The sequence below is a fragment of the Gymnoscopelus microlampas genome, assembly GCF_963454915.1.
Source record: "Gymnoscopelus microlampas genome assembly, chromosome: 9".
NCBI classification, from domain to species: domain Eukaryota; kingdom Metazoa; phylum Chordata; class Actinopteri; order Myctophiformes; family Myctophidae; genus Gymnoscopelus; species Gymnoscopelus microlampas.
The window spans coordinates 56,117,904-56,189,992 of NC_139946.1; the positions used below are offsets into that span (position 1 = coordinate 56,117,904).

The 72,089-nt window shown below is 41.8% G+C and overlaps 2 protein-coding genes across 10 annotated transcripts; both read left to right on the plus strand.

The window, feature by feature from the left end:
- The first annotated feature begins 5,644 nt into the window (after positions 1–5,644).
- LOC311051761 (acetyl-CoA carboxylase-like) lies at positions 5,645–20,537 on the plus strand. 9 transcript variants are annotated; one of them, XM_084066390.1, is made up of 15 exons: positions 5,645–5,793; positions 7,065–7,183; positions 8,359–8,472; positions 8,827–8,965; positions 9,334–9,498; positions 9,990–10,090; positions 12,022–12,190; positions 15,558–15,667; positions 15,808–15,941; positions 16,084–16,230; positions 16,320–16,515; positions 16,627–16,731; positions 17,044–17,144; positions 17,321–17,439; positions 17,652–20,537. In XM_084066390.1, the coding sequence occupies exons 7-13, from the start codon at positions 12,117–12,119 to the stop codon at positions 17,076–17,078; spliced, it is 801 nt and encodes a 266-aa protein (XP_083922516.1). In that variant the 5' UTR covers positions 5,645–5,793; positions 7,065–7,183; positions 8,359–8,472; positions 8,827–8,965; positions 9,334–9,498; positions 9,990–10,090; positions 12,022–12,116; the 3' UTR covers positions 17,079–17,144; positions 17,321–17,439; positions 17,652–20,537. The 9 variants fall into 9 exon arrangements, with proteins under 9 accessions (XP_083922516.1, XP_083922517.1, XP_083922518.1 ...); XM_084066391.1 differs by having other exon boundaries at positions 9,993–10,090; XM_084066392.1 differs by lacking the exons at positions 5,645–5,793; positions 7,065–7,183; positions 8,359–8,472 and having other exon boundaries at positions 8,695–8,965.
- LOC311051674 (uncharacterized protein) lies at positions 19,882–27,113 on the plus strand (the record flags this gene model as incomplete). Its single annotated transcript, XM_084066257.1, has 8 exons — positions 19,882–19,891; positions 24,567–24,718; positions 25,299–25,412; positions 25,811–25,955; positions 26,222–26,364; positions 26,524–26,660; positions 26,792–26,885; positions 26,979–27,113. The coding sequence occupies 8 exons, from the start codon at positions 19,882–19,884 to the stop codon at positions 27,081–27,083; spliced, it is 900 nt and encodes a 299-aa protein (XP_083922383.1). The 3' UTR covers positions 27,084–27,113.
- Between the last annotated feature and the right edge of the window lie 44,976 nt (positions 27,114–72,089).

Consider the following 72,089-nt stretch of genomic DNA (forward strand, 5'->3'; position numbering starts at 1 on the left):
AGGAGTCAGGGGTCATGTCTCTTGGGACGAGTCTTCATGTTCACACACACACAGAAAGAGACAGAGAGACAAAGACAGACAGACAGAGGGACAGAGCGAGAGACAGACAGACAGACAGACATGGCCTTATTTTTCGCCGGTGCCTTATAGTTGGGTCATATGTGGCACTTCCGTGACCGTGGAGAGCGAAGGTCCGTTTCTCAATGGATTTGTCATCTAGGAGGGTTATTAAACACATTTAGCCGGGGTGTATTTTTAAAAGGGGCGGGGAAATTTTTGAGAGACCAAAATCCAAAATGGCGACCGTGAAAATGAACTTTTTAATGATTTGACCTACAAAGATGCACAATACATGGTTTCAGAGCTTATTTTGGTCAAGGAATACATATTTGGTGTTTATATAATGATTTGACCTATTGTTGACCTTCAAATGCAAGATGGCTGCCAATTATGAGCTCCAAAAGGTTTTTCTTTCAAAATCGTCACAGAGCCTTCTTATTAGGCTCTAATGAAAGCTCTGCTCATGATGAGTTGAATAATATACAGTATAAGTACACAGAAGTCATCTCTGAGGTCAATACAGTCAATGTTTGTGTGTAAACAACAGTTACTGAGTTGCAGTTTCCCATTAAATAGTGTAGGCTACTGAGAATATGGTGTCCAGTTCATCCCATCACATTTTCATAATGAACCAAGCCTCAAATCACTCTAAGATTGCCACGTTGTTGACTTGACCTGGAATCGTACCCAGGACATCCAGGACCTCTGGTTCACCAGGCAGGCCCACTAACCACTCTGCTATGGCACTCTGATTAACATCATGTCAGAAAATGAAACGAAACAAAAGTCTGACTATACTGAGTCAGAGTCAACCTTTATAAAATGTAAGTTGTGTAAAAAAAAGTCTGACTATACTAAGTTGTTATTTGTTTGTTTAAGTCAGGCTAGGCTCTACTCAGAGTCATAAGTTTACAAAATGTACTAAAGTACAGTGAACGTCTGTGCGGTTTGTCTCCATCACTGAAAATCGCGTACATGTAAACAGATATGAAACTGCTGTCCTGTGCAGTTGGGGTGAAAAAACACAACCATTTCACTCCTAATGGCTAACAGTTATTTGACAGACGCTCTACCAGTTGAGCTATGCTGTTGGCTGAGAGTTACAGGTTTCCTGGTGGTTTTAACTTGTTTTTCTAGAAGTTAGTCTGCAAAGGGAAGCATCACTGAGGATATCAGTCAATTTATCCATCACTGAGGATATCAGTCAATTTATCCGTTGCCCCAAGTTACCGGGGACACTTGACTCGAGTGGGAATCGAACCCACTCAAGTCAATTCAAGTCATGTTATTGGACAGACGCTCTACCAGTTGAGCTATGCTGTTGGCTGAGAGTTACAGGTTTCCTGCTGGTTTTAACTTGTTTTTCTAGAAGTTAGTCTGCAAAGGGAAGCATCACTAAGGATATCAGTCAATTTATCCATCACTAAGGATATCAGTCAATTTATCCGTTGCCCCAAGTTACCGGGGACACTTGACTCGAGTGGGAATCGAACCCACTCAAGTCAAGCCAAGTCATGTTATTGGACAGACGCTCTACCAGTTGAGCTATGCTGTTGGCTGAGAGTTACAGGTGCCCTGGTGGTTTTAACTTGTTTTTCTAGAAGTTAGTCTGCAAAAGGAAGCATCACTAAGGATATCAGTCAATTTATCCGTTGCCCCAAGTTACCAGGGACACTTGACTCGAGTGGGAATCGAACCCACTCAAGTCAGGTCAAGTCATGTCATTGGACAGACGCTCTACCAGTTGAGCTATGCTGTTGGCTGAGAGTTACAGGTTTCCTGGTGGTTTTAACTTGTTTTTCTAGAAGTTAGTCTGCAAAGGGAAGCATCACTAAGGATATCGGTCAATTTATCCGTTGCCCCAAGTTACCGGGGACACTTGACTCGAGTGGGAATCGAACCCACTCAAGTCAAGTCAAGTTATTGGACAGACGCTCTACCAGTTGAGCTATGCTGTTGGCTGAGAGTTACTGGTTTCCTGGTGGTTTTAACTTGTTTTTCTATAAGTTAGTCTGCAAAGGGAAGTATCACTAAGGATATCAGTCAATTTATCCGTTGCCCCAAGTTACCGGGGACACTTGACTCAAGTGGGAATCGAACCCACTCAAGTCAAGTCAAGTTATTGGACAGACGCTCTACCAGTTGAGCCAAGCTGTTTGCTGAGAGTCACAGGTTTCCTGGTGATTTTAACTTGTTTTTCTAGAAGTTAGTCTGCAAAAGGAAGCATCACAGTAAAGACACCAGTGGGATTTGAACTCAAGACCTCTAGATCATGAATACTGCGTCTCAACCCATTGGGCTAACTGTTGGCCAAGAAATACAGCCTTCCTGGTGCTTTGACTTGAACAACAAACAAGACAAATAAATGGTGAAATTTTTTCACCATTGTGTCACTACCGAAACGAAAGTTTGTCACTACTGAAACAAAAGTTAAATCCGAAAAAATCACTAAGTGTGGAGGCCAAAATCGTCCCCCCAAAAACCTGTTAGGAGTATGTTTCAGACAATTTAGAGTTTATTGGTAATTTTCGTTTCGGTAAAATTTATTCTACCGAAAGGTAAAATTTATTTTACCGAAACGAAAGTTAAATCCGAAAAAATCACTAAGTGTGGAGGCCAAAATCGTCCCCCCAAAAACCTGTTAGGAGTACGTTTCAGGCAATTTACAGTTGATTGGTAGTACTTTGTAGTGACTTTTTTTGGTCCCTAACATTGAATAACTTAAAACAAATGTGTTACTTTTCACATTGGGGTCCACTGCCCAAATACATGTCAATTTGGGGGGTTGACAACAAAACGTTTTAGAACCACAGACTCCAAGGTAACAGCTGTAGGTGAATGGATAGAGTCACTGACTAGTGAGCCGCAGGTAACAGGTTTAAGGCTCAGCCATAGCAACAAGTAAGGATATCAAATCAAATAGGTATTATTAGGAGTGAAATGGTTGTGTTTTTTCACCCCAACTGCACAGGACAGCAGTTTCATATCTGTTTACATGTACGTGATTTTCAGTGATGGAGACAAACCGCACAGACGTTCACTGTACTTTAGTACATTTTGTAAACTTATGACTCTGAGTAGAGCCTAGCCTGACTTAAACAAACAAATAACAACTTCGTATAGTCAGACTTTTTTTCACACAACTTACATTTTATAAAGGTTGACTCTGACTCAGTATAGTCAGACTTTTGTTTCGTTTCATTTTCTGACATGATGTTAATCAGAGTGCCATAGCAGAGTGGTTAGTGGGCCTGCCTGGTGAACCAGAGGTCCTGGATGTCCTGGGTATGATTCCAGGTCAAGTCAACAATGTGGCAATCTTAGAGTGATTTGAGGCTTGGTTCATTATGAAAATGTGATGGGATGAACTGGACACCATATTCTCAGTAGCCTACACTATTTAATGGGAAACTGCAACTCAGTAACTGTTGTTTACACACAAACATTGACTGTATTGACCTCAGAGATGACTTCTGTGTACTTATACTGTATATTATTCAACTCATCATGAGCAGAGCTTTCATTAGAGCCTAATAAGAAGGCTCTGTGACGATTTTGAAAGAAAAACCTTTTGGAGCTCATAATTGGCAGCCATCTTGCATTTGAAGGTCAACAATAGGTCAAATCATTGTATAAACACCAAATATGTATTCCTTGACCAACATAAGCTCTGAAACCATGTATTGTGCATCTTTGTAGGTCAAACCATTAAAAAGTTCATTTTCACGGTCGCCATTTTGGATTTTGGTCTCTCAAAAATTTTCCCCGCCCCTTTTAAAAATACACCCCGGCTAAATTTGTTTAATAACCCTCCTAGATGACAAATCCATTGAGAAACGGACCTTCGCTCTCCACGGTCACGGAAGTGCCACAGATGACCCAACTACCCATCATCCCTAAACTTCTTTGCCATCTTTTACTATTTTTAAAAACATTTTCAAATAGTTCAAATAGCCGATGTACAAGCTCACAACGTGTCCATGTAGATCGGCTAGTTGAACCATGTTGTGTATTACAGTGGTTCTCAAACTTGTTCAGGTCAAGTACCCCTAAATGAAGGTGTATTTGGCCGCGGACCCCCATCTGAAAAGATTTTGTGGCAAGGACCCCGCAAGATTGAAGTTAAAAAATGTAAAAAATATTCAAACATTTTCAAAGAATGTCAAGATTTTTTTGAAAATAGTTGATGTATGTAGGGCCCTGGTGGTCCCCGGACCCCACTTTGAGAACCCCTGCATTAGACCACGGACCACCATAACTCTGAGAGTGTACAAATGGAACCAAATGGACCCTTAAGGGTCCATTTGGTTCCATTTTTACATTCTCAGAGTTACGGCAACATAAGGTTCCATTTGGTTCCTAACTATCCAACATTTATCTGGGTAAAGCTGCACATCTGGACACGGTCTGGCGGAAGCGCTTTCATAGGTTGACCTGGGTACCCAAGACATGGAAATGTGTGGAGTGCAGAAAACAAGTAGTATTGCAGTAACATTTCTAATAGTAAACATGGCCAAACACAATCAATAATCAAAGAGTCTGATTTTGACACCCATGTTACCAGCGTGCAAGACCTCCTGATGACCTGATAACATAACAGAAAAACTGAAAAAAATATATCTACAGAATATTAACCATCTCATCTGTGTATATGAGATTGTTATTGGACTGTCATGACTCATAAATTATTACCAGATTAAATTATTAAAAAGCAAAGAAAAGCCATATATTTCACTGCCACCTGTTTTTTTGTTTTATTAGTTGCACAATGAAACAAATGAACGGCAGCCAATGATACAAAACGACATCATTCAAATGTGATGTACATTGCTGTGATACACAATGTTACTGAAACCCATGCTATTCTGAAGGGACAACAGATGGATAAATGTTGCACAGAGCACAGCAAACTCTGACCATCTTGTCAAGAGATGTAGGCTCTCGCTCTCCTGGAGTTGCAGTCTGGTAGAGATAGAGATGGGTAATGTGCTTTGTAATATGGTGTACTTGTTCCTCACAAGACCAATGACCCGTTCTACATGGATCCGAACTGTTGCTCAGTCCCCTCGTTGTCTCAAGTTCACATGGGTGCCGTTGCTTTTTCCCTTTAGTGAAGTCAGTTATTTTGAGATGAGCACCGTGTTAAGGCCAGGGAATGTGTCATAACATATCCCACTATGAGAATGAATATTAATTTTGATTATGTCTTGTGCTGTCATGCAACAGTTTTGTAAGATCTATCATTGCACAAACTAATATGTCAATACAATGGTAATCATATTGACAGATTGATTGATATAGTGTCTCTATGAAACAATAATGTAATTATAAAAAAACAGACACAGTCACTACTTGTGGTGCATTGCTATGCACGATGATAATGTAACTGATGTTAACCATGACTCCTAATGATTTGTTTTTATGTACTTAGTTTTACCCATTTTGGGTTATTTATATGGTATTGGGTTATTTTTGGTTATTTTTGTACCCAACAGCATGTATATTATTTGTTTACCTACATTGCCTGTGGGCACAATCCACTTTTACAATGTGTAGTTCATTTGACTGAAAGAAACTACTATAATGGCGGCCGTGAGCGGTGAACGCGCGACGTGTCTATCTATTGGTTGAACCCTACGTCTGACGTCACTGACTGTATCCGGAAGTGTTTTAGAGTACGCTCCACACAAACAGAGTACTAGACCGATCCGGTGACCCAAATGAAAAGAAAAGGTTTGTATATGTTTTATATCTACATAGCGAAGTCACATTGTCTGTGTTACGTTAGTTAACAGTACCTATAACATCAAGAAGTCTATATTTCCCCTATTTGATCGAGCCCAGAGCTAGTTGGTTTGGCTCAATGAGTCAATGGCTAATGTGGCTAACTATTATGCTAACGTGGACCTAATATATTGGCTTAGCGTTCGTTTTAAAGACAAGATAATTCTGATATTCTGACGTTTCTGGTTGCATATAAAACGTAGCAACTGGTGCTTTTCAACTCCCAAATGTTCCATGTCTGCCAAAAAATAATGTTGGTTAGGTAACTTGTGAGTAGTGGAGTGGTGTAAATACTCAAATGTTTTACTTGAGTCAATGCATCAATACTGCAATGTAGAAATTACAAGTAAAAGTCCAGAATTCACTTGAGAATATACTTGAGTAAAGGTACAAAAGTATTGGCATCAAATCAAAAAGTACTTAAATTATCAAAAGTAAAAGTACTCAAATGTTTACATGCCTGCTGCAAATAAACTATGAAAAATACATACAGTACAACCCAGAATGTTGTACCCCTCCTCCTCCTAATCCCTCAGTCAAAATAGTGCATTGAATGCAACTAGGGCTGCAACTATCCATAATTGTTATAGTGATTATTCCAACGATTACTTTTTCGATTAACCAAATTTGTTCTATTTTTTTATATATTATCAAATGGATCTTTTGTAATCAATTCAACCGATAGTTCCTAATTAACCGTTGCACCCCTAAAAGCAACCAATGGATCAGTGGTTTTCAACCAGTGGTCCGGGGACCACCAGTGGTCCTTGAGGGAGTTCCAGGGGGTCCCCAGCCAAATGATAGATAGGAACCAAATGGACCCTTATGGGTCTGTAACTCTGAGTTAGGGTCCATTTGGTTCCATTTGTACACTCTCAGAGTTACATTAACATTGATTTTAAAATAAAAATTGGGGTCCCAGAGATAGAAATGCTATTAAATGGGGGTCTGTACTCTGTAGTAGCCTAATGCATGTTAAACTGGGGGTCCTTGCAATTAATATGGTTGAGAATCACTGCTAGAGCCGTAAAAATCGTCTCTCATTGGGGGTCCCTGGCATATCCTTTCAAATGGGGGTCCCTGGGCTAATATTTGTCAATTTGGGGGTCCTTGATGCGAAAAAGGTTGAAAACCACTGCAATAGATGCATGTCATGTACTGTATAGCATGTTCCACTGTTCTTCTGTATCTTATTATGTCCATTCATTTATCTGTGCCAGATCTATGGAACGCCAACCCCTATGAGTGCCTTCCTGCCACTGTCATGTTTACAACCATGAACAAGATGGCCACTGCCATGCAAGAGGGAGAGGATGACTCAGAGAAGCCTCAGAACCAAGTAAAACAACATTTAATGTATATTCACTATATATTCAACAGGGTACTATTGAGGTAGAAGATGTTTAACCCATTAAGACCTGGAACTGTGTCATTTTTTAATTTGAGCTAAAAAGCATTATTTTACACTTTGGGCTATTCAAAAATAGCACATCTACAAGCTCGTGCCGCGCTACGAGCTTGTAGATCTGCTATTTTTTTTTTAATCGTGAAAATGTGTGCAAATCTTTGAATATAAATACTTTTAAAGCAAACATTTCTAACTCAAACATTTGCTTCTGGGGGTCCCTGGAACAAAATATTTTGATGGGTGTCCGTGGCCAAATACATATCATTTTGGGGGTCCTTGACATGAAAAAGATTGAGCACCACTGATATAGAAACATACGTTTTTCAGAAAACTGTTGAGATTTAGGAGACGTGTAGAATCGGCTTCAGGTCTTAATGGGTTAAAGTGGTAGTATTGAAAATGGAAGCAAGACATAGACTATGCTTTTTCTCTTTTACAGTATGTTTTAGGCATTCGTTAAGTCACTAATCCATGGTTACTACCAAAGAATATGGATTTAAATTTAAAGCAAACAGCGCCGTGACTACACGTGTACATGTTCTAACACATTGTTTCTCAAAGTGGGGTCCGGGGACCCCCAGGGGTACTTGAGGGGGTTCCAGGGGGTCCCCAGCTAAATGATGGACAGGAACCAAATGGGCCCTTATGGGTCTGTAACTCTGAGAGTGTACAAATGGAACCAAATGGACCCGTTAGGGTCCATTTGGTTCCATTTGTACACTCTCAGAGTTAAATTAACATTGATTTTACAATATAAATTGGGGTCCCAGAGATATAAATGCCATTAAATGGGGGGTCCCTGGCTGTAGCCTAATGCATGTCAAACTGGGGGGTCCTTGACATTAAAATGGTTGAGAATCACTGCTATATGCCGTAAAAACCTTCTCTTATGGGGGTCCCTGGCTTATCTTTTGAAATGGGGCTCCGTGGGGTAATAAGTGTCAATTTGGGGGTCCTTGACATGAAAAAGTTTGAGAACCACTGTTCTAACACACACTGTGTTCAACATGGCTTCTCCTTCAGTTTTGCATCATCAAATTACTCTAACTGAAGCAGGGCCTTGTTTTTCAACCCAGTTTTAGATGTTTGCCTTTGTCATTTCCCAGAACTCTTCACCGGCAGCTCTGAGAGCAGACATCACTGATGCAGAGGGTCCTGATATGAAGCTGGAGGACAGAGAGACCGTCATTAAGGAGCTTAAGAAGTCACTTAAGATCAAGGTAGGGACAGTCTGTGGTTAGAAATGGTGTTTCAATGTAAATTTGTGTTTTAATTAGTTTAATCACCTGACCATTAGCTTAAGTTCTCAAGTGGTACTTGTTTGGCACTCACTATACAATCTATACAAGTGTTTTGTATAAGTGGACCCTCAGTCCACTCAGGATTTTGTAATCGGATAAGTGAAGTATTACGTCCTAAAGTGTTCAGTCTGTCATAAAAGATAAAGAGTCATTGTGATCCCAACTGTGATCCAATCCAGACACTAGAGAATCCAGAGAATATTAGTACAGAACTTTAGAAGAGTGGTTTAAAAAGGAAGTGTAAATAAATGGAGGTAATTTTGTGTTTTCCAGGGAGAGGAGCTGAGCGAGGCCAGCGTGCGCTTGAGTCTGCTGGAGAAGAAGCTGGACAGCTCATCAAGACGCAGATGAACGTGTGGAGAAGATACAGACGCTGACACTGCTCAAGAAGACACTGCTCAAGAAGAAAGAAGTAGGATTGTTTTTCAAAACATGCACTTGCATGTGAGCAGTAGTAATTGTAACATAATCACATATAGGCTCAAGCCCTATAGTCTCAATATACACACCACTCATAATTGACTGAAGGCAAATGTACGTAATTCTCAAATATTCATCCATATACAAGCCATGACTAGAAGCAAATGCAACACTGGAATACACGCTTAAAGTAAGTAATAGGTGCTCTGCTCTGCTGCTGTAAAACGCTTTGAATAGAATAAACTTTCACAAATTGTGAAATCTTTCTTGCCACTGATGGAAGTGATTCAGCATTTTGGAGATATCTTCTTCTCTGATGTTTAGTATCAGTCTGCTCCATAACAGCAATGTTTTTCTTAGGGTTTGAGGAAACCATGGATGCTCTGCAGACCGACGTCGACCAACTGGAATCCGAGAAGGCAGAGCTGAAGCTGCCCATCAACAGCCAATCAAAGATGACCATCGACGGGCTGAGACGAACATCCCATCAGGCATAGCTGACGTTGTCTCAGGGATGTTGGGAGGGTACGGAAATCAATCTGACATTCATTGTATTGTCTTCGTTTGCCACATACAGTACAAAATTATACTTTAAAATACTTTAAACTTAGTTATGTGGTGAAAGATGAAGTCAGACCCAGGTGCTGATTAAACCCCTACGTGACCCTAACACCCGCTGATTCCCTCTCTGTCGCCTCTTTGTGTGTGTCTATGTATCTTGTTTCCTTTCCTTTCCGTCTCTGCACCTCCTTATAACTTACAGAAAAACAAAAAGATACCTGCACACTGAAGTCATACTGGCTTCTGTCACTTCATGCTGTAGTTGTTGTCTATACTTGTCTGTTTTGCTCTTGCATGCCAAAGATTCTCAATACTTAATTCCTAGATGTACACTGGATTTCGTTGAACAAACTCATGTCAACACAATGTTTTTGCATAACCCAAAAAGCATTACTTCTATTTTTCAGTGTTTTTCCAGGTCTTGTGCTGATAACTAACATCTCTTATCCCCACAGCAGGCATGGTGTCGGGTGCAGGTGTTGGACTCTCCACTGCTGACACTCTCTCTCAGAGACTCTGCATCAAACAACTGAAGAATGAGAACAACAGGCTTAAGGTGGGTCATTGTCTTTAACGTGTCTTCTTCATTTAACCAGACAGGTTATTAACACATCCACCACCAAGGTCTAATCTCAAAATGCACTTACCACTGCCACGCTTTTTTTGTCCTTTTTTGTTTTTTTGATTCCGCCATAGCCCCCGCTAAATCCGTTTAAAATCCGCGTTCATTTGGTTCGACACAAACACGGGATCCGACATTACAAAACACCGAAGACCGCGGAGCGATCCGACCCTCCATTTTGGAGAACGAGGGCAAAGCGTTACAGTGGGGGATGCGGAGAGCAAAACAACAAGCCGAGATAACCGCTTCCAAAGTTGATCGCTAGACAGGAAACGGAGGCGGGACGCCCCCCCCCCCCCGAAACCGGAAGTGCAAAAAAAAACGGAATCTGCACCTGTTCGATTTAACATGGGAAAACACCCGCCCCGTAGGACTACGGGTACGGCGGTTAACGGTTGGATTTAACGGCCCGTAGGACTACGGTCTTGGCGGTCAATGTGTTAAGAACAAATTTGTTCTTAATAAGCAGAAATGAGTGTGTTCCATAGACTTGGGCCGGTGGGGGGCATGACATTGGATTGAAATGATTATGGCTGTTAGTATAGAGTGAAATACTCACACTATAGAGCCTATGGTCTCCATATTCCCTCTTCCCATCGAATCAGGAGAAGCTCTCTCATAGCAACATGCCGGAAAAGGGTCAAAGATGTGATTGTCTACCTGGGAATTATGTTTTCATCACTGCCGATCGGAGCTAATAAATACTGTACCTACTAGTCATTATTATGTCCCAGGAGCTGATTGTAACCTTTACCAGTAAAGATAAAAGCTAGATGTTAGTTAGTGGAGTTGTTGTACAGTGGGAAAGGGGCTTAAGTGTATTGAGGACAGAATGCTACTTAACCAGAAACCACGGTATTTGTAAGCTGTATCTACTACAAGCTTTGATATGTCCTTTGTGGTACTCTGAGGAGAGCAGATTTCTTCCTGCAAAACCACATGACCTTTTTTTGTAGGCGTTTAATACAAGGTTTAGTATTCTGAAGGCTTGTGACTTTAAAACAAATGGTTGGGCCAACTGAGCACTATTGTCAGGCTGTGGCCATGGTTGGAGCCCATCTCTGCCACTTGTATGAAGAGGAACAAGAGAAGTTTCACTCGGTCATCACAGATGCAGAGTGGGGCATGAAGCTGGGCAAATTATTTTTGCCCTAAATGCTCAAAATAGGGACGCCAGGTTGAAAGTGGACAATGAAGTGGAAACAATGATGTAAATATTACATTTCTGTTAGTTTTAGCCAACTGTTTTTATACAGATGAATAGAAACTATTCTAATGATTTATGCAAAATAATTGCAACTAGCTCAAATAGTTGTATCAGGTGATTATGCAATAATTGTGACAGGCCTAATACAGTACATAGCCCTGGGTAGGCCACCCAGCCTGCCGCATATATGTACTCTGTGGTGCACCCCGTTCTGGATTATCCATGTGTAACTCAAAGAGTGTGCAAATTTAACCATCTGGTCACCGTTATATTTAACTGATATTTGTTCCGTATTTCACTGTCCAGAGAAGAGCATCAAGTTGAACATGTTAATCCTCTCCTGTCAGATTTCCATTGGAATCCCTCTGTACCGTATCAAAGACATTAGGATGTTGTATGGGGTCGGTCCAGCCCTGGGGTGATTGTCCCATTGACTTTGAAGGTCTGGTCACGGCCCCCTCCCCTCGCGGCCACGTCATTGCATCCCGTATCACCAGCAAAAACCCTGATGAAATATGTGTCACTGTCTCTCTCTCTACAACGGACGTAGAATTTATACACAGTAAAACCCTCAGTGCTACTGTCATTTATTTAACTTTAAAAAAAAGTCCAAATTGAAGGGGCTCTGATGAAGTATTTGTTTGATGTGTTCTTGTAGGGTTTCAAGCCGAGCTCGGGAACGGTCCAAGTGCTGAACCTCCGCAGCAATAAGAACGTTTTGTTACTTCAGCGTGGTTGCGGCTGGAGGCCTGCATGAGTTTGGACACTGCTTCTCCTGACACTGCTTATCCTGGGGAGAGAATCACCAGCAAATCAGAGGCCATTTGGTGAGTACACTCACCCTCACTGGATGATACAGTGTCAGTCGGTGAAAAATGATGGAAATGTCAATTCTGCCCTTTGTTCGTGGGAGCGTTCCGTATTTGGGGCACTTGCACAATTTTTCCTACTTAACCCATTAAGACCTGGAACTGTGTCATTTTTAGATTTGAACTAAAAAGCATTATTTTACACTTTGGGCTATTCAAAAATAGCAGATATACAAGCTCATAGCGCGGCACCGAGTGCCGCGCTACAAGCTTGTAGATCTGCTATTTTTGAAAATTTGTGAAAATGTGTGCAAATCTTTGAATATATATATTTTTAAAGCGAACATTTTTAACTCAAATCATTGCTTCTGGGGGTCCCTGGAACAAAATATTTTGATGGGGGTCCGCGGCCAAATACATATAATTGTGGGGGTCCTTGACATGAAAAAGATTGAGCACCACTGATATAGAAACATTACGTTTTTCAGAAAACTGTTGAGATTTAGGAGACATGTAGAATCGGCTTCAGGTCTCGATGGGTTAAAGATGCTATCGATGGCCTGGGCCGCAGTGTGGCGGTCCAATGCCAGCCTGACAGCGTGTCGCGGGTTCGACTCCCGATCCCGACGACCTTTGCTGCGTGTCACCCCCCCATCTCTCTCCCCATTTCCTGTCAGTCTACTGTCATCTATCAATAAAGGCAAAAAAATATCTTTTAAAAAAAAAGAAAAAGAAATGTAAAAAGATTACTACTTTTGAGAGGAGCTGCTACATGTTTCCATAGCCATTCATGAATTGAACTCAACTAGGTAATACGCTCACCATTCAACATAGCTTCAAACTGCATGCAGTGACATTAATAAGTTGTTAATGAGGTTGTTTGACTCTTTAGTCTGGGTAAGTCGGAAAGAATAGTGCAATTCCCCAAAATCCAAACTATCCCTTGAACTCTGTAACCACTTAAACCCTATATTCTTTGTTGACCGGGGTCCTCCAGCGGTCTAATACTTGATCGCTTCTTTTTTTCTTCCCTCTACACCCATGGTTCTCAAAGTGGGGTCCGGGGACCCCCAGGGGTCCTTGAGGGAGTTCCAGAGGGTCCCCAGCTAAATGATAGATTAGGCACCAAATGGACCCTTATGGGTCTGTAACTCTGAGAGTGTCCAAATGGAACCAAATGGACCCTAACGGGTCCATTTGGTTCCATTTGTACACTCTCAGAGTTAAATTAACATTGATTTTACAATATAAATTGGGGTCCCAGAGATATAAATGCCATTAAATGGGGGTCCGTAGCCCTAATGCATGACAAACTGGGGGTCCTTCAAATTAAAATGGTTGAGAATCACTGCTAGAGCCGTAAAAATCTTCTCTTACGGGGGGTCCCTGGCATATCTTTTCAAATGGGGGTCCGCGGGCTAATAAGTGTCAATTTAGGGGTCCTTGACATGAAAAAGTTTGAGAACCACTGCTCTACACTACAAACATCTTCATCTGTAATAATGACATACCCCACATAAGGACGCTAGGGTTGATGGGTTTCTGTTTTGTATGATGTGAACGACACCCAGTGAGATTTTAACAGTTGTCTTTGTCTCTACATACTGTAGTAACATGGTGGTGGCTGTGAAGGAACTGTCTATCAGGGGGGACTTCAGGACCACTGTAGAATACCTCATAAAGAGCTTCCAGCATAACCGCATTGAGACTGGCTGGCTGGACAGGCTCTTCTCAGAGAAGATGCAGGTACAGCCATATCTCCCATTTGGGGGCGACCTATGAGGGACATGTAGCATGTAGGACCACATTTCTTATGGCAGTGGTATTTTTTCAAAGACCCCCATATCTTCAGAGTTACAGACCTGTTAAGGGTCCATTCGGAACCCCCCCCCCCCCAAGGAACCCTGAGGGTCCCTGGACCTCACTTTGAGAACCACTGTCTTATGGCACTAAGAAATCACTGTAACCTCAAGTAATTGTTGTGTTATGTGATGATGATTGTACGACATGGATCTAAAAATGTTATTTTGTCATTATGTCCCCATGCTGTGTTCTAGTCAAACAGAGTGTACGCAGTCAAGTGTGTGATTAGACTATGGTAGATGGAAGCTTGATCTGACTGGCATTGTTCTCATTGTTCTCAACACATTGAAATGGCCACTTTGTTTTAGTTTTATGATAAAACCGAAGACCGTTAGGATGAGTATAGTGCTGTGTGTGCAGGGCAGGCAGAGCGTCCGGACACCATGCTGGGGATGGTGAGCGGTGCTCTCCACGTAGCCCATGTCAACCTGAGGAACAGTGTGTCCAACTTCCTGCACTCACTGGAAAGGTACCAAAAGAATAAACAAAGTACTGTCTTAACCCATTTTGGGCGGGAAGCCCTTTTTGTAACTAGACCTTTCAGGACGGGGACCCTTTTTGGGGTTGTTGTTGCTATGTACAGTACATAGCAACATACATTTTTTTTGTAATTATTGAAGAAATATGTTTTTCAGAAACTTAGGTCTGGATTTAGAAGGCGTTTTTAGGTCTAAATGGGTGTCTGTCCACTAGAATATGAACCTGCCCCCAGATCTGCTGATGTCAGGATAGAAAACACACAAGCCTCACAGCTAGAAGGTCCTCGGTTCGATTCCCGCCGGGGACGCTGTGGGCATCAGTGCCCATACCCTAGGTGGGGTTGTTGAAAGGGCCTTTCTGTGTGGAGTTTGCATGTTCTCCCTGTGTCCCTTAGGGTAGGTAGGTACCCTCACAAAAACATGCAGTAATCCTGGTCTCTATACTGCCTCCCCCTGGTGATGGAGGGGAAAGGAACTGGTTGGAATAACGTGTTCCTTCCACGCACTACGTCCAACCGTGGAACCTCCCCCCTGTCAGGTGATAAGAAGCGCCTTGCTAGCTCCTCATGCATTGAAGGAGGCATTGAGCTCAGTTCTGGGCTCTCCCTAGGCTGGGAGAGTAGCGGCCAGGATTACATAGGCAATTGACACTGGTAGAAAACCATCATGAACCATGCATCTGCCGAGGTGTATGTCCATCGCCTCAGCGACTGAGGCCTTCTGCTCTCATATGACGGCAGCAGCTGTACCACCTACTGTACATGAAAGAGGAGGTGGACAGGTACATTGCTGTTTAATGTTTAGAACCTCAATTAACCTTCATCGTATGACGCTGTGGCATGCTGAAAATAGCCGATCTGCAAGCTCACAACACGTCGACTCGCACCCCGGCGCGTTGGGAGCTTGCAGATTGCCTATTTTTGGGGGGTGACCAATGCCTATTTTTGGGGCATTTTGTGCACAATCCTCCCTGCCATTCTGATTTGTATATACAATATTCAATGGTTAAACTTGGTTAGTACTGTTTGTTTTGTATTTTGCAGGTATCCCATCACTATCGGGAACACGACTTGTGTTTTTGAGAAGGAGAATGACCCGTCGCTGCTGCGCTCGCCCTCGGCAGGAAAAGTCATCCAGTACACTGTAGAGGACGGTGGGCACGTGTTCTCTGGCCAGTGCTATACTGAGATGGAGGCGTGATATCCAAATGAAAGAGCATTAACGGCAAATTCGGCCTAATTTCATGGACATGAATTTATAGATGTAAACTGCATTAACATGTGTGTTTTCCAGGTGATGAAGATGGTGATGACTCTGACCGCTTCAGAGTCTGGTTGTATTCATTATGTGAGAGGGCCGGGGCTGCACTAGAGCCTGGCTGCGTCATTGCCAAGCTCCAACTGGACGACCCCAGCAGAGTGCAGCAGGTATATTATGTGGACTACGCCTGTTCTTGTGTCATTGCCGATCTACAAGCCTGTGAGCTTGTGTGTTCACCTATTTCGGCATCCCCAGAATAGGGACGCTAGGGTTCATATGCTCCTCTAACTATGTGTTTTTGTCCCTAAGGCGGAGCTGCACACAGGGGCCCTGCCCACTATCCAGGCTGTAGCATTGAGAGGGGGGAAGCTACACAGAGTGTTCCACAGTACACTGGACCACCTGATCCACATCATGAATGGCTACTGCCTGCCCGAACCCTTCTTCTGCATCACGGTCCGAGTTCACACGTGCACAAGAAACAAACACCTACCTAGCTAACAGTACAGTGGTTGATAAACATGCTGTTCTTTCTATCTCCCCAGCTTAGGGAGCGGGTGGAGAGGCTGATGAAGACCATGCGAGATCCCTCCTTGCCAGTGTTGGAGCTGCAGGACATCATGACCAGTGTGTCTGGTCACATTCTCCCTGCTGTTGAGAAGGCTGTCAAGAAAGACATGACACAGTATGTCAGCAGCATAACCTCAGTGCTGTGCCAGTTCCCAAGCCAGCACCCAGCAGGTAATGCACGAGCGCTCGTTTCTAAATGAGGCTATATATTTATTACTTTCTTACTTCAAATCAAGACAAATGGTTTAATTATGAACATAGAATGTTATCCCTCATATCCAGATCGCCAACATCCTCGACAGCCATGCTGCTACTCTGAACAGGAAGTCAGAGAGAGAGAGAGAGAGGTCTTCTTCATGAACACTCAGAGCATTGTGCAGTTCAGAAGTGAGTATATCCTAGGATATACTAGCGCTCTTTCTGCCCGTCATCCTCCACCCTTCACATATCATCATTTTGAAGCTTAGGCTACTTAGGCGACTAACCAAGGGGCAATGTGAAGACCTGTTGAGTGTTGTTCAAGTGTTCAAGTGTGTATTTGCACTTCGTGAAGAAAAAAAAGCTGACATGGCCAACGTGCTCAACTACATATTCTCCCACGCCCAAGTTCCCAAAAATAATCTCCTGGTCACTAGTTAGTGTACAAATTGAATGAACACTGGGGATTTGACTGTGTACGTTGTCCTCTTGCGTGTCTAGGACCAGCTGTGTGGGCGAGATCCCACCCTCGTTGATGACCATCCTCACCGAGCTCACCCAGCTCAGCAAGACGACCAACGCCATTCAGCTGAATGAAAATGGTATGTGTCTACAGCACACATACAAAGATGCCCCGTGTGAAACCGTTAAGTCACCACTTAATCATTAAGGGGTGACTTAGCAGGATGCATTAAGGTTTAATGCGTCCTGCAGCAGCTATATTAATTCATGACCAACTGAAAATAATTGATGCCCAAATTATTTTACACTCCCCCAGGTGCTGATAGCCTCCCACCTGCCCTCCTATGAGCTCAGGCACAACCAGGTGGCCTACACTTGACGGACAGCACTTCAAACTCAGGGTGGAGCGACAGCAGCTGACAGTCCATGTCATAGGTATGGTATGAGCTCAATACCCCCCCCCCCCCCCCCCCCCCCACACACACACACACACACACACACACACACACACACACACACACACACACACACACAGACACACAGACACACAGACACACACACACACACACACACGCAATGCATGCATGCTCCATCAGCTGTGTAGACTTCATGTTATGTCTTACCTTGTCTTTTGTATGTTTTTACAGGACTGTTCAAGTCTCTGAAGTGGTCAATGAAAGGCTTCAAACCTTAATGGTTGTTACAGTGCGCTTTTTCGAGGCAGAAGCTCTACTGCCCATTATACTCGAGAAGGTGAAGTTTGCCACAGGACGCAATGAGGACTATGTCAAACAGGCAGTGGCACCAGAGGAGGGCCAGAAAAAGGTGTTGGATGACAAAATAGATTGTAAAATGTAGGCATTTAGCAGATGCTCTTTTTCATACTGAGAGCAAATATGACAGTTTAGCCGGTGAATTTGAAAGACGCATGCATGAATGCTTCTTCTATCTAACCATTTGCAAAATACTGCTTCACCTGTTTTTCACTCCCGAAAGCTTGTTCTCAAAGTTTAAACTTGATCTGCTAATGATTTGTGAAATGTTTCAGTTCCAGAACTGCAGGCACTGAGGCAGCATGTGGGCGACCTCAATCACTCTGCTGGGACAGATTTGACAAATTTAAGTGAAGGCCTCACCCAAGTAATGCCATCTTTTTAACTTTAACCTGGTTACTAAAAGTTTTATGAGATTACAATTTCATTTGCGATAAACAAATGGTATGTTGTAATGCAAATGAGCTGAAAGTAGTGGCAGTATAACTATGATCTATGGTCTCTTCACTTGACTCTACAGATGTACAGATATTTCCAGACATTCTGACATTCTGCATTTGGGCAAGGCCCGTTCTCCCGCTCTGCAATACAGACACGACACCCGACCAGGCGTTTGGAGCAGGAGGACAGCATGGGCTGTGTCATTGGTTCTATTTAGAAAAAGAAAGAAAAAATACACGCAAGAAAAACACACATTTTATGATTTATCATTGATATTATACACACATTTTATGATTTATCATTGATATTATACACACATTTTTCAGTGTCCACACCAGCCATAACTGGTGTGGACTAGTCTAGGGGGACAAATGTCCGTCTTGTGACATGATGTCATCAATAGATACAATTTTGGTTTGATAAAAAGTTGGGTTTGAAAATCAGACATTTATCTATGCTAGTATGGATAGCTGACTCCATTCATATTTGTTGAATGATTTTTGATTCTCTTTGTTTTATTTCCTGAAAAGCAAAGTCTTAACATTTTATTTACTTGTCTCTCAATCCATATTTTTTCTTTTATGTCAAAATTTCATATACAGTCAATATATTTTAACCGTTCAAGCCAGTTGTCACAACACTAATTCCAATACTATATTGGATTATTACTGTGTTACCGATGCAAAATGGAAACAATACCTCTGCAGAGCAGGCAGGCAAATGCCTGTTTGGCAACCGGTGCCTGTGGTTCCACCAGCTCCTGGGTAGCAGACACTACACCTTGAATTTTCTGTGTGACCTCTTGCAGGCCTTGAGCTCCATCTAGAAGGTCGCCCACATGCTGCCTCAGGGACTGCAGTTCGGACGGCTCAGTTCTGGAACTGAGACATTTCACAAATCATTAGCAGATCAAGTTTAAGCTTTGAGAACAAACATTCTGGAGTGAAAAACAGGTGAAGCAGGATTATAGTGCATACTTAAGCACTTGACAGACTTAATGCTGCTGTGAGAAACATGGGATTAAACTAACGCATTAAAGTAACTGTTTTCCTGTTCTCTGTTATACATTATAGTTCCTAAGTACAGTAACCAGGTTAAAGTTACTAAAGTTTAAAAAATGGCATTACTTGGGTGAGGCCTTCACTGAAATCTGTCATGCACGTCCCAGCAGAGTGATTCAAATTCAACAGCTAAGAAGTATCACAGTAGCTCTCACTCTCGATAAAGCATATGTTAATTCCAAATATTAACACCTCAGTCTACAGTCTTTCTATGCTTATGTGTTCAATAATGATTATTTGTCCTAGTGTCTATGCTGACCTGGTCTTGGCTAGACACCTGTCACTCCCCTTCTCAGCTCATGTGTGATTAGAGCCTGACACTATAAAGAGGAGCTGTAGCCAGCTCTCGGCTATTCCCCCCAGCACCCCAGCAGAGCACAAGAGTTTATTGGTTCCCTTGACTATTTGTACTTTCTTTATTTCAGTTACGATGGGCTGATTGTAAGTGTTTTTAATGTTTGGTATGATTTTCGTTATTGGTTACTTTGTACTTTGTCTTTTGGTAGTTCATGGGAGTCTGGTGAAAGGACACAATTGTAACTTTAATTAGAAATATAAATAAAGATTCTTTATTTAACTGCTGTCCCTTCACCTTCTCGACGATGACAGGGAGTACTGCTTCTGCTTCGACAAAAGATTAACATGTATTTGTCCACAGACCCCCATCTGATAAGATTTGGTTTTAAATATACTTATTTTCAGGTTTGTGTTTGCTAACAATGTGTGTTAACATCATTTATACACTAGTCTTGACTTTCTGTTCTGATTCAGATTACACAAACTAGGTATACCACCTGTTTGATGAATGTAACCGATATAGGGTGATGAGTTAAACAAAGGGGCTTTGAGGAATGTTCAGGATGATCTTATACAAGACCATAGATGTATATGGATGGATGATTACATTATATGATAAGATGGCGGACAAGTTTCAAATAACTTGATCATTGAGAGACAAATCCTTTAAGGTGTGCATCTTTTTTGGAAGCATATATTCATTCTGTAGATTTATTCACTGTAACACCTAATACAAGGGCACAGAAATGTGGCAGTCATAGGGGTCTTAAATGTTTTCAGGCCAGGGACCCCCGTTGGGGGGTGGTACAGCATATATTGTATAATGCAGGGGTCTTCAACGTTTTCAGGCCAAGGACCCCCTAGCTGAGAGAGAGAGATGAAGCAGGGACCCCCTCTATATTGTATAGAATGGTGTTTCAGATATACTTTTGCTGCTCTTTTCTCCCTCTACACCTGTAACTCTTTGCCAAAAATAGCCGATCTACAAGCTCACAACGCCTCGCACTGCGAGGCGTTGTGAGCTTGTAGATCGGCTATTTTTGGCTAAAGTTCTCCTCAGAAAAGGGATGCTAGGGTTCAAGTGGTTAATATAAAAAAAGAAAAATCATATCACACAAAGATTTGGCGGACCGCTGTAGTAACTCTGAGGACCCCCTGTTGAAGATCCCTGGTATAATGTATAACATTGTGTTTCATATGTATAGACATACGTACCATGTTGTGCATTCAAACAAGCTATTCAAATAATTCATTCATTCATTCATATCCACTGCCATTAGTAAGCATACTTTACTGAGAAGAATGTAATGTAATACTATCAACAATCTACCACACTTTAAGTATATTTTGATGCCGATACTTTTGTACTTTTACTCAAGTACATTTTCATTACCAGACTTGTACTTGTAACAGAGTGTTTCTACAATTGCAGTATTGATATAATTGATTCATTGATATTCATTGTTAAATAAATATTACAATGTATGTCTATTATTATTATTATTATTATTATTATTATTGCTGTTATATATTTCGCTAACTTCTTCTCTTAAACTTTTAAATTAGTGAAATGACGTTTGCATTGAAAACAAATGTATCTATTTTTGGTTCGTGCGCATGTGCGTGTTTGTAATAGTGTGTGTGTGTGTGTGTGTGTGTGTGTGTGTGGGGAAGGGGGGCGGGGCTTTTGTCGTGTTCGTGTCGTGTTTGTGTGTGCACGTCATAGAGTTGTTTGGGTGCGTGCGCATGTGCGTGCGTGTAACAGCGTGTGTGTGTGGGCTGGGGGGGGGGGGCTGTGCTTGCGTACACGCGAGAGGGCATTCCCGGGGATGCCCTCTCGCATGTACGCATGTCTGCTTGTCAGACCAATCACAGCCCTTGTTGTTTTGTCCCGCCCCTTAAATCCACCGTCCCTGCAGAGCTCGGCTCAGTTCTCAAGGTTTACAGCGGATGCTAGGTCGCTCGATACTAGGTCTCTCCGGTCGATGATAGATTACTATTGGAAACTGTTCTACTTGATTTCGGTTCATATATCACTGATCTACTTTCATTTCGTCGTCTGTTGTCTGAGGTGAGTAATATTACTTGATATATACTGTTTTCCCGCCTTTATTACCTTATTTTTATTTTTTCCCGCCTTTTTTGGACTACATGAACGTTCAGATTTCAAACACAGTTTTTACCCCATGGCCACGGATGTTATAATTATGTACGGGCCCTCAGAAGTAGCCGTATCTTCCTTATTGTTCAATAAAAACGCATCTTAATCCGATTGGTGGCCATTTGCTCATAGTGGGCACACTCTATCAGAGTGCAGTACACCTACCAACCGATGGGTAATGCAGTTGAAATGGCGGACATGCTGAGAAAATGTCCACCGATCGGATTAAAATGCTTTTTATTGAACAATACTGAAGTTACGGTTACTTCTGAGGGCTCGAACAGAATTGTCACATCCGTGGCCATGAGATAAGAACTTTATATTTGAAATTTGAACGTTTATGTACATGTACGGGCCTTAAATGAATTAAGTGCAAACGCCAGGTTACGTTTGTTTCAGGCCCCAGGACTCTGTTGGTTTGTTTACATAAACGTATGTCACAACAATCGACCTGTCCATAACAATTCATTATACAACGCAGAATGCAGCTTTTAATCAACATTGCATTTGCTATATCTTGTCTGTTAAAATCGAGCTTGTAGATCTGCTAAAACTAACTTGAAGCAGAAACGATTGCTCTGAAACTGGGTTAAAAACAACAAAGGACTAGTCAGCTAGGCTAACCAGTGCTAACGGCTATAAACGTATGCCTACAACTTCCGCATGGCAGTGACGTTTTAAATGATTACGTTATCAACAGTATTGCTATCATGTTTATGTATTTACCAGGGACACAGTGCACATTAATCAACATGTTGGTTTTCACATCCGTGTAATGAACCAGAGTTAGCCAGAAGCTAGCTTTCATCTGTAGTCCCTGAGCAGGCTGTTAAAAGTGGTGATATAATAACTATCCATACAAAAACGGTTGTATTAATACCATACAAGACCAGTAGACATAGTACAGGAGACAGAACAATGATATTTTATGTGTTGGTGGACTTTACTGAGACAAAGGCAAACAACGTGGCTTTGACTCAGTATAGAGTAACATGAGTTTAACTCTAGAAGGAGATGCTGTTGTAATTTGACTGTTTTACTAGCAGTAAATAGACATTCATTTGACGCACTGGTTGGTTCAACAAGTGTTTATCTGCACCGAGCATTGTACTGGGTTGACTAATGTTAGAGGACGCCGTGGCTTTGGGGTTGTTTAAATTAACCTGGTTGCTTGTTTCTCTCGCTGAACCTGGCAACTGCCATGTCAATAGCAGATCTACAAGCTCACAACGCGGCTATTTTCAAATAGACTATGTATAAAATAAGGCTAAAGTGGTTAAGGTATGTTTTATAATGTAATAATTTATATCTTAAAAGTAACTAGTAACTAAAGTTTTCAAATAATTGTAGTGGAGTAAAAGTACAATATTTGCCTCTGAGATGTAGTGGAGTAGAAGTAAAAGTATTGGAAAAGGCCGCGGACCCCCATCAAAATATTTTGTTCCAGGGACCCCCCAGAAGCAACGATTTGAGTTAAAAATGTTCGCTTTAAAAATATATGTATTCAAAGATTTGCACACATTTTCACGATTTTTCAAAAATAGCAGATCTACAAGCTCATAGCGCGGCACTCGGTGCCGTGCTATGAGCTTGTATATCTGCTATTTTTGAATAGCCCAAAGTGTAAAATAATGCTTTTTAGCTCAAATCTAAAAATGACACAGTTCCAGGTCTCAATGGGTTAACCAATTCAACCACATGAATCCTAGCGTCCCTATTCGGGGCTTGTCGTAATAGGCAAACATTCAGTGAAAACAAAAATCGTCTCACTACACGTCACGAGGCGTTGTGTGAGCTTGTAGATCGGCAGAGATTGATGAGTGATAGAAAAGGACGGGGCCAATTACAGACCCCCTTGCGCACCCATCTAAGTATATAGGGTTTAAGTCATTGAACCCCTATATGTACTTCACACAATGAATAAAGAAAACGACTTCCATTTTCACTTTAAAAATGATAAAACATTTTTTTTGACAATTTGCACCTATAATGACGTGCCCAAAATAGGGACACCAGGTTGAAAGTGGTTCAAACACTCATCACTAATAAAGAGTGAAGCTGGTTTCACAGAGCATGCTTTGCACTCAAAGGCTACATGCCAATGTCTGGATAAGTCTCTGCCACCTTGTGTAGTGATGGACGGCGACCAGGCGTGCGTTTCCAAACCTAACATTTCTTGAAGTTCTGTGCCTTGTAGAATAACAAGTGTATAACCTAGTTTAACCATGCAGTCAAATGGCCAATAGTTCACTCCTGGCCCTTGCAAATGGAAACGGTCATTGTTTTCCTTTTTTTTTTTATTATTGTGATTTATTGCATTTGTATATTGTACATTAGTCAAAGCATCTGTGGACTAGTGACTCCTCAGTAAAATGTAAAATGGAATGTCACAGTTTTAAGTAAACCAATACTAAGAATCTTTGAATGGGATTGTGTGTTAATAGTGATGTTTTGTTTGTTTTTGCATGATCAAAATTTTGATTTGCAAATTCTTATCTGTATTTACGATTAGAGGTTGGGTGTTCACTAATGTCTATGGTAAGTTTACGGTAACTTTTGATTGAAAAATAAGGCCCTGCTACAAATAATAACTTCTCTAGCTGTGGTCTTTTGGAGCAGTAAGGATGAAGTCATTAGGAGACACAATTTCGGGTTTTATCGTATTTGTTGGCTGTTCACTAAATCCAATGCCATCTGCAAACTCACAACACCTTGCATCGCCTATTTTCTCCACTAAATAGGCAATTTATGAAATATTGGAAGAGGGTTTGTGCCCAATAGCAATGGTCTGAGACTAAAGAACCCTACCTCCCCCTTCGCCCCTTGCAGGAGGAAACAAACTGCAGACCACGGCGAAAGCGGATGAGATGAAGGCGGCGGAGATATCCAAGCCAACGCCACCCTCCATGGCTGCCCCAGAGACCAAGAATGATATCTCTGATTGGCTGTCTGCGGCGGCGCTAGCTGCACTGCAGAACGACGTGTTGGACACGACTACGTTGAAGAGGTATTCTGACAGTTCACTTGGGTGTTGCTTGCCAAAAATAACTGATCTACATGCTAACACGTCGCATCACGACACATTGTTAGCTTGTAGATCAGTTATTTTTGTGAGTATAGATTATATTGTTAAATTGTCCTTTTTTTTAGTAAGGCAAAAAAGTGTGCACAACTGCAGCAGCCCAAATAGGGAGACAGCTGTTTTTTGTTTAACAAACCCCACTGGCCATGAACCAGAGGGGAAGGCCAGTGCTGTGGATGTGGGGATGTAATCGTTCTATATTGCACTCCATCAAACACAAGTATAAAAGAGTTAAAATGAAGACTGGCTCTGAGTCTGCCGTACAATTGTATTTTTACGGCGTTGCTCGGCAACACCCAACCTGTCTATGAGAAGGTCTGTGTGTCACAAACCACAGGACCGATCAGTGCTAAACTTTGCATGCACGCTACACAGAATTAATTCCACATTGGAGCCATGCTGTTGGATCCTATAAGAGTTCAAGTTAAAAACCACTGCTATAGAGGGAATTGAACATTTTGTGTTACCCATCTCCTTAGGTCCGCAACGATGAAGGCAAAGTCATCCGCTTCCACTGCAAGCTGTGTGAATGCAGTTTCAACCATCCCAACGCGAAGGAGATGAGATCTGAAGGGAAGGAGGCATCGACTGCAGTACAAGGTTGGTACATTTTCATAGGTGCAGGCACAAGTGTTATTATGCCTAATGTATTATCTTTGGCTGATGTCGCTTGCTGATAAGAACTGATCTTCAAGTCATGTTTTAGCTGGGACAACGTTATTTTTAGCATGACAGGTTTTTAGACCGAAGCGAGTAATCTACACGACCCAGGACACTAGACTGAACTATTTTGAATGGTTAAACAATAAGTCATAAGTTGATCATGCCGTCATCGGTCCTGACATTTCCTCTTCACCTGGTCTTCCTCATATGATTAAATTTTCTGTGGCTATTTTAATCCATTTTATGACACATTAATACAAATTAAATCAATTGCACAACAGATTTATCAATAAGCTTGTGCAATCTTGTTTTGTCTTCATTTGCCAAGAAATTTGAAATTCCTAGTACCTCAGACTTAAAAGTCTATGATGACTTGAACACTGAAGTTGACGAGGAGGCGTTTCAGTTTTTTATAAAGAAACCAGACCTTGGTGTGTTGGAGATTTGTTCACCCCAAGACCCAAATCCTGAAGGTGAGTTCTGTTGCTTATCAACATGGAGCCTTATAGCCTCATCCATACAGTCCTGGCTAACCTAAAATGTCACACAGGTATATTTTTGTACTTTGAAATGATCTTTGTTTCTATACGCCCAATGTAAGTAAAAGAGAGAAAGTGTCTGAGGAAGAACTTTGTTGGTGTGTGGATCCTTCCGTATCTAATGTGAGCTTTTTACATTACACTTGCCACAAACATTCCTCTCTTGCTAATCACACTTGTTATGTCAACATTATTGCTAGATTCAGTGAGCCCCTCTGCAAGCAATTCCATTGCCAGCAGCAGCAGCTCCTTTCTCAGCTCTGGTGCAGACAATGACGGGGACTCGGATGACACCATCAGTCCTGCTCCAAGAAACAGAGCTGACCTGACTCGTCTCGCTCAGGTAAGCGTTGCTTTTTGGGGGGGGGGGGGCGTCATGGTTTACATTTTTGTCACCTTAAATATACTTGGCCACCAAATGTAGTGGCCTGTAGGACCAGTGCTTTAAAATATTACTGTCTATCCCTGTGTTTCCCCTCCCTTTTTTTTTACTTCCACTTAGATGGTTGAAAAAATTCTGAAGGACAGACCTGGCGGAGAGAGGATCCTTACCGAGTATGCTCGGACAAAAAGCCTAACGGATACCAGAAGACGCGACATGGTGAAGATATTGGTTGCACACATGGCAAGTGAACATGGGTATGTTGTCATCTAAAAATTATGCACCCAATGCGCAATTTTGGTTGTACTTGGTGCAGGCCAAAATCCTCCTTTTTGGATCTCATACGTGTGTGTGTGTGTGTGTGTGTGTGTGTGTGTGTGTACTGTAGGACGAGTCCTTCAAGGCGTGTTAAAGAGGACTATGCACAGGGCATCACTGCCTTATTCCCATACCTGGCCGATCCCCAGGGAAATTTGGGCTATGTAAGTACATAAAACACCAGTCTAACGCACATTTACACATGCTCATTAAAACCAAATGACACTTTTCCCCCCTCTTTTCTTCTTGTGTTTTAGGAACAGTATTACAATCCAGTAGATGGGAGTGGGTTTCTGGCATGGCGAGTGAAATCACTTCAAAAAGAAGCATCAGAGGGACAAAAAAAAGAGTTCAGCCACTGAGGGGTGTTTGATTTTGATTGTAGTTAGAATTTAAGGGGGAAGTCACATGTTCACACACACACACACACACACACACACACACACACACACACACACACACACACACACACACACACACACACACACACACGCACACAGGAAGAACCAGTGCAACATGTCATGTTTCCCCCAGTCCACTGTCTAGCAACTGTGAAGATGGATCCTTATAGTAAATGCATATCACTGGAAAGTATTGCAGCAGTATATGTGTTTTTTTTCATCTTTTTTTTTTCTTGGACTGAGTGAGTAATACTTTTTGCAACACAGTGGACTGGTGCTGCTAATTTGAGGTTTCTGGTCGGCTCCGCAGCTTTTATTTAAATCACTTTTCTCTCTGCTGCTTTAATTTAAATCACATTTCTGGTTGGTTCCGTTGCCTTAATTTAAATCACCTTTCCTTTATTATCATTTTCTTCTGTGTCTTATTAACCTAAAATTGTACAATCATCTATTATCTGTGTAGGTTTGACAGTAGAATATTTATACATCTTTTTTTTCCGAATGACTGAGTGTATAATAATGCACTTAATTTATTTTAAATCACCTTTCTTTTATTATAATAATAACTCACTTAATTTAATTTAAATTACCTTTTATTATTATTATTATTATCTTCATTTTCTTCTGTGCCTTATTAATCTACATAAAATGGTACCATCATTTAACTACCTGTGTAGGTTTGACAGTAGAATATCTTTTTGTTTATTTTCCTTTTTGCGGTAAGATTGAGTGAATAATATGTAGCCACTTACACCAGAAACTTTTACAACGTAGTTGTATCGGTCGGCTCCGTTGCTTTGATTAAATATATTTTCCTTTATTATCATTATTATCACTTTCTACTGGGTTTTTTAATTTATATATAAAGTGTGCCAACATTTAGTATCTGTGCAGTTTTTTTTTTTTTTTTACAGAAGAACTTCTTTTTTCTTTTTTTCTCTTTGTTTGTCGGATGGCTGAGTGTGTGGGCCTAATATGTATCCACTTACACCAGAAACATTTTGTAACATAGTGCATTGGTTCTCAAAGTGGGGTCCGGGGACCCCCAGGGGTACTTGAGGGTGTTCCAGGGGGTCCCCAGCTAAAAGATGAATAGTTAGGAACCAAATGGACCCTTATGGGTCTGTAACTCTGAGTGTACAAATGGAACCAAATTTTGGTTCCATTTACACTCAGAGTTAAATTAACATTGGTTTTACAATATAAATTGGGGTCCCAGAGATAGAAATGCCATAAAATGGGGGTCCGTAGCCTAATGCATGTCAAACTGGGGGTCCTTGAAATTAAAATGGTTGAGAATCACTGCTAGAGCTATAAAAATCATCTCTTATGGGGGTCCCTGGCTTATCTTTTCAAATGGGGGTCCGCGGGCTAATAAGTGTCAATTTGGGGGTCCTTGACATGAAAAAGTTTGAGAACCACTGACATAGTGGACTGGTACTGCTGCTAACTTGTTGTTTCGGGTCAGCCTCGTTGCTTTAATTGAAATTGCTTTAATTTAAAATGCTCCTTGCTGGGAGCCTCTGCTTTAAATTTCCTTTTCTTTTACTATCATTATTATTATCACTTTTTTTTCTGTGTTTATTAATCTACACATACATTCTGTCATGATTAATTATTTTTGTAGTTTGGACAATAGGCTTGAATAGTTCTTTGCCGACTGACTGACTGACTGACTGACTGATATCTAACCACAAACACATCAGAAAATGTTTGGTGAAATACTGGACTGGCGCTTTAACTCGCCGTCTCTGATCGTCTTTGCTGTGTTAATTTAAATCATTTTTTCTTCATTATTATTAGACTACTGTCACTATGATTATTACCAGGTCTAGTATTACTTTTATCACTTCTTCTCTGCGTTTATCAATCTATAAATTAGGCCTTTTTTTTAAATAACCCCCTGCTGTGTACTTCTGACAGTGGAATATAGTATTTGACATCGTATCTCTATTAAAACAAAATATGCCCGTGAGGCATCAATTTCCAGAAGCCTATATATGGCGAGGCGCTCATTATTAGAGCCGCTACATATTCGACATATCGCCTTCTTAATTTAAGACTAGCCTTCCCACTAAACTGTCAACCCAAGCAGACTCCAGATTGTCTGGATATTACTGCGTTTAGTTTCATTACTAAAGATATAGGCAGCAGGCTTAACTGGGGCGTTCAAGCTGGATGCGCTGCTGTTCATCATGTCACTATTGTTTTATTTAATATTATTATCATTATTAGCTTTCCCTTCAATAAACACAAGAGCATCAGTAGACGTTATGTTTCTCATTGCACTATATGGCCGCCTTTATTGTCCAACCCTAAAATCACTCTAATACAAAGCTATGGTTTATATTATTATTATTATTAACATTATCACTTATTTTAAGTAACCACGGGTGTTTGAACTGGACGCAGACTGCTGCTGTTCATTAATAGCCCTACTAGCCTACTACTACCAGTATTATTATTACCAATATTATTATTATCAGCAGTAGCAGGCTAGTTTTTTTTTTTTTTACTAAAACATGACTATACTGTAGACTTTGTTTTCCGTGTCACTATCCCCGCAGCTAACGGCCACAGGGACAACTAAATATCCATCCATCACGTAGCTGGCTGAGGGAAACGTCTTCCATTTACCGTGGTTTTCAGGGTTTCTATGACGACAATCTGTCCAATCACGTCACCATGGGCACTCCCAACCATGGGAACTAAGGCTCATTCATATAGCTCCATACTGGGGGTTTCATGGGGTTTTCAGCCTATATCTATGGTTTTCAGGGTTTCTATGACGACAATCTTGTCCAATCACGTCACCATGGGCACTCCCAGCAATGGGAACTAAGGCTCATTCAAATGACTCCATACTGGGGTTTACATCTTTAATTTGGATAGACAGTGCTACGCAGTGGACAGAATACCACATTGCACTTAAGGTTTATGTTTTAGCTTTGTAGAAGAGAGAAGTGGCTGCCTTTTAAACCTAGCCCAATTCCGTCAGCATTTTAATTTTTGTGGCTTCTCTTTAGAAGGCCACATATGCAACAACCATTTATTTCTCCCTGCTAAATTGGATGCCAGCTTTTTACACTGGAAAATATCCGGGCTGTATAAATTTACTGACCTCTACATAGACGGGACTTTTGCCACTTTCAATGACCTCTCACTAAAATTCAAACTCCCCCGCTCACATCTATTCCGGTACTTCCAAATTAGACAAAATTTGTTCAAGCCCAAAGCCCAACCTTTCCTAATTTAGATCCAGACCTGAAATTTGATATTTTGTTACAGACCCCTGCTCAACTTCAAGGTCTCATAAACATCTACAGCTCTATATTCTCTTTTAATGACGCCTCACTTTACAAGATTAAGGGGGACTGGGAGGGGGAACTTGGTGTAGTGATACCTGAAGACACATGGGACCGGGCTATGAGCTCAGTGAATGGGATTACTTGTGCCTGTCTTAATCTGATACAGTTTAAAGTTCTCCACCGTGCCCATTTTAGCAAAGCCAGACTAAGCAGAATATATCCCGACCTGGATGGGAGCTGTGAGAGATGTCAACATGACCCAGCCAACTTGACTCACATGTTCTGGTCCTGCCCCAGTTTATTAGTTCTTTGGACAGATGTATTTAAAATTCTCTCAGATGCCTTTGAGGTGAATATTCAACCTAGCTTTGAAGTTGCTATTTTTGGGGTGGCCGGCGTCCAATCTCCACCTTGGAAAAAATTTAAGAATGCTATTTCCTTTGCGTCCTTGTTAGCCCGTAGGAGAATTTTACTAGAATGGAAATCAGCCATCCCACCTAAAATATCACTTTGGTTACAGGACCTCATGTTCTTTTTAAAATTGGAAAAAATAAAGTACTCGATCAGAGGTTCAGCTCAAATGTTTTACTCCATTTGGGGCCCCTTCCTCTTATACTTTCAAAACCAAAACGCTCTCCCTCCAGACTAAAAGTGAGGTTGAGGGTAAAATTGATCAGTGTTTTAAGAAAATTGTGTCTTAAATTCTGAAACTAAGAGAAGGAAATATTTTAAAGAGAAGTGGGGAAGGGTAGACCCAGTTGAATATGTTCTTGGAACAAGATTTGATACCCTGCACAATCGGACTACTGGAACCTACAGTATGATCCGGCTGTTGTTACTGATAAAAAAATGTATATCCCAATTTTGAAAACATTAGATTGTATTTACAAACACCCTAATATAAAAGAGATGCTGCAGAGTGATTCCAGTTCAAGAGAAGATCTTAATGACTTTTGTGATGGTGAGCTTTTCAAAAGTCATCCTCTATTTATTTTCCGTGCAAGAAGTTTTTCCCTGTGCACTCCTAAATTGGCTGAATTTACTTAAAAGTTAGAATATAATTTTGGATAATAACAGTAATAATAGTAATAATAATTATTATAGCATCAATAATATATCTGTCAATAATAAACTGTTTACAGGCATTGTAATAGTTACCATAATATATCATTGTATAATTATCACTAATAACTATAATTAACCTATAGAATCATAAAATATAACCATACTATTATTACATATATAATCACAATAACAACAACTATAATAACAATAATTGATAGGACATTATACCAAATATATTGAAGGTGTTGCTTACAGTAAAGGTACCAATAATACAATTGTGTTAATAAATGCTTTAAACTATATCTGCTCTGCTTTGTCTCTACTTATTATTCTTTTTACCATGTGTTTGAAAAGTGAATCTATATGTTTGGTAATGTATTTAGTCACATGTATTTAACATTTACAATGAATACAGATGTGTGTTTTTTTTGGGGGGAATTACTATTCACGATCAGAAGGGTTCTTCACTACTAAAGCTGAACAAAAAGTGAAACTTTGGAATGTAACCTCTCATTAATGCCTAAGCCCATACACATATGAACATAATACACAAAAGTTGTTTGTTTAACTGACAATCATTTTTGCCTTCTACAATCTGGTGTTTTAATTTACTTGACCAACTTATACACTTAACGGTTTGATCCATGCAAGAGTCAAAGCTTGTAATTGAAATTGCTGTCAGACTATAATCTCTGCCTGCTGGACAAAATGGACTTCAATCCCTCTACTGTGTGTAAAATTGTGAAGCAGTTTCACCAGACTGGACCTGGCCATGTTTACTCTTCCACCGAGTGTAGCATCAGCCATCACATACAACAAGCTGACTTTGCTTCATCAAATTCCACCAGGTGAGATCTTCGACTGTATGTACCTGAGTTAAAAGTGATGTATCACTGTGCTGTTATGTTCACATGTTATTAGCAGTGGTTATGTTTTTCCCATTGCATTTTTAAAATCAACAAAACTTTTTTCTGTCTATACTTAGGCTGCATTATCTACAGTGGAGAGGTAGGTACCTGAAATGATATTCACATTTTAAAGTCGAATTGATTAAATGTCACCAAATTAAAAACATTTCACTCTTTCTTTCTTTCTTTCCCAAGTGCAATGTTACTTCAGCAAATGGTAAGTGTATAGTAGTTTTGATTCATTGTTACGAATTTTAATTTGATTTATTTTCATAAGGAATTAATTAATTAATGTTTTCACAGAAACAGACATTTGTGTTGGAATTAACAGGTGAGTGTTCTGAGGAAATGCCTACAATATCTCAAATATATTTAATGAACAAACTTTTCGTTTTGCAACTCAAGAAACATTTGATATGTTTTCCTTTTCGGCTACCAAAGCACTGCACTACAGCTCCTCCTCAACAACGGACAGATGAATGGACGTTTTTGTGACTTTGGCATTGAAGAATACACATGTGCTTCAGTAAGCCACTTAAGTCTCTCACATTGAACGCAACAGTTATCATTTTCCAATTTTTACTTCATTAAAGGTTTCCTGTTTTTTCTGTTCTGCTTTGGCCATTATCTCCACCCAGGTGTCCATGTTGACAGCACAGGATCTGGCAGCGGTGATGAAGTGTAACCAGTCCCCCAGCTCCACTGGTTCCAGACCAGTCTGGAAGCTGTTCCTCTCTAAGACCTCTGGGGTGTTGGATGCAGCTCTGGATCTTCTTGCCAACACGGTACAAAAAGTAGCTCTAACCAGACACTGAAAACAACTTTTATGGTGAAGACAGAATGAACAATCTCTAAAACGAATTAAAAGTAACACATCTGAATTCTGAAATTATTTAAATTTAAAGCTCATGTTTTTAATAATCTTAAAAAGATTTGCTAATGAAAAAAAATGCTAATGAAAATTCCCTATTCACTGTCAGGCAAACAGTCTATCAAGATTTGAAAGAATATCTCTATTATAGAGCCAGAATCTTTATCTACTATTCCATACATTAAATATCCTCACGTAATATTAATGCAAATTTAATAATATTAAATATTGACCCATGTAATCCTTCCCCTAGTCCATGACCATGACTGGTCCATCAGCGTCTGTGGTTCTGGATGTGATTGGAGAGATGAGAGTGGCAATTCTGACTGCTGGATTTCCATAGACTTTTCTGTGCACCTTCATTCTTCCTGGGGGATGATTTTGATTTTGATGACTCCGTTGCCTTTTCTCTAGCTTCACCAATAAGCTAAGAAATAAGTATTTCTCATTCTGTGTTTGATTCACCAGTTTGAAGGAGTTTAGCCATCAGTTTGACAACATGACCTCACAGCAGCAGCATTTGGGCCTGAAGGAACTAATCCTCCCTTTCCTCTCCCGACCACAGCCAGGTACTGACTAACTGCAATATCTCAATAACAGTTTGGCTCTCATTTTCAAATGTATTTGCTAAATAAATATATTCCCATTCTATTCTCAATTAGAATGGGATATCTTTACTGGAAAATGTTTTGACTGGTATTTGCAGCCATTTTTCTGTTTGAATGCCTTAATACTTTGTTCTGATCTGTCCCCTACAACAGCAGTGCTTACTGGCTGCAGAACAACTTTGGGCCATTCTCAGCCCTTGTGTCTGTCAGAGAATTCCTGAATCTCAACCCAGGCTTCTCCCCTGTAAGACTTCATCGCTGCCACATAAAAAAAACTCTAAAGAATGATCAGACCAAATAGTTACCTTATTATTATTATCAAATAAAATCCAGTGGTGGTGATAATCTTTTTTTACTGTCTTTCTGTCCAGCTGGAGGCTGTAAGGCTCCTGTCTCCAAAGCAGAGTGCAGAACTTGTGGTGTTGCCTCTTCCTGCTGAGAAAGACGTTGTCATCAACGCAGTGTTTGACTCCCTGACTGCATCTCCAACTGGATTGGCTGAGTTTGTGTCCCACCTTGTTATGTTCTCTGGAACGGTAAAAAAAACATAAAGTAAAGATAATAGAAAATGTAACCATGCACATTAAGGTTTGAAATGACAACATATTTTTGCCACTTTTCAGGGAAACATTTCCTGCTCATCATACCAAATAATGTAAGTAGATCTATCAATATATAGTATTATGGTTTTTGAAGACAGGTAGATGTGATTTCATTCGTTATTATTGGCTGATGTTAACCCCTGACTTGTTGGGTCTCAGTTTCACCAGACTGGACCAGGCCATGCCTACTCTTCCTCAGAGTGTGGCATCATCCATCGCATACGTGAAGATAACTTTAGCTCATCACGTTCCACCAGGTGAGATCTTCTATCTACATGACGTAAACATTGCCGTTACATTTACATTTTATTTGTATTGGTTATTTTGCTTTTCCATGGTGTTTTAGAAATGAACAAAATCCTAATATCTGCACTTTTCTTTTCTTAGGCTGCATCATATACAGTGGAGAGGTAGTTTTCAAATAATTGTAGTGGAGTAACAGTACAATATTTGCCTCTGAGATGTAAGTAAAAGTATAGACAATTGGAAATACTCCAGTAAAGTAAAAGTACCTTCTAATTGTACTTAAGTACAGTACTTTAGTAAATGTACTTAGTTACTTTACACCACTGGATATTTCATACCAGTGTATTGAAGGATATTTCTTTCTCTTCCACAGGGAAGTCATGTGGCTCTGCTGGGGAAATCTCCAACGGTCAGTTTGTGTACACCGGATCAAAGTTTGGAGACTCTGCTACAGGTGTCTGTGATGAAGGGTAAGAACATTATAAATATACATAATAATACTAAAAAGAAGGAAAAACGTTGCGACGCTGAGGAGCGTGTACAGAAGCAGCCTTCCCCCTCCATTGGCGCTCCCATATAATGGGAATTCAATACCCATATAACAATGAATTCAATACCCATATAACAATGAATTCAATACCCATATAACAATGAATTCAATACCCATACTTCTAGCTTCACATGTGTACTTTTTATAGAATGTCATATCAGAAGACCGAGCATCGCAGTGTAAAGAATAGTTCTACCCTTCCATTCAGAGCTCTGTCTTGAAGGAGCAATGTCTGTCCCGGATAGCGCAAGCTCTGAAGCTCAAATCCACCTCTGACTGAAAGGAGCCTTGCCTTTAGGGACAGTGTGTCAATAGGATTAATCTGTTGATTGGTTCTGTCATTAATCGAGTGTTGATTCCAAGTTCCTTGGAATCTATAAGCGAATAAGCCTTCCCCTCCCTACCGGCGTCTATAAGGTTTATGTGGCATCACTGACTGTACTCTTGCCTTGAAGACGGTCCGTGTCCGCCGGGATATGGCTCTTGTCTGGAAGGGTATAACTATTCTCTATTCTCTACGCTGCAAGGGTCTGTCTTCTGATGTGACAATTCTATAAAAAGCGCAAATGTGACGCTAGACTTCTGGTCATTAAATTTGTGCAATCATAATGCTCGGAGGAGGTTGGCCCCCAGACGTGCGGCACGCAAGCCTACCGAACTACTGGTGCCCAAGAACCAGCCCCCAACTATGGGTTAAATAGTACCACTGCCTAGTCTCGGAGGAGGTTGGCCCCCAGACGTGCGGCACGCAAGCCTACCGAACTACTGGTGCCCACGAACCAGCCCCCAACTATGGGTTAAATAGTACCACTGCCTAGTCTCGGAGGAGGTTGGCCCCCAGACGTGCGGCACGCAAGCCTACCGAACTACTGGTGCCCACGAACCAGCCCCCAACTATGGGTTAAATAGTACCACTGCCTAGTCGCGGAGGAGGTTGGCCCCCGGACGTGCGGCACGCAAGCCTACCGAACTACTGGTGCCCACGAACCAGCCCCCAACTATGGGACAAATAGTACCACTGCCTAGTCTCGGAGGAGGTTGGCCCCCGGACGTGCGGCACGCAAGCCTACCGAACTACTGGTGCCCACGAACCAGCCCCCAACTATGGGTTAAATAGTACCACTGCCTAGTCTCGGAGGAGGTTGGCCCCCAGACGTGCGGCACGCAAGCCTACCGAACTACTGGTGCCCACGAACCAGCCCCCAACTATGGGTTAAATAGTACCACTGCCTAGTCGCGGAGGAGGTTGGCCCCCGGCCGTGCGGCACGCAAGCCTACCGAACTACTGGTGCCCACGAACCAGCCCCCAACTATGGGACAAATAGTACCACTGCCTAGTCTCGGAGGAGGTTGGCCCCCGGAGGTGCGGCACGCAAGCCTACCGAACTACTGGTGCCCACGAACCAGCCCCCAACTATGGGTTAAATAGTACCACTGCCTAGTCTCGGAGGAGGTTGGCCCCCGGACGTGCGGCACGCAAGCCTACCGAACTACTGGTGCCCACGAACCAGCCCCCAACTATGGGACAAATAGTACCACTGCCTAGTCTCGGAGGAGGTTGGCCCCCGGACGTGCGGCACGCAAGCCTACCGAACTACTGGTGCCCACGAACCAGCCCCCAACTATGGGTTAAATAGTACCACTGCCTAGTCTCGGAGGATGTTGGCCCCCGGACGTGCGGCACGCAAGCCTACCGAACTACTGGTGCCCCAGCTCCACTGGTTCCAGACCAGTCTGGAAGCTGTTCCTCTCCAAGGCCTCTGGGGTGTTAGATGCAGCTCTTGATCTTCTAGCCAACACGGTACAAAAACTAGATCTAACCAGACACTGAAATAAACTGAAACTAAACTGCTAAGTGTTATGGCAAAGATAGAATGACCAATCACTGAAACTAATTAAAAAGAACAATGATGACTGAGCTAGTACATCTCAGACCTACACATAATTACAGTCTATGTTTATAATTAGTAATTATAAAATGCACCAATGCAAAATAAAAATAAAAAATCAATTATTTTTGCCCAGAAGCTGTTATTTGTCCACATAAAGTCCACCCAGGTTTGGAATGAAAGTTCTCTATTGTAGAGCGAAAAGCCCTGTCCACTATTCTTTACACCAAATGAGCTCACACGTAATGCACATTTAAATGAAATATTGACCCATGTAATCCTTCCCCTAGTCCATGACGATGACTGGTCCATCGGCGTCTGCGGTTCTGGATGTGATTGGAGAGCTGAGAGTGTCGATTCTGACTGATGAACAGTTGAGGGACAGTGATGTCATTGGGAAGTGGTCCTCTGGACGTTTGAGAGGGTTCCTGTCATCTGCATCAGGAGAGTTTCTATACTGCCTCAGCAGCAGGAACCTCAGCTGTAACACATACCAGCAAGTGTAAGTATTGAGCTGGAGACTTCTTCCATCTGTATACCCTTTGACTGAATTTTCCCACCTGGGGCTATCATCTTTATGTGGATGTATTTCACATTTCATCTCCCATAATGGGGTGTTTGGGTGAAAAGCATAGTTAAGTCAAAATGTTGAATTTCTTTTCTTTTTTCTCGTGAGTAAAAAGTCATATAGTGAAGTTGAATTGACTCCAAAGTAATGGGTAGTGTGGAAGAGAGCTGAACAAGCGATAGGTAGGGTGGAACTGATGGAGTCAGGGGTGATTTGTGAGAGAAGGGTTCCAGCTAGAGTGAGAGGGAAGATGTGTACGGCTTGGAAATGGTGGCACTGATGAAAAGACAGGAGGCGGAACTAGAGGTGGCAAAATTGAGGATGCCAATGATTACATTGGAGGATTAGCCCAGGTTAGAAGGTTTTGGGATAAAGCAAGAGAGGCGAGGTTTGGATGTTTGTTTGGATATATACGGAGGAGGGATGAGAGGTATATTGGGAGAAGGATGCTGAAGATGGAGCTGCCAGGCAAGAGGAGAAGAGGTAGACCAAAGATGAAGTTTATGAATGCGGAGGGAGACGACATGCAGGTGGCTAGAGTGACCAAGGAAGATGCCGAAAACAGAAGCAGATGGAAACAGATGATGTGATGGGAATTGGCCGGAAAAAAAAGAAAGAAGTGAAAACAATTATTTTTCATTGTATTTTGATTTGATCCACAGATTGCAGGAGTTTAGCCATCAGTTCGACAACATGACCTCACATCAGCAGCAAGTGGTCCTGACGGAACTAATAATCCCTTTCCTGTCCCGACCACAGTCAGGACTAACTGCAATCTATCTATCTATTTTTACAATCTATTAAAATGTTATATTTTTTACAGGAAATATATTGACTGTATTTCCAGACACCTTTCAATGCCTTAATGTTTCATTCTGATCTGTCCCCTTCAGACCGAGGCTGTGTGTCCAACAGCAGTGTTTACTGGTTGGAGAACAACTTTGGTGCATTCTCAGGTCTTGTGTCTGTCAGTGAATTCCTGAATCTAAACCCAGGCTTCTCCCCTGTAAGACTTTAAAGTTGTTACATTACATAACAATGATGAATTATTAACTCCAAGAGATAATTACTTTTTAAATATAAAATAAAGTCCAGTGGTGGTGATCACGTTTTTCTTGACTTTCTTTCCATCTAGCTGGAGGCTGTAAGGCTCCTGTCTCCAAAGCAGAGTGCAGAATTTGTGGTGTTGCCTCTTCTTCCTGAGAAAGACGTTGTCATCCACGCAGTGTTTGACTATCTGACCGAATCTCCAAAGGAGAGAGGATTGGCTGAGTTTGTGTCCCACCTTGTTGTGTTCTCTGGAAAGGTAAAAACTGTGAAGTAATGATAGTAATATAAACTGTAACTATGCACATTTGGTTTAAAATCACAAACTCTTTTTGTCATTTTTCAGGGTGAAATGTCCTGCTTGTCGTACAAAATAATGTAAGTTATCTATCAGTATATTTTGTTTTTTGAAGACCAAGTAGAAATAATTTAAATCATTATTTTTGGCCTATGTTAACCCCAACTTGTTGGGTCTCAGTTTCACCAGACTGGACCTGGCCATGTTTACTCTTCCACCGAGTGTAGCATCATCCATCACATACAACAAGCTGACTTTGCTTCATCAAATTCCACCAGGTGAGATCTTCGACTGTATGTACCTGAGTTAAAAGTGATGTATCACTGTGCTGTTATGTTCACATGTTATTAGCAGTGGTTATGTTTTTCCCATTGCATTTTTAAAATCAACAAAACTTTTTTCTGTCTATACTTAGGCTGCATTATCTACAGTGGAGAGGTAGGTACCTGAAATGATATTCACATTTTAAAGTCTAATTGACTAAATGTCACCAAATTAAAAACATTTCACTCTTTCTTTCTTTCCCAAGTGCAATGTTACTTCAGCAAATGGTAAGTGTATAGTAGTTTTGATTCATTGTTACGAATTTTAATTTGATTTATTTTCATAAGGAATTAATTAATTAATGTTTTCACAGAAACAGACATTTGTGTTGGAATTAACAGGTGAGTGTTCTGAGGCAATGCTTACAATATCTCAAATATATTTAATGAACAAACTTTTCGTTTTGCAACTCAAGAAACATTTGATATGTTTTCCTTTTCGGCTACCAAAGCACTGCACTACAGCTCCTCCTCAACAACGGACAGATGAATGGACGTTTTTGTGACTTTGGCATTGAAGAATACACGTGTGCTTCAGTAAGCCACTTAAGTGTCTCACATTGAACGCAACAGTTATCATTTTCCAATTTTTACTTCATTAGGTTTCCTGTTTTTTCTGTTCTGCTTTGTCCATTATCTCCACCCAGGTGTCCATGTTGACAGCACAGGATCTGGCAGCAGTGATGAAGTGTAACCAGTCCCCCAGCTCCGCTGGTTCCAGACCAGTCTGGAAGCTGTTCCTCTCTAAGACCTCTGGGGTGTTGGATGCAGCTCTGGATCTTCTTGCCAACACGGTACAAAAAGTAGCTCTAACCAGACACCGAAAACAACTTTTATGGTGAAGACAGAATGAACAATCTCTAAAACTAATTAAAAGTAACACATCTGAATTCTGAAATTATTTAAATGTAAAGCTCATGTTTTTAATAATCTTAAAAAGATTTGCTAATGAAAAAAAATGCTAATAAAAATTCCCTATTCACTGTCAGGCAAACAGTCTATCAAGATTTGAAAGAATATCTCTATTATAGAGCTAGAATCTTTATCTACTATTCCATACATTAAATATCCTCACGTAATATTAATGCAAATTTAATAATATTAAATATTGACCCATGTAATCCTTCCCCTAGTCCATGACCATGACTGGTCCATCAGCGTCTGTGGTTCTGGATGTGATTGGAGAGATGAGAGTGGCAATTCTGACTGCTGGATTTCCATAGACTTTTCTGTGCACCTTCATTCTTCCTGGGGGATGATTTTGATTTTGATGACTCCGTTGCCTTTTCTCTAGCTTCACCAATAAGCTAAGAAATAAGTATTTCTCATTCTGTGTTTGATTCACCAGTTTGAAGGAGTTTAGCCATCAGTTTGACAACATGACCTCACAGCAGCAGCATTTGGGCCTGAAGTAACTAATCCTCCCTTTCCTCTCCCGACCACAGCCAGGTACTGACTAACTGCAATATCTCAATAACAGTTTGGCTCTCATTTTCAAATGTATTTGCTAAATAAATATATTCCCATTCTATTCTCAATTAGAATGGGATATCTTTACTGGAAAATGTTTTGACTGGTATTTGCAGCCATTTTTCTGTTTGGATGCCTTAATACTTTGTTCTGATCTGTCCCCTACAACAGCAGTGCTTACTGGCTGCAGAACAACTTTGGGCCATTCTCAGCCCTTGTGTCTGTCAGAGAATTCCTGAATCTCAACCCAGGCTTCTCCCCTGTAAGACTTCATCGCTGCCACATAAAAAAAACTCTAAAGAATGATCAGACCAAATAGTTACCTTATTATTATTATCAAATAAAATCCAGTGGTGGTGATAATCTTTTCTTGACTGTCTTTCTGTCCAGCTGGAGGCTGTAAGGCTCCTGTCTCCAAAGCAGAGTGCAGAACTTGTGGTGTTGCCTCTTCCTGCTGAGAAAGACGTTGTCATCAACGCAGTGTTTGACTCCCTGACTGCATCTCCAACTGGATTGGCTGAGTTTGTGTCCCACCTTGTTATGTTCTCTGGAACGGTAAAAAAAACATAAAGTAAAGATAATAGAAAATGTAACCATGCACATTAAGGTTTGAAATGACAACATATTTTTGCCACTTTTCAGGGAAACATTTCCTGCTCATCATACCAAATAATGTAAGTAGATCCATCAATATATAGTATTATGGTTTTTGAAGACAGGTAGATGTGATTTCATTCGTTATTATTGGCTGATGTTAACCCCTGACTTGTTGGGTCTCAGTTTCACCAGACTGGACCAGGCCATGCCTACTCTTCCTCAGAGTGTGGCATCATCCATCGCATACGTGAAGATAACTTTAGCTCATCACGTTCCACCAGGTGAGATCTTCTATCTACATGACGTAAACATTGCCGTTACATTTACATTTTATTTGTATTGGTTATTTTGCTTTTCCATGGTGTTTTAGAAATGAACAAAATCCTAATATCTGCACTTTTCTTTTCTTAGGCTGCATCATATACAGTGGAGAGGTAGTTTTCAAATAATTGTAGTGGAGTAACAGTACAATATTTGCCTCTGAGATGTAAGTAAAAGTATAGACAATTGGAAATACTCCAGTAAAGTAAAAGTACCTTATAATTGTACTTAAGTACAGTACTTTAGTAAATGTACTTAGTTACTTTACACCACTGGATATTTCATACCAGTGTATTGAAGGATATTTCTTTCTCTTCCACAGGGAAGTCATGTGGCTCTGCTGGGGAAATCTCCAACGGTCAGTTTGTGTACACCGGATCAAAGTTTGGAGACTCTGCTACAGGTGTCTGTGATGAAGGGTAAGAACATTATAAATATACATAATAATACTAAAAAGAAGGAAAAACGTTGCGACGCTGAGGAGCGTGTACAGAAGCAGCCTTGCCCCTCCATTGGCGCTCCCATATAATGGGAATTCAATACCCATATAACAATGAATTCAATACCCATATAACAATGAATTCAATACCCATACTTCTAGCTTCACATGTGTACTTTTTATAGAATGTCATATCAGAAGACCGAGCATCGCAGTGTAAAGAATAGTTCTACCCTTCCATTCAGAGCTCTGTCTTGAAGGAGCAATGTCTGTCCCGGATAGCGCAAGCTCTTTAGCTCAAATCCACCTCTGACTGAAAGGAGCCTTGCCTTTAGGGACAGTGTGTCAATAGGATTAATCTGTTGATTGGTTCTGTCATTAATCGAGTGTTGATTCCAAGTTCCTTGGAATCTATAAGCGAATAAGCCTTCCCCTCCCTACCGGCGTCTATAAGGTTTATGTGGCATCACTGACTGTACTCTTGCCTTGAAGACGGTCCGTGTCCGCCGGGATATGGCTCTTGTCTGGAAGGGTATAACTATTCTCTATTCTCTACGCTGCAAAGGTCTGTCTTCTGATGTGACAATTCTATAAAAAGCGCAAATGTGACGCTAGACTTCTGGTCATTACATTTGTGCAATTGTAATGCTCGGAGGAGGTTGGCCCCCAGACGTGCGGCACGCAAGCCTACCGAACTACTGGTGCCCACGAACCAGCCCCCAACTATGGGTTAAATAGTACCACTGCCTAGTCTCGGAGGAGGTTGGCCCCCGGACGTGCGGCACGCAAGCCTACCGAACTACTGGTGCCCACGAACCAGCCCCCAACTATGGGTTAAATAGTACCACTGCCTAGTCGCGGAGGAGGTTGGCCCCCGGACGTGCGGCACGCAAGCCTACCGAACTACTGGTGCCCACGAACCAGCCCCCAACTATGGGACAAATAGTACCACTGCCTAGTCTCGGAGGAGGTTGGCCCCCGGACGTGCGGCACGCAAGCCTACCGAACTACTGGTGCCCACGAACCAGCCCCCAACTATGGGTTAAATAGTACCACTGCCTAGTCTCGGAGGAGGTTGGCCCCCGGACGTGCGGCACGCAAGCCTACCGAACTACTGGTGCCCACGAACCAGCCCCCAACTATGGGTTAAATAGTACCACTGCCTAGTCTCGGAGGATGTTGGCCCCCGGACGTGCGGCACGCAAGCCTACCGAACTACTGGTGCCCCAGCTCCACTGGTTCCAGACCAGTCTGGAAGCTGTTCCTCTCCAAGGCCTCTGGGGTGTTGGATGCAGCTCTTGATCTTCTAGCCAACACGGTACAAAAACTAGATCTAACCAGACACTGAAATAAACTGAAACTAAACTGCTAAGTGTTATGGCAAAGATAGAATGACCAATCACTGAAACTAATTAAAATGAACAATGATGACTGAGTTAGTACATCTCAGACCTACACATAATTACAGTCTATGTTTATAATTAGTAATTATAAAATGCACCAATGCAAAATAAAATAAAAAAATCAATTATTTCTGCCCAGAAGCTGTTATTTGTCCACATAAAGTCCACCCAGGTTTGGAATGAAAGTTCTCTATTGTAGAGCGAAAAGGCCTGTCCACTATTCTTTACACCAAATGAGCTCACACGTAATGCACATTTAAATGAAATATTGACCCATGTAATCCTTCCCCTAGTCCATGACGATGACTGGTCCATCGGCGTCTGCGGTTCTGGATGTGATTGGAGAGCTGAGTGTCGATTCTGACTGATGAACAGTTGAGGGACAGTGATGTCATTGGGAAGTGGTTCTCTGGACGTTTGAGAGGGTTCCTGTCATCTGCATCAGGAGAGTTTCTATACTGCCTCAGCAGCAGGAACCTCAGCTGTAACACATACCAGCAAGTGTAAGTATTGAGCTGGAGACTTCTTCCATCTGTATACCCTTTGACTGAATTTTCCCACCTGGGGCTATCATCTTTATGTGGATGTATTTCACATTTCATCTCCCATAATGGAGTGTTTGGGTGAAAAGCATAGTTAAGTCACAATGTTGAATTTCTTTTCTTTTTTCTCGTGAGTAAAACGTCATATAGTGAAGTTGAATTGACTCCAAAGTAATGGGTAGTGTGGAAGAGAGCTGAACAAGCGATAGGTAGGGTGGAACTGATGGAGTCAGGGGTGATTTGTGAGAGAAGGGTTCCAGCTAGAGTGAGAGGGAAGATGTGTACGGCTTGGAAATGGTGGCACTGATGAAAAGACAGGAGGCGGAACTAGAGGTGGCAAAATTGAGGATGCCAATGATTACATTGGAGGATTAGCCCAGGTTAGAAGGTTTTGGGATAAAGCAAGAGAGGCGAGGTTTGGATGTTTGTTTGGATATATACGGAGGAGGGATGAGAGGTATATTGGGAGAAGGATGCTGAAGATGGAGCTGCCAGGCAAGAGGAGAAGAGGTAGACCAAAGATGAAGTTTATGAATGCGGAGGGAGACGACATGCAGGTGGCTAGAGTGACCAAGGAAGATGCCGAAAACAGAAGCAGATGGAAACAGATGATGTGATGGGAATTGGCCGGAAAAAAAAGAAAGAAGTGAAAACAATTATTTTTCATTGTATTTTGATTTGATCCACAGATTGCAGGAGTTTAGCCATCAGTTCGACAACATGACCTCACATCAGCAGCAAGTGGTCCTGACGGAACTAATAATCCCTTTCCTGTCCCGACCACAGTCAGGACTAACTGCAATCTATCTATCTATTTTTACAATCTATTAAAATGTTATATTTTTTACAGGAAATATATTGACTGTATTTCCAGACACCTTTCAATGCCTTAATGTTTCATTCTGATCTGTCCCCTTCAGACCGAGGCTGTGTGTCCAACAGCAGTGTTTACTGGTTGGAGAACAACTTTGGTGCATTCTCAGGTCTTGTGTCTGTCAGTGAATTCCTGAATCTAAACCCAGGCTTCTCCCCTGTAAGACTTTAAAGTTGTTACATTACATAACAATGATGAATTATTAACTCCAAGAGAAAATTACTTTTTAAATATAAAATAAAGTCCAGTGGTGGTGATCACGTTTTTCTTGACTTTCTTTCCATCTAGCTGGAGGCTGTAAGGCTCCTGTCTCCAAAGCAGAGTGCAGAATTTGTGGTGTTGCCTCTTCTTCCTGAGAATGACGTTGTCATCCACACAGTGTTTGACTATCTGACCGAATCTCCAAAGGAGAGAGGATTGGCAGAGTTTGTGTCCCACCTTGTTGTGTTCTCTGGAAAGGTAAAAACTGTGAAGTAATGATAGTAATATAAACTGTAACTATGCACATTTGGTTTAAAATCACAAACTCTTTTTGTCATTTTTCAGGGTGAAATGTCCTGCTTGTCGTACAAAATAATGTAAGTTATCTATCAGTATATTTTGTTTTTTGAAGACCAAGTAGAAATAATTTAAATCATTATTTTTGGCCTATGTTAAAGGCATTGTAGGGAACATTAAGCCTAAATTTAAAAAATATTTATATATATATTTTTTGCATTTTTTCCCCTCTATCAGCCACTATATAATGATGCTGGGGTGTTTTCCTTTATTGAAACACAGTCCTCCTTCTGAAATCCGTATTTTCCCTAATGTTTATGTGTTCTATGTTTATGTCCGGGACGTAAATTAACGCACGCATGTGCGCGTCCGTGCGCGTCCGTGTCCGTATGAACGTTTACTTTCGGTTTTAAAACGCTCTCAAACTTCGTTTTTGAGGCACAGAATTTACTTTTAAGATAGCGTGTGGATAGAATGTAGTTGTTTAACTTCATATATGTGGTCAATTTATCATGAAAGAGCCTATTTAAAAATAAAAATTCAGAGAACCAGCAGGGCGGGAATTTCCGCATATTGTATCCCAATAAAGCAACCTGTTTTCGGGCACCATTCCTTCAAAAAGTACCTCGCTATGGAACTCCCTCCTGCGTCACCCCCTGGTGGTCGGGGAAAAGTACTGCTGGTGTATATTTACCTCTGAACTCCCTAGTATACCTTTAACCCCAACTTGTTGGGTCTCAGTTTCACCAGACTGGACCTGGCCATGTTTACTCTTCCACCGAGTGTAGCATCATCCATCACATACAACAAGCTGACTTTGCTTCATCAAATTCCACCAGGTGAGATCTTCGACTGTATGTACCTGAGTTAAAAGTGATGTATCACTGTGCTGTTATGTTCACATGTTATTAGCAGTGGTTATGTTTTTCCCATTGCATTTTTAAAATCAACAAAACTTTTTCTGTCTATACTTAGCCTGCATTATCTACAGTGGAGAGGTAGGTACCTGAAATGATATTCACATTTTAAAGTCTAATTGACTAAATGTCACCAAATTAAAAACATTTCACTCTTTCTTTCTTTCCCAAGTGCAATGTTACTTCAGCAAATGGTAAGTGTATAGTAGTTTTGATTCATTGTTACGAATTTTAATTTGATTTATTTTCATAAGGAATTAATTAATTAATGTTTTCACAGAAACAGACATTTGTGTTGGAATTAACAGGTGAGTGTTCTGAGGCAATGCTTACAATATCTCAAATATATTTAATGAACAAACTTTTCGTTTTGCAACTCAAGAAATATTTGATATGTTTTCCTTTTCGGCTACCAAAGCACTGCACTACAGCTCCTCCTCAACAACGGACAGATGAATGGACGTTTTTGTGACTTTGGCATTGAAGAATACACGTGTGCTTCAGTAAGCCACTTAAGTGTCTCACATTGAACGCAACAGTTATCATTTTCCAATTTTTACTTCATTAAAGGTTTCCTGTTTTTTCTGTTCTGCTTTGTCCATTATCTCCACCCAGGTGTCCATGTTGACAGCACAGGATCTGGCAGCAGTGATGAAGTGTAACCAGTCCCCCAGCTCCACTGGTTCCAGACCAGTCTGGAAGCTGTTCCTCTCTAAGACCTCTGGGGTGTTGGATGCAGCTCTGGATCTTCTTGCCAACACGGTACAAAAAGTAGCTCTAACCAGACACTGAAAACAACTTTTATGGTGAAGACAGAATGAACAATCTCTAAAACGAATAACACAAAGTAACACATCTGAATTCTGAAATTATTTAAATTTAAAGCTCATGTTTTTAATAATCTTAAAAAGATTTGCTAATGAAAAAAAATGCTAATAAAAATTCCCTATTCACTGTCAGGCAAACAGTCTATCAAGATTTGAAAGAATATCTCTATTATAGAGCTAGAATCTTTATCTACTATTCCATACATTAAATATCCTCACGTAATATTAATGCAAATTTAATAATATTAAATATTGACCCATGTAATCCTTCCCCTAGTCCATGACCATGACTGGTCCATCAGCGTCTGTGGTTCTGGATGTGATTGGAGAGATGAGAGTGGCAATTCTGACTGCTGGATTTCCATAGACTTTTCTGTGCACCTTCATTCTTCCTGGGGGATGATTTTGATTTTGATGACTCCGTTGCCTTTTCTCTAGCTTCACCAATAAGCTAAGAAATAAGTATTTCTCATTCTGTGTTTGATTCACCAGTTTGAAGGAGTTTAGCCATCAGTTTGACAACATGACCTCACAGCAGCAGCATTTGGGCCTGAAGGAACTAATCCTCCCTTTCCTCTCCCGACCACAGCCAGGTACTGACTAACTGCAATATCTCAATAACAGTTTGGCTCTCATTTTCAAATGTATTTGCTAAATAAATATATTCCCATTCTATTCTCAATTAGAATGGGATATCTTTACTGGAAAATGTTTTGACTGGTATTTGCAGCCATTTTTCTGTTTGAATGCCTTAATACTTTGTTCTGATCTGTCCCCTACAACAGCAGTGCTTACTGGCTGCAGAACAACTTTGGGCCATTCTCAGCCCTTGTGTCTGTCAGAGAATTCCTGAATCTCAACCCAGGCTTCTCCCCTGTAAGACTTCATCACTGCCACATAAAAAAAACTCTAAAGAATGATCAGACCAAATAGTTACCTTATTATTATTATCAAATAAAATCCAGTGGTGGTGATAATCTTTTCTTGACTGTCTTTCTGTCCAGCTGGAGGCTGTAAGGCTCCTGTCTCCAAAGCAGAGTGCAGAACTTGTGGTGTTGCCTCTTCCTGCTGAGAAAGACGTTGTCATCAACGCAGTGTTTGACTCCCTGACTGCATCTCCAACTGGATTGGCTGAGTTTGTGTCCCACCTTGTTATGTTCTCTGGAACGGTAAAAAAAACATAAAGTAAAGATAATAGAAAATGTAACCATGCACATTAAGGTTTGAAATGACAACATATTTTTGCCACTTTTCAGGGAAACATTTCCTGCTCATCATACCAAATAATGTAAGTAGATCCATCAATATATAGTATTATGGTTTTTGAAGACAGGTAGATGTGATTTCATTCGTTATTATTGGCTGATGTTAACCCCTGACTTGTTGGGTCTCAGTTTCACCAGACTGGACCAGGCCATGCCTACTCTTCCTCAGAGTGTGGCATCATCCATCGCATACGTGAAGATAACTTTAGCTCATCACGTTCCACCAGGTGAGATCTTCTATCTACATGACGTAAACATTGCCGTTACATTTACATTTTATTTGTATTGGTTATTTTGCTTTTCCATGGTGTTTTAGAAATGAACAAAATCCTAATATCTGCACTTTTCTTTTCTTAGGCTGCATCATATACAGTGGAGAGGTAGTTTTCAAATAATTGTAGTGGAGTAACAGTACAATATTTGCCTCTGAGATGTAAGTAAAAGTATAGACAATTGGAAATACTCCAGTAAAGTAAAAGTACCTTCTAATTGTACTTAAGTACAGTACTTTAGTAAATGTACTTAGTTACTTTACACCACTGGATATTTCATACCAGTGTATTGAAGGATATTTCTTTCTCTTCCACAGGGAAGTCATGTGGCTCTGCTGGGGAAATCTCCAACGGTCAGTTTGTGTACACCGGATCAAAGTTTGGAGACTCTGCTACAGGTGTCTGTGATGAAGGGTAAGAACATTATAAATATACATAATAATACTAAAAAGAAGGAAAAACGTTGCGACGCTGAGGAGCGTGTACAGAAGCAGCCTTCCCCCTCCATTGGCGCTCCCATATAATGGGAATTCAATACCCATATAACAATGAATTCAATACCCATATAACAATGAATTCAATACCCATATAACAATGAATTCAATACCCATACTTCTAGCTTCACATGTGTACTTTTTATAGAATGTCATATCAGAAGACCGAGCATCGCAGTGTAAAGAATAGTTCTACCCTTCCATTCAGAGCTCTGTCTTGAAGGAGCAATGTCTGTCCCGGATAGCGCAAGCTCTGAAGCTCAAATCCACCTCTGACTGAAAGGAGCCTTGCCTTTAGGGACAGTGTGTCAATAGGATTAATCTGTTGATTGGTTCTGTCATTAATCGAGTGTTGATTCCAAGTTCCTTGGAATCTATAAGCGAATAAGCCTTCCCCTCCCTATCGGCGTCTATAAGGTTTATGTGGCATCACTGACTGTACTCTTGCCTTGAAGACGGTCCGTGTCCGCCGGGATATGGCTCTTGTCTGGAAGGGTATAACTATTCTCTATTCTCTACGCTGCAAGGGTCTGTCTTCTGATGTGACAATTCTATAAAAAGCGCAAATGTGACGCTAGACTTCTGGTCATTAAATTTGTGCAATTATAATGCTCGGAGGAGGTTGGCCCCCAGACGTGCGGCACGCAAGCCTACCGAACTACTGGTGCCCACGAACCAGCCCCCAACTATGGGTTAAATAGTACTACTGCCTAGTCTCGGAGGAGGTTGGCCCCCAGACGTGCGGCACGCAAGCCTACCGAACTACTGGTGCCCACGAACCAGCCCCCAACTATGGGTTAAATAGTACCACTGCCTAGTCTCGGAGGAGGTTGGCCCCCAGACGTGCGGCACGCAAGCCTACCGAACTACTGGTGCCCACGAACCAGCCCCCAACTATGGGTTAAATAGTACCACTGCCTAGTCGCGGAGGAGGTTGGCCCCCGGACGTGCGGCACGCAAGCCTACCGAACTACTGGTGCCCACGAACCAGCCCCCAACTATGGGACAAATAGTACCACTGCCTAGTCTCGGAGGAGGTTGGCCCCCGGACGTGCGGCACGCAAGCCTACCGAACTACTGGTGCCCACGAACCAGCCCCCAACTATGGGTTAAATAGTACCACTGCCTAGTCTCGGAGGAGGTTGGCCCCCAGACGTGCGGCACGCAAGCCTACCGAACTACTGGTGCCCACGAACCAGACCCCAACTATGGGTTAAATAGTACCACTGCCTAGTCGCGGAGGAGGTTGGCCCCCGGACGTGCGGCACGCAAGCCTACCGAACTACTGGTGCCCACGAACCAGCCCCCAACTATGGGACAAATAGTACCACTGCCTAGTCTCGGAGGAGGTTGGCCCCCGGACGTGCGGCACGCAAGCCTACCGAACTACTGGTGCCCACGAACCAGCCCCCAACTATGGGTTAAATAGTACCACTGCCTAGTCTCGGAGGAGGTTGGCCCCCGGACGTGCGGCACGCAAGCCTACCGAACTACTGGTGCCCACGAACCAGCCCCCAACTATGGGACAAATAGTACCACTGCCTAGTCTCGGAGGAGGTTGGCCCCCGGACGTGCGGCACGCAAGCCTACCGAACTACTGGTGCCCACGAACCAGCCCCCAACTATGGGTTAAATAGTACCACTGCCTAGTCTCGGAGGATGTTGGCCCCCGGACGTGCGGCACGCAAGCCTACCGAACTACTGGTGCCCCAGCTCCACTGGTTCCAGACCAGTCTGGAAGCTGTTCCTCTCCAAGGCCTCTGGGGTGTTGGATGCAGCTCTTGATCTTCTAGCCAACACGGTACAAAAACTAGATCTAACCAGACACTGAAATAAACTGAAACTAAACTGCTAAGTGTTATGGCAAAGATAGAATGACCAATCACTGAAACTAATTAAAAAGAACAATGATGACTGAGCTAGTACATCTCAGACCTACACATAATTACAGTCTATGTTTATAATTAGTAATTATAAAATGCACCAATGCAAAATAAAAATAAAAAATCAATTATTTCTGCCCAGAAGCTGTTATTTGTCCACATAAAGTCCACCCAGGTTTTGGAATGAAATCCATGTAATCCTTCCCCTAGTCCATGACGATGACTGGTCCATCGGCGTCTGCGGTTCTGGATGTGATTGGAGAGCTGAGTGTCGATTCTGACTGATGAACAGTTGAGGGACAGTGATGTCATTGGGAAGTGGTTCTCTGGACGTTTGAGAGGGTTCCTGTCATCTGCATCAGGAGAGTTTCTATACTGCCTCAGCAGCAGGAACCTCAGCTGTAACACATACCAGCAAGTGTAAGTATTGAGCTGGAGACTTCTTCCATCTGTATACCCTTTGACTGAATTTTCCCACCTGGGGCTATCATCTTTATGTGGATGTATTTCACATTTCATCTCCCATAATGGGGTGTTTGGGTGAAAAGCATAGTTAAGTCACAATGTTTTGAATTTATTTTCTTTTTTCTCGTGAGTAAAAAGTCATATAGTGAAGTTGAATTGACTCCAAAGTAATGGGTAGTGTGGAAGAGAGCTGAAGAAGCGATAGGTAGGGTGGAACTGATGGAGTCAGGGGTGATTTGTGAGAGAAGGGTTCCAGCTAGAGTGAGAGGGAAGATGTGTACGACTTGGAAATGGTGGCACTGATGAAAAGACAGGAGGCGGAACTAGAGGTGGCAAAATTGAGGATGCCAATGATTACATTGGAGGATTAGCCCAGGTTAGAAGGTTTTGGGATAAAGCAAGAGAGGCGAGGTTTGGATGTTTGTTTGGATATATACGGAGGAGGGATGAGAGGTATATTGGGAGAAGGATGCTGAAGATGGAGCTGCCAGGCAAGAGGAGAAGAGGTAGACCAAAGATGAAGTTTATGAATGCGGAGGGAGACGACATGCAGGTGGCTAGAGTGACCAAGGAAGATGCCGAAAACAGAAGCAGATGGAAACAGATGATGTGGCGCACCCTGATGGGAATTGGACGAAAAAAAGAAAGAAGTGAAAACAAGTATTTTTCATTGTATTTTGATTTGATCCACAGATTGCAGGAGTTTAGCCATCAGTTCGACAACATGAACTCACATCAGCAGCAAGTGGTCCTGACGGAACTAATAATCCCTTTCCTGTCCCGACCACAGTCAGGACTAACTGCAATCTATCTATCTATTTTTACAATCTATTAAAATGTTATATTTTTTACAGGAAATATATTGACTGTATTTCCAGACACCTTTCAATGCCTTAATGTTTCATTCTGATCTGTCCCCTTCAGACCGAGGCCGTGTGTCCAACAGCAGTGTTTACTGGTTGGAGAACAACTTTGGTGCATTCTCAGGTCTTGTGTCTGTCAGTGAATTCCTGAATCTAAACCCAGGCTTCTCCCCTGTAAGACTTTAAAGTTGTTACATTACATAACAATGATGAATTATTAACTCCAAGAGATAATTACTTTTTAAATATAAAATAAAGTCCAGTGGTGGTGATCACGTTTTTCTTGACTTTCTTTCCATCTAGCTGGAGGCTGTAAGGCTCTTGTCTCCAAAGCAGAGTGCAGAATTTGTGGTGTTGCCTCTTCTTCCTGAGAAAGACGTTGTCATCCACGCAGTGTTTGACTATCTGACCAAATCTCCAAAGGAGAGAGGATTGGCTGAGTTTGTGTCCCACATTGTTATGTTCTCTGGAAAGGTAAAAACTGTAATGATAGTAATATAAACTGTAACTATGCACATTTGGTTTAAAATCACAAACTCTTTTTGTCATTTTTCAGGGTGAAATGTCCTGCTTGTCGTACAAAATAATGTAAGTTATCTATCAGTATATTTTGTTTTTTGAAGACCAAGTAGAAATAATTTAAATCATTATTTTTGGCCTATGTTAACCCCAACTTGTTGGGTCTCAGTTTCACCAGACTGGACCTGGCCATGTTTACTCTTCCACCGAGTGTAGCATCATCCATCACATACAACAAGCTGACTTTGCTTCATCAAATTCCACCAGGTGAGATCTTCGACTGTATGTACCTGAGTTAAAAGTGATGTATCACTGTGCTGTTATGTTCACATGTTATTAGCAGTGGTTATGTTTTTCCCATTGCATTTTTAAAATCAACAAAACTTTTTCTGTCTATACTTAGGCTGCATTATCTACAGTGGAGAGGTAGGTACCTGAAATGATATTCACATTTTAAAGTCTAATTGACTAAATGTCACCAAATTAAAAACATTTCACTCTTTCTTTCTTTCCCAAGTGCAATGTTACTTCAGCAAATGGTAAGTGTATAGTAGTTTTGATTCATTGTTACGAATTTTAATTTGATTTATTTTCATAAGGAATTAATTAATTAATGTTTTCACAGAAACAGACATTTGTGTTGGAATTAACAGGTGAGTGTTCTGAGGCAATGCTTACAATATCTCAAATATATTTAATGAACAAACTTTTCGTTTTGCAACTCAAGAAATATTTGATATGTTTTCCTTTTCGGCTACCAAAGCACTGCACTACAGCTCCTCCTCAACAACGGACAGATGAATGGACGTTTTTGTGACTTTGGCATTGAAGAATACACGTGTGCTTCAGTAAGCCACTTAAGTGTCTCACATTGAACGCAACAGTTATCATTTTCCAATTTTTACTTCATTAAAGGTTTCCTGTTTTTTCTGTTCTGCTTTGTCCATTATCTCCACCCAGGTGTCCATGTTGACAGCACAGGATCTGGCAGCAGTGATGAAGTGTAACCAGTCCCCCAGCTCCACTGGTTCCAGACCAGTCTGGAAGCTGTTCCTCTCTAAGACCTCTGGGGTGTTGGATGCAGCTCTGGATCTTCTTGCCAACACGGTACAAAAAGTAGCTCTAACCAGACACTGAAAACAACTTTTATGGTGAAGACAGAATGAACAATCTCTAAAACGAATAACACAAAGTAACACATCTGAATTCTGAAATTATTTAAATTTAAAGCTCATGTTTTTAATAATCTTAAAAAGATTTGCTAATGAAAAAAAATGCTAATAAAAATTCCCTATTCACTGTCAGGCAAACAGTCTATCAAGATTTGAAAGAATATCTCTATTATAGAGCTAGAATCTTTATCTACTATTCCATACATTAAATATCCTCACGTAATATTAATGCAAATTTAATAATATTAAATATTGACCCATGTAATCCTTCCCCTAGTCCATGACCATGACTGGTCCATCAGCGTCTGTGGTTCTGGATGTGATTGGAGAGATGAGAGTGGCAATTCTGACTGCTGGATTTCCATAGACTTTTCTGTGCACCTTCATTCTTCCTGGGGGATGATTTTGATTTTGATGACTCCGTTGCCTTTTCTCTAGCTTCACCAATAAGCTAAGAAATAAGTATTTCTCATTCTGTGTTTGATTCACCAGTTTGAAGGAGTTTAGCCATCAGTTTGACAACATGACCTCACAGCAGCAGCATTTGGGCCTGAAGGAACTAATCCTCCCTTTCCTCTCCCGACCACAGCCAGGTACTGACTAACTGCAATATCTCAATAACAGTTTGGCTCTCATTTTCAAATGTATTTGCTAAATAAATATATTCCCATTCTATTCTCAATTAGAATGGGATATCTTTACTGGAAAATGTTTTGACTGGTATTTGCAGCCATTTTTCTGTTTGAATGCCTTAATACTTTGTTCTGATCTGTCCCCTACAACAGCAGTGCTTACTGGCTGCAGAACAACTTTGGGCCATTCTCAGCCCTTGTGTCTGTCAGAGAATTCCTGAATCTCAACCCAGGCTTCTCCCCTGTAAGACTTCATCACTGCCACATAAAAAAAACTCTAAAGAATGATCAGACCAAATAGTTACCTTATTATTATTATCAAATAAAATCCAGTGGTGGTGATAATCTTTTCTTGACTGTCTTTCTGTCCAGCTGGAGGCTGTAAGGCTCCTGTCTCCAAAGCAGAGTGCAGAACTTGTGGTGTTGCCTCTTCCTGCTGAGAAAGACGTTGTCATCAACGCAGTGTTTGACTCCCTGACTGCATCTCCAACTGGATTGGCTGAGTTTGTGTCCCACCTTGTTATGTTCTCTGGAACGGTAAAAAAAACATAAAGTAAAGATAATAGAAAATGTAACCATGCACATTAAGGTTTGAAATGACAACATATTTTTGCCACTTTTCAGGGAAACATTTCCTGCTCATCATACCAAATAATGTAAGTAGATCCATCAATATATAGTATTATGGTTTTTGAAGACAGGTAGATGTGATTTCATTCGTTATTATTGGCTGATGTTAACCCCTGACTTGTTGGGTCTCAGTTTCACCAGACTGGACCAGGCCATGCCTACTCTTCCTCAGAGTGTGGCATCATCCATCGCATACGTGAAGATAACTTTAGCTCATCACGTTCCACCAGGTGAGATCTTCTATCTACATGACGTAAACATTGCCGTTACATTTACATTTTATTTGTATTGGTTATTTTGCTTTTCCATGGTGTTTTAGAAATGAACAAAATCCTAATATCTGCACTTTTCTTTTCTTAGGCTGCATCATATACAGTGGAGAGGTAGTTTTCAAATAATTGTAGTGGAGTAACAGTACAATATTTGCCTCTGAGATGTAAGTAAAAGTATAGACAATTGGAAATACTCCAGTAAAGTAAAAGTACCTTCTAATTGTACTTAAGTACAGTACTTTAGTAAATGTACTTAGTTACTTTACACCACTGGATATTTCATACCAGTGTATTGAAGGATATTTCTTTCTCTTCCACAGGGAAGTCATGTGGCTCTGCTGGGGAAATCTCCAACGGTCAGTTTGTGTACACCGGATCAAAGTTTGGAGACTCTGCTACAGGTGTCTGTGATGAAGGGTAAGAACATTATAAATATACATAATAATACTAAAAAGAAGGAAAAACGTTGCGACGCTGAGGAGCGTGTACAGAAGCAGCCTTCCCCCTCCATTGGCGCTCCCATATAATGGGAATTCAATACCCATATAACAATGAATTCAATACCCATATAACAATGAATTCAATACCCATATAACAATGAATTCAATACCCATATAACAATGAATTCAATACCCATACTTCTAGCTTCACATGTGTACTTTTTATAGAATGTCATATCAGAAGACCGAGCATCGCAGTGTAAAGAATAGTTCTACCCTTCCATTCAGAGCTCTGTCTTGAAGGAGCAATGTCTGTCCCGGATAGCGCAAGCTCTGAAGCTCAAATCCACCTCTGACTGAAAGGAGCCTTGCCTTTAGGGACAGTGTGTCAATAGGATTAATCTGTTGATTGGTTCTGTCATTAATCGAGTGTTGATTCCAAGTTCCTTGGAATCTATAAGCGAATAAGCCTTCCCCTCCCTATCGGCGTCTATAAGGTTTATGTGGCATCACTGACTGTACTCTTGCCTTGAAGACGGTCCGTGTCCGCCGGGATATGGCTCTTGTCTGGAAGGGTATAACTATTCTCTATTCTCTACGCTGCAAGGGTCTGTCTTCTGATGTGACAATTCTATAAAAAGCGCAAATGTGACGCTAGACTTCTGGTCATTAAATTTGTGCAATTATAATGCTCGGAGGAGGTTGGCCCCCAGACGTGCGGCACGCAAGCCTACCGAACTACTGGTGCCCACGAACCAGCCCCCAACTATGGGTTAAATAGTACTACTGCCTAGTCTCGGAGGAGGTTGGCCCCCAGACGTGCGGCACGCAAGCCTACCGAACTACTGGTGCCCACGAACCAGCCCCCAACTATGGGTTAAATAGTACCACTGCCTAGTCTCGGAGGAGGTTGGCCCCCAGACGTGCGGCACGCAAGCCTACCGAACTACTGGTGCCCACGAACCAGCCCCCAACTATGGGTTAAATAGTACCACTGCCTAGTCGCGGAGGAGGTTGGCCCCCGGACGTGCGGCACGCAAGCCTACCGAACTACTGGTGCCCACGAACCAGCCCCCAACTATGGGACAAATAGTACCACTGCCTAGTCTCGGAGGAGGTTGGCCCCCGGACGTGCGGCACGCAAGCCTACCGAACTACTGGTGCCCACGAACCAGCCCCCAACTATGGGTTAAATAGTACCACTGCCTAGTCTCGGAGGAGGTTGGCCCCCAGACGTGCGGCACGCAAGCCTACCGAACTACTGGTGCCCACGAACCAGACCCCAACTATGGGTTAAATAGTACCACTGCCTAGTCGCGGAGGAGGTTGGCCCCCGGACGTGCGGCACGCAAGCCTACCGAACTACTGGTGCCCACGAACCAGCCCCCAACTATGGGACAAATAGTACCACTGCCTAGTCTCGGAGGAGGTTGGCCCCCGGACGTGCGGCACGCAAGCCTACCGAACTACTGGTGCCCACGAACCAGCCCCCAACTATGGGTTAAATAGTACCACTGCCTAGTCTCGGAGGAGGTTGGCCCCCGGACGTGCGGCACGCAAGCCTACCGAACTACTGGTGCCCACGAACCAGCCCCCAACTATGGGACAAATAGTACCACTGCCTAGTCTCGGAGGAGGTTGGCCCCCGGACGTGCGGCACGCAAGCCTACCGAACTACTGGTGCCCACGAACCAGCCCCCAACTATGGGTTAAATAGTACCACTGCCTAGTCTCGGAGGATGTTGGCCCCCGGACGTGCGGCACGCAAGCCTACCGAACTACTGGTGCCCCAGCTCCACTGGTTCCAGACCAGTCTGGAAGCTGTTCCTCTCCAAGGCCTCTGGGGTGTTGGATGCAGCTCTTGATCTTCTAGCCAACACGGTACAAAAACTAGATCTAACCAGACACTGAAATAAACTGAAACTAAACTGCTAAGTGTTATGGCAAAGATAGAATGACCAATCACTGAAACTAATTAAAAAGAACAATGATGACTGAGCTAGTACATCTCAGACCTACACATAATTACAGTCTATGTTTATAATTAGTAATTATAAAATGCACCAATGCAAAATAAAAATAAAAAATCAATTATTTCTGCCCAGAAGCTGTTATTTGTCCACATAAAGTCCACCCAGGTTTTGGAATGAAATCCATGTAATCCTTCCCCTAGTCCATGACGATGACTGGTCCATCGGCGTCTGCGGTTCTGGATGTGATTGGAGAGCTGAGTGTCGATTCTGACTGATGAACAGTTGAGGGACAGTGATGTCATTGGGAAGTGGTTCTCTGGACGTTTGAGAGGGTTCCTGTCATCTGCATCAGGAGAGTTTCTATACTGCCTCAGCAGCAGGAACCTCAGCTGTAACACATACCAGCAAGTGTAAGTATTGAGCTGGAGACTTCTTCCATCTGTATACCCTTTGACTGAATTTTCCCACCTGGGGCTATCATCTTTATGTGGATGTATTTCACATTTCATCTCCCATAATGGGGTGTTTGGGTGAAAAGCATAGTTAAGTCACAATGTTTTGAATTTCTTTTCTTTTTTCTCGTGAGTAAAAAGTCATATAGTGAAGTTGAATTGACTCCAAAGTAATGGGTAGTGTGGAAGAGAGCTGAAGAAGCGATAGGTAGGGTGGAACTGATGGAGTCAGGGGTGATTTGTGAGAGAAGGGTTCCAGCTAGAGTGAGAGGGAAGATGTGTACGACTTGGAAATGGTGGCACTGATGAAAAGACAGGAGGCGGAACTAGAGGTGGCAAAATTGAGGATGCCAATGATTACATTGGAGGATTAGCCCAGGTTAGAAGGTTTTGGGATAAAGCAAGAGAGGCGAGGTTTGGATGTTTGTTTGGATATATACGGAGGAGGGATGAGAGGTATATTGGGAGAAGGATGCTGAAGATGGAGCTGCCAGGCAAGAGGAGAAGAGGTAGACCAAAGATGAAGTTTATGAATGCGGAGGGAGACGACATGCAGGTGGCTAGAGTGACCAAGGAAGATGCCGAAAACAGAAGCAGATGGAAACAGATGATGTGGCGCACCCTGATGGGAATTGGACGAAAAAAAGAAAGAAGTGAAAACAAGTATTTTTCATTGTATTTTGATTTGATCCACAGATTGCAGGAGTTTAGCCATCAGTTCGACAACATGAACTCACATCAGCAGCAAGTGGTCCTGACGGAACTAATAATCCCTTTCCTGTCCCGACCACAGTCAGGACTAACTGCAATCTATCTATCTATTTTACAATCTATTAAAATGTTATATTTTTTACAGGAAATATATTGACTGTATTTCCAGACACCTTTCAATGCCTTAATGTTTCATTCTGATCTGTCCCCTTCAGACCGAGGCCGTGTGTCCAACAGCAGTGTTTACTGGTTGGAGAACAACTTTGGTGCATTCTCAGGTCTTGTGTCTGTCAGTGAATTCCTGAATCTAAACCCAGGCTTCTCCCCTGTAAGACTTTAAAGTTGTTACATTACATAACAATGATGAATTATTAACTCCAAGAGATAATTACTTTTTAAATATAAAATAAAGTCCAGTGGTGGTGATCACGTTTTTCTTGACTTTCTTTCCATCTAGCTGGAGGCTGTAAGGCTCCTGTCTCCAAAGCAGAGTGCAGAATTTGTGGTGTTGCCTCTTCTTCCTGAGAAAGACGTTGTCATCCACGCAGTGTTTGACTATCTGACCAAATCTCCAAAGGAGAGAGGATTGGCTGAGTTTGTGTCCCACATTGTTATGTTTTCTGGAAAGGTAAAAACTGTAATGATAGTAATATAAACTGTAACTATGCACATTTGGTTTAAAATCACAAACTCTTTTTGTCATTTTTCAGGGTGAAATGTCCTGCTTGTCGTACAAAATAATGTAAGTTATCTATCAGTATATTTTGTTTTTTGAAGACCAAGTAGAAATAATTTAAATCATTATTTTTGGCCTATGTTAACCCCAACTTGTTGGGTCTCAGTTTCACCAGACTGGACCTGGCCATGTTTACTCTTCCACCGAGTGTAGCATCATCCATCACATACAACAAGCTGACTTTGCTTCATCAAATTCCACCAGGTGAGATCTTCGACTGTATGTACCTGAGTTAAAAGTGATGTATCACTGTGCTGTTATGTTCACATGTTATTAGCAGTGGTTATGTTTTTCCCATTGCATTTTTAAAATCAACAAAACTTTTTCTGTCTATACTTAGGCTGCATTATCTACAGTGGAGAGGTGGGTACCTGAAATGATATTCACATTTTAAAGTCTAATTGACTAAATGTCACCAAATTAAAAACATTTCACTCTTTCTTTCTTTCCCAAGTGCAATGTTACTTCAGCAAATGGTAAGTGTATAGTAGTTTTGATTCATTGTTACGAATTTTAATTTGATTTATTTTCATAAGGAATTAATTAATTAATGTTTTCACAGAAACAGACATTTGTGTTGGAATTAACAGGTGAGTGTTCTGAGGCAATGCTTACAATATCTCAAATATATTTAATGAACAAACTTTTCGTTTTGCAACTCAAGAAACATTTGATATGTTTTCCTTTTCGGCTACCAACGCACTGCACTACAGCTCCTCCTCAACAACGGACAGATGAATGGACGTTTTTGTGACTTTGGCATTGAAGAATACACGTGTGCTTCAGTAAGCCACTTAAGTGTCTCACATTGAACGCAACAGTTATCATTTTCCAATTTTTACTTCATTAAAGGTTTCCTGTTTTTTCTGTTCTGCTTTGTCCATTATCTCCACCCAGGTGTCCATGTTGACAGCACAGGATCTGGCAGCAGTGATGAAGTGTAACCAGTCCCCCAGCTCCACTGGTTCCAGACCAGTCTGGAAGCTGTTCCTCTCTAAGACCTCTGGGGTGTTGGATGCAGCTCTGGATCTTCTTGCCAACACGGTACAAAAAGTAGCTCTAACCAGACACTGAAAACAACTTTTATGGTGAAGACAGAATGAACAATCTCTAAAACGAATTAAAAGTAACACATCTGAATTCTGAAATTATTTAAATGTAAAGCTCATGTTTTTAATAATCTTAAAAAGATTTGCTAATGAAAAAAAATGCTAATAAAAATTCCCTATTCACTGTCAGGCAAACAGTCTATCAAGATTTGAAAGAATATCTCTATTATAGAGCTAGAATCTTTATCTACTATTCCATACATTAAATATCCTCACGTAATATTAATGCAAATTTAATAATATTAAATATTGACCCATGTAATCCTTCCCCTAGTCCATGACCATGACTGGTCCATCAGCGTCTGTGGTTCTGGATGTGATTGGAGAGATGAGAGTGGCAATTCTGACTGCTGGATTTCCATAGACTTTTCTGTGCACCTTCATTCTTCCTGGGGGATGATTTTGATTTTGATGACTCCGTTGCCTTTTCTCTAGCTTCACCAATAAGCTAAGAAATAAGTATTTCTCATTCTGTGTTTGATTCACCAGTTTGAAGGAGTTTAGCCATCAGTTTGACAACATGACCTCACAGCAGCAGCATTTGGGCCTGAAGGAACTAATCCTCCCTTTCCTCTCCCGACCACAGCCAGGTACTGACTAACTGCAATATCTCAATAACAGTTTGGCTCTCATTTTCAAATGTATTTGCTAAATAAATATATTCCCATTCTATTCTCAATTAGAATGGGATATCTTTACTGGAAAATGTTTTGACTGGTATTTGCAGCCATTTTTCTGTTTGGATGCCTTAATACTTTGTTCTGATCTGTCCCCTACAACAGCAGTGCTTACTGGCTGCAGAACAACTTTGGGCCATTCTCAGCCCTTGTGTCTGTCAGAGAATTCCTGAATCTCAACCCAGGCTTCTCCCCTGTAAGACTTCATCGCTGCCACATAAAAAAAACTCTAAAGAATGATCAGACCAAATAGTTACCTTATTATTATTATCAAATAAAATCCAGTGGTGGTGATAATCTTTTCTTGACTGTCTTTCTGTCCAGCTGGAGGCTGTAAGGCTCCTGTCTCCAAAGCAGAGTGCAGAACTTGTGGTGTTGCCTCTTCCTGCTGAGAAAGACGTTGTCATCAACGCAGTGTTTGACTCCCTGACTGCATCTCCAACTGGATTGGCTGAGTTTGTGTCCCACCTTGTTATGTTCTCTGGAACGGTAAAAAAAACATAAAGTAAAGATAATAGAAAATGTAACCATGCACATTAAGGTTTGAAATGACAACATATTTTTGCCACTTTTCAGGGAAACATTTCCTGCTCATCATACCAAATAATGTAAGTAGATCCATCAATATATAGTATTATGGTTTTTGAAGACAGGTAGATGTGATTTCATTCGTTATTATTGGCTGATGTTAACCCCTGACTTGTTGGGTCTCAGTTTCACCAGACTGGACCAGGCCATGCCTACTCTTCCTCAGAGTGTGGCATCATCCATCGCATACGTGAAGATAACTTTAGCTCATCACGTTCCACCAGGTGAGATCTTCTATCTACATGACGTAAACATTGCCGTTACATTTACATTTTATTTGTATTGGTTATTTTGCTTTTCCATGGTGTTTTAGAAATGAACAAAATCCTAATATCTGCACTTTTCTTTTCTTAGGCTGCATCATATACAGTGGAGAGGTAGTTTTCAAATAATTGTAGTGGAGTAACAGTACAATATTTGCCTCTGAGATGTAAGTAAAAGTATAGACAATTGGAAATACTCCAGTAAAGTAAAAGTACCTTCTAATTGTACTTAAGTACAGTACTTTAGTAAATGTACTTAGTTACTTTACACCACTGGATATTTCATACCAGTGTATTGAAGGATATTTCTTTCTCTTCCACAGGGAAGTCATGTGGCTCTGCTGGGGAAATCTCCAACGGTCAGTTTGTGTACACCGGATCAAAGTTTGGAGACTCTGCTACAGGTGTCTGTGATGAAGGGTAAGAACATTATAAATATACATAATAATACTAAAAAGAAGGAAAAACGTTGCGACGCTGAGGAGCGTGTACAGAAGCAGCCTTCCCCCTCCATTGGCGCTCCCATATAATGGGAATTCAATACCCATATAACAATGAATTCAATACCCATATAACAATGAATTCAATACCCATATAACAATGAATTCAATACCCATACTTCTAGCTTCACATGTGTACTTTTTATAGAATGTCATATCAGAAGACCGAGCATCGCAGTGTAAAGAATAGTTCTACCCTTCCATTCAGAGCTCTGTCTTGAAGGAGCAATGTCTGTCCCGGATAGCGCAAGCTCTTTAGCTCAAATCCACCTCTGACTGAAAGGAGCCTTGCCTTTAGGGACAGTGTGTCAATAGGATTAATCTGTTGATTGGTTCTGTCATTAATCGAGTGTTGATTCCAAGTTCCTTGGAATCTATAAGCGAATAAGCCTTCCCCTCCCTACCGGCGTCTATAAGGTTTATGTGGCATCACTGACTGTACTCTTGCCTTGAAGACGGTCCGTGTCCGCCGGGATATGGCTCTTGTCTGGAAGGGTATAACTATTCTCTATTCTCTACGCTGCAAAGGTCTGTCTTCTGATGTGACAATTCTATAAAAAGCGCAAATGTGACGCTAGACTTCTGGTCATTACATTTGTGCAATTGTAATGCTCGGAGGAGGTTGGCCCCCAGACGTGCGGCACGCAAGCCTACCGAACTACTGGTGCCCACGAACCAGCCCCCAACTATGGGTTAAATAGTACCACTGCCTAGTCTCGGAGGAGGTTGGCCCCCAGACGTGCGGCACGCAAGCCTACCGAACTACTGGTGCCCACGAACCAGCCCCCAACTATGGGTTAAATAGTACCACTGCCTAGTCTCGGAGGAGGTTGGCCCCCAGACGTGCGGCACGCAAGCCTACCGAACTACTGGTGCCCACGAACCAGCCCCCAACTATGGGTTAAATAGTACCACTGCCTAGTCGCGGAGGAGGTTGGCCCCCGGACGTGCGGCACGCAAGCCTACCGAACTACTGGTGCCCACGAACCAGCCCCCAACTATGGGACAAATAGTACCACTGCCTAGTCTCGGAGGAGGTTGGCCCCCGGACGTGCGGCACGCAAGCCTACCGAACTACTGGTGCCCACGAACCAGCCCCCAACTATGGGTTAAATAGTACCACTGCCTAGTCGTGGAGGAGGTTGGCCCCCGGACGTGCGGCACGCAAGCCTACCGAACTACTGGTGCCCACGAACCAGCCCCCAACTATGGGACAAATAGTACCACTGCCTAGTCTCGGAGGAGGTTGGCCCCCGGACGTGCGGCACGCAAGCCTACCGAACTACTGGTGCCCACGAACCAGCCCCCAACTATGGGTTAAATAGTACCACTGCCTAGTCTCGGAGGAGGTTGGCCCCCGGACGTGCGGCACGCAAGCCTACCGAACTACTGGTGCCCACGAACCAGCCCCCAACTATGGGTTAAATAGTACCACTGCCTAGTCTCGGAGGATGTTGGCCCCCGGACGTGCGGCACGCAAGCCTACCGAACTACTGGTGCCCCAGCTCCACTGGTTCCAGACCAGTCTGGAAGCTGTTCCTCTCCAAGGCCTCTGGGGTGTTGGATGCAGCTCTTGATCTTCTAGCCAACACGGTACAAAAACTAGATCTAACCAGACACTGAAATAAACTGAAACTAAACTGCTAAGTGTTATGGCAAAGATAGAATGACCAATCACTGAAACTAATTAAAATGAACAATGATGACTGAGTTAGTACATCTCAGACCTACACATAATTACAGTCTATGTTTATAATTAGTAATTATAAAATGCACCAATGCAAAATAAAAAAAAAAAATCAATTATTTCTGCCCAGAAGCTGTTATTTGTCCACATAAAGTCCACCCAGGTTTGGAATGAAAGTTCTCTATTGTAGAGCGAAAAGGCCTGTCCACTATTCTTTACACCAAATGAGCTCACACGTAATGCACATTTAAATGAAATATTGACCCATGTAATCCTTCCCCTAGTCCATGACGATGACTGGTCCATCGGCGTCTGCGGTTCTGGATGTGATTGGAGAGCTGAGTGTCGATTCTGACTGATGAACAGTTGAGGGACAGTGATGTCATTGGGAAGTGGTTCTTTGGACGTTTGAGAGGGTTCCTGTCATCTGCATCAGGAGAGTTTCTATACTGCCTCAGCAGCAGGAACCTCAGCTGTAACACATACCAGCAAGTGTAAGTATTGAGCTGGAGACTTCTTCCATCTGTATACCCTTTGACTGAATTTTCCCACCTGGGGCTATCATCTTTATGTGGATGTATTTCACATTTCATCTCCCATAATGGAGTGTTTGGGTGAAAAGCATAGTTAAGTCACAATGTTGAATTTCTTTTCTTTTTTCTCGTGAGTAAAACGTCATATAGTGAAGTTGAATTGACTCCAAAGTAATGGGTAGTGTGGAAGAGAGCTGAACAAGCGATAGGTAGGGTGGAACTGATGGAGTCAGGGGTGATTTGTGAGAGAAGGGTTCCAGCTAGAGTGAGAGGGAAGATGTGTACGGCTTGGAAATGGTGGCACTGATGAAAAGACAGGAGGCGGAACTAGAGGTGGCAAAATTGAGGATGCCAATGATTACATTGGAGGATTAGCCCAGGTTAGAAGGTTTTGGGATAAAGCAAGAGAGGCGAGGTTTGGATGTTTGTTTGGATATATACGGAGGAGGGATGAGAGGTATATTGGGAGAAGGATGCTGAAGATGGAGCTGCCAGGCAAGAGGAGAAGAGGTAGACCAAAGATGAAGTTTATGAATGCGGAGGGAGACGACATGCAGGTGGCTAGAGTGACCAAGGAAGATGCCGAAAACAGAAGCAGATGGAAACAGATGATGTGATGGGAATTGGCCGGAAAAAAAAGAAAGAAGTGAAAACAATTATTTTTCATTGTATTTTGATTTGATCCACAGATTGCAGGAGTTTAGCCATCAGTTTGACAACATGACCTCACATCAGCAGCAAGTGGTCCTGACGGAACTAATAATCCCTTTCCTGTCCCGACCACAGTCAGGACTAACTGCAATCTATCTATCTATTTTTACAATCTATTAAAATGTTATATTTTTTACAGGAAATATATTGACTGTATTTCCAGACACCTTTCAATGCCTTAATGTTTCATTCTGATCTGTCCCCTTCAGACCGAGGCTGTGTGTCCAACAGCAGTGTTTACTGGTTGGAGAACAACTTTGGTGCATTCTCAGGTCTTGTGTCTGTCAGTGAATTCCTGAATCTAAACCCAGGCTTCTCCCCTGTAAGACTTTAAAGTTGTTACATTACATAACAATGATGAATTATTAACTCCAAGAGATAATTACTTTTTAAATATAAAATAAAGTCCAGTGGTGGTGATCACGTTTTTCTTGACTTTCTTTCCATCTAGCTGGAGGCTGTAAGGCTCCTGTCTCCAAAGCAGAGTGCAGAATTTGTGGTGTTGCCTCTTCTTCCTGAGAAAGACGTTGTCATCCACGCAGTGTTTGACTATCTGACCGAATCTCCAAAGGAGAGAGGATTGGCAGAGTTTGTGTCCCACCTTGTTGTGTTTCTGGAAAGGTAAAAACTGTGAAGTAATGATAGTAATATAAACTGTAACTATGCACATTTGGTTTAAAATCACAAACTCTTTTTGTCATTTTTCAGGGTGAAATGTCCTGCTTGTCGTACAAAATAATGTAAGTTATCTATCAGTATATTTTGTTTTTTGAAGACCAAGTAGAAATAATTTAAATCATTATTTTTGGCCTATGTTAACCCCAACTTGTTGGGTCTCAGTTTCACCAGACTGGACCTGGCCATGTTTACTCTTCCACCGAGTGTAGCATCATCCATCACATACAACAAGCTGACTTTGCTTCATCAAATTCCACCAGGTGAGATCTTCGACTGTATGTACCTGAGTTAAAAGTGATGTATCACTGTGCTGTTATGTTCACATGTTATTAGCAGTGGTTATGTTTTTCCCATTGCATTTTTAAAATCAACAAAACTTTTTTCTGTCTATACTTAGGCTGCATTATCTACAGTGGAGAGGTAGGTACCTGAAATGATATTCACATTTTAAAGTCTAATTGACTAAATGTCACCAAATTAAAAACATTTCACTCTTTCTTTCTTTCCCAAGTGCAATGTTACTTCAGCAAATGGTAAGTGTATAGTAGTTTTGATTCATTGTTACGAATTTTAATTTGATTTATTTTCATAAGGAATTAATTAATTAATGTTTTCACAGAAACAGACATTTGTGTTGGAATTAACAGGTGAGTGTTCTGAGGCAATGCTTACAATATCTCAAATATATTTAATGAACAAACTTTTCGTTTTGCAACTCAAGAAACATTTGATATGTTTTCCTTTTCGGCTACCAAAGCACTGCACTACAGCTCCTCCTCAACAACGGACAGATGAATGGACGTTTTTGTGACTTTGGCATTGAAGAATACACGTGTGCTTCAGTAAGCCACTTAAGTGTCTCACATTGAACGCAACAGTTATCATTTTCCAATTTTTACTTCATTAAAGGTTTCCTGTTTTTTCTGTTCTGCTTTGTCCATTATCTCCACCCAGGTGTCCATGTTGACAGCACAGGATCTGGCAGCAGTGATGATGAAGTGTAACCAGTCCCCCAGCTCCACTGGTTCCAGACCAGTCTGGAAGCTGTTCCTCTCTAAGACCTCTGGGGTGCTGGATGCAGCTCTGGATCTTCTTGCCAACACGGTACAAAAAGTAGCTCTAACCAGACACTGAAAACAACTTTTATGGTGAAGACAGAATGAACAATCTCTAAAACGAATTAAAAGTAACACATCTGAATTCTGAAATTATTTAAATTTAAAGCTCATGTTTTTAATAATCTTAAAAAGATTTGCTAATGAAAAAAAATGCTAATAAAAATTCCCTATTCACTGTCAGGCAAACAGTCTATCAAGATTTGAAAGAATATCTCTATTATAGAGCTAGAATCTTTATCTACTATTCCATACATTAAATATCCTCACGTAATATTAATGCAAATTTAATAATATTAAATATTGACCCATGTAATCCTTCCCCTAGTCCATGACCATGACTGGTCCATCAGCGTCTGTGGTTCTGGATGTGATTGGAGAGATGAGAGTGGCAATTCTGACTGCTGGATTTCCATAGACTTTTCTGTGCACCTTCATTCTTCCTGGGGGATGATTTTGATTTTGATGACTCCGTTGCCTTTTCTCTAGCTTCACCAATAAGCTAAGAAATAAGTATTTCTCATTCTGTGTTTGATTCACCAGTTTGAAGGAGTTTAGCCATCAGTTTGACAACATGACCTCACAGCAGCAGCATTTGGGCCTGAAGGAACTAATCCTCCCTTTCCTCTCCCGACCACAGCCAGGTACTGACTAACTGCAATATCTCAATAACAGTTTGGCTCTCATTTTCAAATGTATTTGCTAAATAAATATATTCCCATTCTATTCTCAATCAGAATGGGATATCTTTACTGGAAAATGTTTTGACTGGTATTTGCAGCCATTTTTCTGTTTGAATGCCTTAATACTTTGTTCTGATCTGTCCCCTACAACAGCAGTGCTTACTGGCTGCAGAACAACTTTGGGCCATTCTCAGCCCTTGTGTCTGTCAGAGAATTCCTGAATCTCAACCCAGGCTTCTCCCCTGTAAGACTTCATCGCTGCCACATAAAAAAAACTCTAAAGAATGATCAGACCAAATAGTTACCTTATTATTATTATCAAATAAAATCCAGTGGTGGTGATAATCTTTTCTTGACTGTCTTTCTGTCCAGCTGGAGGCTGTAAGGCTCCTGTCTCCAAAGCAGAGTGCAGAACTTGTGGTGTTGCCTCTTCCTGCTGAGAAAGACGTTGTCATCAACGCAGTGTTTGACTCCCTGACTGCATCTCCAACTGGATTGGCTGAGTTTGTGTCCCACCTTGTTATGTTCTCTGGAACGGTAAAAAAAACATAAAGTAAAGATAATAGAAAATGTAACCATGCACATTAAGGTTTGAAATGACAACATATTTTTGCCACTTTTCAGGGAAACATTTCCTGCTCATCATACCAAATAATGTAAGTAGATCCATCAATATATAGTATTATGGTTTTTGAAGACAGGTAGATGTGATTTCATTCGTTATTATTGGCTGATGTTAACCCCTGACTTGTTGGGTCTCAGTTTCACCAGACTGGACCAGGCCATGCCTACTCTTCCTCAGAGTGTGGCATCATCCATCGCATACGTGAAGATAACTTTAGCTCATCACGTTCCACCAGGTGAGATCTTCTATCTACATGACGTAAACATTGCCGTTACATTTACATTTTATTTGTATTGGTTATTTTGCTTTTCCATGGTGTTTTAGAAATGAACAAAATCCTAATATCTGCACTTTTCTTTTCTTAGGCTGCATCATATACAGTGGAGAGGTAGTTTTCAAATAATTGTAGTGGAGTAACAGTACAATATTTGCCTCTGAGATGTAAGTAAAAGTATAGACAATTGGAAATACTCCAGTAAAGTAAAAGTACCTTCTAATTGTACTTAAGTACAGTACTTTAGTAAATGTACTTAGTTACTTTACACCACTGGATATTTCATACCAGTGTATTGAAGGATATTTCTTTCTCTTCCACAGGGAAGTCATGTGGCTCTGCTGGGGAAATCTCCAACGGTCAGTTTGTGTACACCGGATCAAAGTTTGGAGACTCTGCTACAGGTGTCTGTGATGAAGGGTAAGAACATTATAAATATACATAATAATACTAAAAAGAAGGAAAAACGTTGCGACGCTGAGGAGCGTGTACAGAAGCAGCCTTCCCCCTCCATTGGCGCTCCCATATAATGGGAATTCAATACCCATATAACAATGAATTCAATACCCATATAACAATGAATTCAATACCCATATAACAATGAATTCAATACCCATACTTCTAGCTTCACATGTGTACTTTTTATAGAATGTCATATCAGAAGACCGAGCATCGCAGTGTAAAGAATAGTTCTACCCTTCCATTCAGAGCTCTGTCTTGAAGGAGCAATGTCTGTCCCGGATAGCGCAAGCTCTGAAGCTCAAATCCACCTCTGACTGAAAGGAGCCTTGCCTTTAGGGACAGTGTGTCAATAGGATTAATCTGTTGATTGGTTCTGTCATTAATCGAGTGTTGATTCCAAGTTCCTTGGAATCTATAAGCGAATAAGCCTTCCCCTCCCTACCGGCGTCTATAAGGTTTATGTGGCATCACTGACTGTACTCTTGCCTTGAAGACGGTCCGTGTCCGCCGGGATATGGCTCTTGTCTGGAAGGGTATAACTATTCTCTATTCTCTACGCTGCAAGGGTCTGTCTTCTGATGTGACAATTCTATAAAAAGCGCAAATGTGACGCTAGACTTCTGGTCATTAAATTTGTGCAATCATAATGCTCGGAGGAGGTTGGCCCCCAGACGTGCGGCACGCAAGCCTACCGAACTACTGGTGCCCACGAACCAGCCCCCAACTATGGGTTAAATAGTACTACTGCCTAGTCTCGGAGGAGGTTGGCCCCCAGACGTGCGGCACGCAAGCCTACCGAACTACTGGTGCCCACGAACCAGCCCCCAACTATGGGTTAAATAGTACCACTGCCTAGTCTCGGAGGAGGTTGGCCCCCAGACGTGCGGCACGCAAGCCTACCGAACTACTGGTGCCCACGAACCAGCCCCCAACTATGGGTTAAATAGTACCACTGCCTAGTCGCGGAGGAGGTTGGCCCCCGGACGTGCGGCACGCAAGCCTACCGAACTACTGGTGCCCACGAACCAGCCCCCAACTATGGGACAAATAGTACCACTGCCTAGTCTCGGAGGAGGTTGGCCCCCGGACGTGCGGCACGCAAGCCTACCGAACTACTGGTGCCCACGAACCAGCCCCCAACTATGGGTTAAATAGTACCACTGCCTAGTCTCGGAGGAGGTTGGCCCCCGGACGTGCGGCACGCAAGCCTACCGAACTACTGGTGCCCACGAACCAGCCCCCAACTATGGGACAAATAGTACCACTGCCTAGTCTCGGAGGAGGTTGGCCCCCGGACGTGCGGCACGCAAGCCTACCGAACTACTGGTGCCCACGAACCAGCCCCCAACTATGGGTTAAATAGTACCACTGCCTAGTCTCGGAGGATGTTGGCCCCCGGACGTGCGGCACGCAAGCCTACCGAACTACTGGTGCCCCAGCTCCACTGGTTCCAGACCAGTCTGGAAGCTGTTCCTCTCCAAGGCCTCTGGGGTGTTGGATGCAGCTCTTGATCTTCTAGCCAACACGGTACAAAAACTAGATCTAACCAGACACTGAAATAAACTGAAACTAAACTGCTAAGTGTTATGGCAAAGATAGAATGACCAATCACTGAAACTAATTAAAAAGAACAATGATGACTGAGCTAGTACATCTCAGACCTACACATAATTACAGTCTATGTTTATAATTAGTAATTATAAAATGCACCAATGCAAAATAAAAATAAAAAATCAATTATTTCTGCCCAGAAGCTGTTATTTGTCCACATAAAGTCCACCCAGGTTTTGGAATGAAATCCATGTAATCCTTCCCCTAGTCCATGACGATGACTGGTCCATCGGCGTCTGCGGTTCTGGATGTGATTGGAGAGCTGAGTGTCGATTCTGACTGATGAACAGTTGAGGGACAGTGATGTCATTGGGAAGTGGTTCTCTGGACGTTTGAGAGGGTTCCTGTCATCTGCATCAGGAGAGTTTCTATACTGCCTCAGCAGCAGGAACCTCAGCTGTAACACATACCAGCAAGTGTAAGTATTGAGCTGGAGACTTCTTCCATCTGTATACCCTTTGACTGAATTTTCCCACCTGGGGCTATCATCTTTATGTGGAT

Bases quoted from the DNA above. Each gene is read 5' to 3' on its own strand.
- LOC311051761 (XM_084066386.1), top strand. From the start codon at position 14,419: ATGCTGGGGATGGTGAGCGGTGCTCTCCACGTAGCCCATGTCAACCTG. The intron at 15,668-15,807 runs GTGGGCACGTGT...TGTGTTTTCCAG, and splicing joins CCAGTACACTGTAGAGGACG to GTGATGAAGATGGTGATGAC. The intron at 16,516-16,626 runs GTAATGCACGAG...CCTCATATCCAG, and splicing joins CCCAAGCCAGCACCCAGCAG to ATCGCCAACATCCTCGACAG.